The sequence below is a fragment of the Rhinoderma darwinii genome, chromosome 11 (assembly GCF_050947455.1).
Source record: "Rhinoderma darwinii isolate aRhiDar2 chromosome 11, aRhiDar2.hap1, whole genome shotgun sequence".
NCBI lineage: Eukaryota > Metazoa > Chordata > Amphibia > Anura > Rhinodermatidae > Rhinoderma > Rhinoderma darwinii.
Genome location: NC_134697.1, coordinates 90,531,818 through 90,589,767, shown reverse-complemented (window position 1 = coordinate 90,589,767; position 57,950 = coordinate 90,531,818). Strand labels below are relative to the sequence as shown.

The window sequence follows — 57,950 nt, the reverse complement described above, 5'->3', positions numbered from 1 at the left end:
AGTCCTCCATGGATTTTCCGGCTCTTCAGCAAAGTGAAGAGGAGGGTGAGGTAGGGGTCTCAGAGGGTGCTGGACCCCTTCCCCCGAGAGGTACAAAGGCCTCTGGGGCAGGGGTCAACCTGGGGCAGGGGGACGAGGATGGGAGTGTGAGTGAGGGGGGGGGAGGTCCGCCAGGAGGTAATGGACTCCACCACCTCAAAAAAACGTGTCAAGAAAGGAAGAGAGTCTGGGGGGTCCTCCTCAGACCATGACAGGGGTAGGAAGAAGAAAGCCATCTAATTTTATCATCCAGGATGGCGGTACCCATACCGTTGACGCTGGCTTCCATTAATGTCGCCAGCATTAAGTCAGATATGGCTAAATTTGCGGCCTTTGATTTTCTCAGCCGAGTTGAAGCTGACATTTTGTTTTTGCAGGAGACCAGGCTGTCACTTTTGGCAGACGTCGTAAAAGCCAGGAGGGATTGGCGACGCGGGCCCTCCTACTGGTCTCTTGCGGCCGAGCCATATAGCGGTGTGGCGGTTCTTTTCACCGCAGCGGTGAAATGCCGACGGATGATAGAATTAGAAATGGGGAGGTGCCTGATTTTAGATGTTCTCATAAAGGGACAAGAATTGTGATTAATCAACATCTATGACCCCAAACTAAGTGGGATCGAAAAAATCTCTTCATGAGGATTAAGCCTTTCCTTTTTTCTAGTCGACAGGTCATCTTTGGAGGGGATTTTAACACTGTCGTTAGACCCCGCGATAGAGGAGGTTCCATAGACAGACTGGCCCACGATAGTGTAGCCTTAAATAGTATAGCTAGCGAAGCTCGCCTGGTGGATATCCACATCAGGCATACCCCAGGTCACCCCGGGTTCACCTATCAAAGAGGAAGCTGTAGGTCTAGGATAGATAGTTTTTTTTTGAAGGAGGAAGCCATCTCTTCACCAGTGTCCGTTGTTGAGGTGGAATTCTCCGACCACTGTATGATTTTGTTTTCTCTGAACATTGCAGAATCCCTTCGGATGGGTCGAGGTATATGGAGGCTGAATTCCACTCTCCTGGAAGAAGCAGAAATAAGACCGGCCTTTGAAGATTTTCTCCAGGACCAGGTACCTTTGTTGGATCTAGGTGGCACTAAGTCTGAGTGGTGGGAGTTGATTAAATATCGGGTAGCAGGATTTTTCCGCCAGCTTTCAGGCCTCAGGTCCATGAGCAGGTACCGCCTGTATCAGGAACTGAGGAGGAAACTCGAACGTCTGGTCTCGGACGGAGGTAGTCAGGAGGAGATCTTCGGGGTGAAAGCGCTGCTCAAAAGGTGTCAGTATGATTGGCACGCATCTTTGGTTCTTGAGAGGGATTTCGGGAGGTACCGCTCGCCCGACCCCTACAGGAACTGTAAGATGTCAGTGAGTCGTAAAATAGTGACAGGACTAATAGACAGTACAGGGTCCCTGAGGAGATCCAAGTCAGGGATCCTGGAGGTCGTTAGATCCTTCTACTCTCACCTTTTGGGTAGGCAGGATCCAGACCGAGAGGAGATGTCGACTTTCCTGGCTGAAACTATCCCTGAGCCAGGAGAGGATTCCTCCCTTAATGTCTTGATAGATCCAATCAAAGAAGAGGAAGTAATGCTGGCGATTGACGGACTAGGTCTGAAAAAATCGCCAGGGCCGGGTGGCTTAACATCCGAGTTCTACAAGACCTTTAAAGGAACCCTAGTTCCTCTATTGACATCTGTATTTAATGAGTGTCTATCCTCGGGCACTCTGCCGAGGTCAATGAGGAGGTCAGCTTTGATTGTTCTATCAAAAGGTAAGGATTCGACTCGTATTGAGAATTGGCGTCCCATAGCGCTCCACAATACGGACAGAAAGGTTCTCGCAAAGGTGCTGTTTAATCAGTTGGTGAAATTTGCACCCCGGCTTCTTTCGCTGGTCCAGCATTGTTCCGTTCCAGGCCGCAGCACTTTTAGTGCTGTCCTCAGTGTCAGAGAGGCAGTGGAACGGGGAAATTCTGGCCAGTGGAAGGGGTACGTTCTGTCCTTGGACCAGGCCAAAGTGTTTGACCGAGTGAATCACAAGAATCTATGGTCGGTCCTTCTGAGGTATGGTCTGCCGGGAGGGTTTGTCAATTGGCTCCAGACCTTATACGCTGGGGCAGAGACTTTCGCACTGGTTAACGGTTGGGTTGGAACCCCCTTTGAGGTTGGGTCTGGTGTCCGCCAGGGCTGTCCTTTGAGTCCCCTGCTATATGTGTTTGCGATTGACCCTTTTTTAAGAAGGGTTGACCGTGGACCGTTGGCGGGGATCGGGGTCGGCTTGGAAGGGCCGGAAGCCACTCAGAGGGTGGTTGCATACGCGGATGACATCTCCATTTTCGTCTCCTCGCAAGGGGAGGCGGAGTGGGTGATGTCAGAAGTGGAATGTTACTCACGGGCATCTGGATTCAGGGTTAACCGTGACAAGTGCGTAAGTCTCTGGCTAGTTTTGGTCTCCTGGGCACCCTTCCAGAACCTCAGGGGTCTGCAAAGATCTTAGGAGTGGAATTTGGCCCGGGTGATTATCCCAAGAAAAACTGGGATGACAGGCTAAAGTTAGTTGCCCAGAAGGTCGGCCAATGGAAGGGTTGGTCCTTAACCCTTAGAGAAAGGGTTCACTTGGCCAAAGCTTACCTGGTGCCCATGTTGCTATACCTCGGCAGTGTGTGCATCTTGCCAGAACCTCTCTGGGCTCGGGTCTATAGCCTGTTCTTCCAACTGTTATGGGGGAACAGGCTCAACCTAATTAAGAGAGAAGTTACGCATCTACCAAGGAAACTAGGAGGGTTAGGTATGGTTAACCCAGTGGTGTTCCTAGTGAACACCTTTGTTAAGATCAATATGGCAAACCTCTGGCAAGAGAGGGCTCCTTGGTGGATTCTCTCCTACAGGGAGTGGTTTCAGCCCTTCTTCCAGGAATGGGAGAGAGGAGGCCAAGTGAAAGACCTGCGTACACCCCATGGACATCTCCCGGCTTATGCCGCCCTGGTCTTGAAGATGGTACGCCGGTGGGGTCTGGAGGTGTGGGAGATCAGGACCATGCCGAGGAAATTCCTCGACAGAAGGGTTCTGATGACCCACTTCCGGAAGCCCCTGGCTCTCAAAGACTGCCCAAGTAGTGACCTCGGGGAGGGATTAAAACTTTTAAATTCAGTGAGGATTCCCCAGAAGTTTTGGGATCTGGCTTGGCGCTGCTTCCACGGGAGACTGTACGTAAGGGGCAATTTGAAGTACAGAAACACTGACGACAGAGGATGTCCTCGGGAGGAGTGTAGCGATACACTAGAGAGTATGGAGCATTTCCTGCTTCATTGCTCCTTTAATGCAGAGGTGTACAAAAGGGTGGGTGCCTCCATCGGCTGGCTCGGCTTAGCCAACCTCTCCTAGGCCGGGTGGGCTCATGGGATGTTCGGAGACCTAGGTGGTAGGGACCGTAACACTTCTTTTTTAGTTAGCATAGTGGTTAGGTACTTTACCTGGAACGCATGGTGTTTAGTATCTACGCAGAGCAAAATCCTTCTGGTGGAAGAAGTTGTAGGGAACATCATCGGTGGCCTGGTGAAGGTAGGTTCTTTGGAGGTTGATAGACTGGGAGCATCCAAAGCCTCTCGCCTATGGAGGGGCTTTTCTTTTGGGGTGCCTTAGGGTATTGACCTTAGGGGGGGGCTCATCTGGCTCATCTGGGGGGGTCCGCCCTCGCTTAGGCACTAAAAAATTAAGCGATAGGGAAAACAATAGGGAAAGGAGGGCGAGTTTAGGGCTAGATCAAACAGAGGGTAAGAGAAGGGACAGCTTTAGGGGAAAGCGATAGGCGAAGCGATAGGGAAGGTGTCGGCGTGGGTGGATCCTATCCCTGGGGGGGTCGGGTGGGTCTCTTTCTCCTCTTTCTGGTGGTAGGCTGGGATTGTGCACCGCAGAGTTTTTTGTTTTCAGTACATAAAGGCAGAATAAAGGCTTACAGGAACCGAACTTGGTGATTTCGGGTTGTGTTTTTTTGTTGTTATGTATATGCGAGGAAGCGTGACAGGGGTTTAGATAGGTTGGGTGGGGGAATGGGGGGGTGTGGGGAGGATTATATTGTTTTCAATTTTTTTCTCCCGCTCGGGCCCGGACTATGCAGAACATGAGAGGACATGGGGCGAGGGTCTGAGTGGGAGGTCTACGGTGTGGTGGCGGAGGCCAGCATCAGGACTAAGCGGACATGAGGGGACATGAGGCGGGCTGTTGGCCTGGTGTGGTGAAGGGTTAGGTTAGTTAGAGTTAGGGTTAGTATATATATTGAGGAAAAAATAAAAAAATAAAAAAAAAGGAAAAAAAATAAATAAAAAATAAATAAATATATATATAAGTATATAGGTGGAGGTGTATATAGGTGCATATATATTCTTATGTATATGTGGGTGTAAAGATTAAAGTATGTTGTATATAAATATGGCTATGAACGTTGGGGGGTTTGACACATTCTGGCTGATTGTTTCAAATGAGTACGGAAGGGAGTGAGTGGGGGCAAATGGATACTGAGAGGTGGGGCGGGGGATACGAAAAAAGTTGAATGTGGATGAGTGTAGCTGGTTGAGGAATTGGCCAAGTCCGGGAACATGGAGGAATACAGTGATGTATTAAAAATATGTATATAATGTCTTATGTTTATGTTTGTATATGTTGTATTTTGGTTATGGTTTACATCGGCTGATGCTGTTGTTATGTTTTTTTTTACTTTTATAATAAAAGAGTTCCATACATGGATGTAATAGCAACAAGCAATGGCTTTTCACAAGCCCTCCAAAAATTGACCCTTTTTTTTTGGCAGATGCCTGCCGGGGTTCTTCCATACATGGATGTAAAAGCAACAAGCAATGGCTTTTCACAAGCCCTCCAAAAATTGACCCTTTTTATTGGCAGATGCCTGCCGGGGTTCTTCCATACATGGATGTAAAAGCAACAAGCAATGGCTTTTCACAAGCCCTCCAAAAATTGACCCTTTTTATTGGCAGATGCCTGCCGGGGTTCTTCCATACATAGATGTAAAAGCATTAAAGCAACAAGCAATGGCTTTTCACAAGCCCTCCATAAATTGACCCTTTTTTTTGGCAGATGCCTGCCGGGGTTCTTCCATACATGGATGTAAAAGCAACAAGCAATGGCTTTTCACAAGCCCTCCAAAAATTGACCCTTTTTATTGGCAGATGCCTGCCGGGGTTCTTCCATACATGGATGTAAAAGCAACAAGCAATGGCTTTTCACAAGCCCTCCAAAAATTGACCCTTTTTATTGGCAGATGCCTGCCGGGGTTCTTCCATACATGGATGTAAAAGCAACAAGCAATGGCTTTTCACAAGCCCTCCAAAAATTGACCCTTTTTATTGGCAGATGCCTGCCGGGGTTCTTCCATACATAGATGTAAAAGCATTAAAGCAACAAGCAATGGCTTTTCACAAGCCCTCCATAAATGGACCCTTTTTTTTGGCAGATGCCTGCCGGGGTTCTTCCATACATGGATGTAAAAGCAACAAGCAATGGCTTTTCACAAGCCCTCCAAAAATTGACCCTTTTTATTGGCAGATGCCTGCCGGGGTTCTTCCATACATGGATGTAAAAGCAACAAGCAATGGCTTTTCACAAGCCCTCCAAAAATTGACCCTTTTTATTGGCAGATGCCTGCCGGGGTTCTTCCATACATGGATGTAAAAGCAACAAGCAATGGCTTTTCACAAGCCCTCCAAAAATTGACCCTTTTTATTGGCAGATGCCTGCCGGGGTTCTTCCATACATAGATGTAAAAGCATTAAAGCAACAAGCAATGGCTTTTCACAAGCCCTCCATAAATTGACCCTTTTTTTTGGCAGATGCCTGCCGGGGTTCTTCCATACATGGATGTAAAAGCAACAAGCAATGGCTTTTCACAAGCCCTCCAAAAATTGACCCTTTTTATTGGCAGATGCCTGCCGGGGTTCTTCCATACATGGATGTAAAAGCAACAAGCAATGGCTTTTCACAAGCCCTCCAAAAATTGACCCTTTTTATTGGCAGATGCCTGCCGGGGTTCTTCCATACATGGATGTAAAAGCAACAAGCAATGGCTTTTCACAAGCCCTCCAAAAATTGACCCTTTTTATTGGCAGATGCCTGCCGGGGTTCTTCCATACATAGATGTAAAAGCATTAAAGCAACAAGCAATGGCTTTTCACAAGCCCTCCATAAATGGACCCTTTTTTTTGGCAGATGCCTGACGGGGTTCTTCCATACATGGATGTAAAAGCAACAAGCAATGGCTTTTCACAAGCCCTCCAAAAATTGACCCTTTTTATTGGCAGATGCCTGCCGGGGTTCTTCCATACATGGATGTAAAAGCAACAAGCAATGGCTTTTCACAAGCCCTCCAAAAATTGACCCTTTTTATTGGCAGATGCCTGCCGGGGTTCTTCCATACATGGATGTAAAAGCAACAAGCAATGGCTTTTCACAAGCCCTCCAAAAATTGACCCTTTTTATTGGCAGATGCCTGCCGGGGTTCTTCCATACATAGATGTAAAAGCATTAAAGCAACAAGCAATGGCTTTTCACAAGCCCTCCATAAATTGACCCTTTTTTTTGGCAGATGCCTGCCGGGGTTCTTCCATACATGGATGTAAAAGCAACAAGCAATGGCTTTTCACAAGCCCTCCAAAAATTGACCCTTTTTATTGGCAGATGCCTGCCGGGGTTCTTCCATACATGGATGTAAAAGCAACAAGCAATGGCTTTTCACAAGCCCTCCAAAAATTGACCCTTTTTATTGGCAGATGCCTGCCGGGGTTCTTCCATACATGGATGTAAAAGCAACAAGCAATGGCTTTTCACAAGCCCTCCAAAAATTGACCCTTTTTATTGGCAGATGCCTGCCGGGGTTCTTCCATACATAGATGTAAAAGCATTAAAGCAACAAGCAATGGCTTTTCACAAGCCCTCCATAAATTGACCCTTTTTTTTGGCAGATGCCTGCCGGGGTTCTTCCATACATGGATGTAAAAGCAACAAGCAATGGCTTTTCACAAGCCCTCCAAAAATTGACCCTTTTTATTGGCAGATGCCTGCCGGGGTTCTTCCATACATGGATGTAAAAGCAACAAGCAATGGCTTTTCACAAGCCCTCCAAAAATTGACCCTTTTTATTGGCAGATGCCTGCCGGGGTTCTTCCATACATGGATGTAAAAGCAACAAGCAATGGCTTTTCACAAGCCCTCCAAAAATGGACCCTTTTTATTGGCAAGGGTGAGTAGTAGCAGCACATTAGAAGACACTGGACGACAGTCACAGGACAAAGCCCTGTGGTGGGGCAGGCCTGCTTGTAGCAGACGGGCGGCAGTGGAGGTGTATTGGTGGTAGTAGAGGTAGCCGACACAGACAGCAAGGGTGGTAGACTGGTAGTAGCAGCAGCACCTTAAAAAAAGAGACTGGACGACAGTGGTAGTAGAGGTACTAGCCAACACAGACAGCAAGGCGGGTGGTAGACTGGTAGTAGCAGCAGCACATTAAAAAAAGAGACTGGAGAGTCACAGGACAAAGCCCTGTGGTGGGGCAGGCCTGCTTGTAGCAGACGGCACTGGGGTGGATTGGTGGTAGAAGTAGTAGCAGCACCAACAGCGGCACATTAAAAAAAGAGTGGACAGGACAGAATCCCGTAGTAGCAGGCAGCAGTAGCAGGCGGCAGTAGCAGGCGGCAGTAGCAGGCGGCAGTAGCAGGCGGTAGTAGCAGGCGGCAGTAGCAGGCGGCAGCAGCAGCAGCAATGTCAGATCTAATCAGTGGCATCAGGCACAGGGGTTTTAAAATCCTCACCGATCCACGCTTGATTCATTTTCAGAAACGTGAGATTTTCCAAGCTGTTGGCGGACAATCTTGCTCGCTTAGGGGTGACGAAGCCCCCTGCCGCGCTGAATACCCTCTCTGACGCTACACTGGAGGGTGGACAAGACAGTACACCCATGGCAAACTGGGCCAGTTCTTGCCAATGATCCAATCTGCTGACCCAGAAGTCCATGGGGTCTGGGATCAGCATTTCTGACGGAGAAAGGGCACAGTCCAGGTACGAGTGAACCTGGTTGTTTAGGTGCTGCACCTGGTGATGGTGAACATCCCTTTGGTGACTACGATGTGTGTCAGGTCGGGGTATTGGATGTAAAAATGTTGTCATCATATTTTCCAAACTGAATTGGCTGCTGCTGCTGCCGCCTATTGCAGAGGTAGCTCTGCCAGAGGCGGAGGAACGATGAGACAGTGGGGAGCGGAGAGTGGCCCCCCGGTCAGACATGCTTGCAGCAGGTGTTTGCCGTTTGAAAGCCGTGACAAGCTGGCTGCATAGCTTCTCTCGATAATAAGCCAATTTTGCCTCCCTCTCGGAAGGCGCAAAAAACTCCCCCATTCTGGCTTTATACCGAGGGTCTAAAAGTGTGGCTATCCAGTACTCATCTTTTTGCTTCATGCTAACAATACGACAGTAACGAAGCATACAGCTCGCCATCCTGGCCAGCGTTTCAGAGGGCCCGGTTGGTTCCATCTCCGCCCCATACTGCCATGGTTGTCCATCATCAAGGTCGTCGTCAGACTCGTCATCGCCACCATCACTGTCATGTTGTGCGGCTGCCTCGTCCCCTATCCCTTCCTGTGATTCCATCTCCAAATCCAGCTCCTCTTCAGGTCCTGTTTCCTCCTCCTCCTCCTCCTCCTCAACATCCATAGCCAGATGTGATCCTTCCTCCATCCTTTGCTGAATCATCGCTGTGAGCGTTTGCTCCATAATGAATATCAGCGGCATAACATCGTTCATTCCGCTAGCGTCACGGCTCACAAATCGTGTGGCCTCTTCAAAGGGCCTCAAAACGCGACATGCGTCTCTAACCAGCTGCCAGTGCCTGAGCTCGAAATTACACTGGCTCCAAACGCTGCCCGTCTGCTGCATCAGGAAATCATTCACGGCTTTCCGCTGTTCGTACAGACGGTCCAACATGTGCAGGGTGGAATTCCAGCGTGTTGGAACGTCGCAAATCAGGCTGTGTTCTGGGAGATTGTTTTGACGCTGCAAGTCCAGGAGGGCGTGCTTAAATGCATACGAACATCTAAAGCGAACGCAAACCCTCCTGGACATGGCCAGCACACCCTTCAAACCAACATATGACTTTAAGAAGCGTGTTATGACCAGATTGATCACATGTGCCATGCAAGGAGCGTGTGTCAGGTGACCTAGACGCAGTGCAGCCACAACGTTCTTCCCGTTATCAGAGACAACATTGCCCAGTGTGAGTTTCAGAGGAGACAGCCAGCGTGCGATTTCCTCCTTGATGCACAGCAGCAGCTCCTGCCCTGTGTGGCTTTTCTCGCCCAGGCTCAGCAGGTGTAAGACAGCGTTGTGGCGCTTCACCTTGCACCTATGAAAAGAGGAGGGAGGAGGAGTGGAAGCTACGCTGTGTCCTGTCGGGGACGGGAAGACCTCCATTGAGGAGGGCAAGGAGGAGGAGGAGGAGTAGGAGGAGGAGGATGGTAGGCGCCTGGTGTCCGGAGTTGAACCAGAAAGATACAAGCGTGGAGGTGGTAATGCCTGGCATTGCTGCGGTGGTGCATCGGACTGCAAAATATTGACCCAGTGGGCCGTGAAAGACATGTACTGTCCCTGCCCATAGTTGCTGCTCCACGTGTCGACGGTGGCATGTACCCTGCTGCACACGGATAATTGCAAGGACTGGCACACCTTTTCCTCCACATGCTTGTGCAAGGCAGGGACAGCTGTTTTGGAGAAGTAATGTCGGCTAGGTATTCGCCACCTAGGCTGAGCGCACGCCATCAATTTCTTGAAGCCGGCGGAGTCGACCAGGTGGTACGGCAGCGACTGCACCACCAACAACTTAGCCAGGTTTGAATTAAGCCGCACGACAAGTGGATGACTGGGTATATATTGTTGCTTATTGGACAACGATTCCGTAATAGATAACTGACGGGACGTAGGAGGAGCACTAGATGACAGTGATGATGATGACAACGACATGGTGGATAAGGCCTGGCTACTACTTAGATGACAGGAACTCGGAGCAGCAGCAGCAGCGGAAGAGGGGTCTTCATTAGATGTACATGATGATGGTGGGGCATGTCGATTGTCCCACATGGCCTTGTGATGTCGTTCCATGTGTTTACGTAGAGCGGTAGTTCCTACATTGCTGCCCTGCCCACGCCTTACTTTCTGCTTGCAGATACGGCACTGTGCCATGTTTTAGTCCTCCGGGAAGTTACAGAAAAATTTCCACACGGCAGAGTACCGTAAAGAGGTAGTACCACGTCCACCACCACCCGAGCTTGCCCCTTGTCTGGCAGGCTTTTTTCGGGAGCCTACACCAGCATCAGTGTCGCCGTCACCGGCTCCTGAGCTGACCCTACCGCTGCAACGTTTTGCAGATTGACTTCTGCCCCTACCTCGGCTTGGCTGTTTATCACGTCCGGTGCCGCCACTACTACCCTCCTCCTCTGACGCCGTCATCACCTCGTCACCTGGTTCCCACGTCCTGTCTAAAACAACATCATCATCATAGCCCTCCTCATCATCCCCGCCACTCCTGTCACTATGTTGTGAATGTGATGTGACATCATGGCGGGCTCCATGCCCCCCCCTCATTACTGCGCCTGCCACCACGGCTACCACCACCAACACCCCCACTACCGCAGCTATGCGTCTCGGACACCGTTTCCACCTCCACCACCGCCGCAATACACTCCGTTGGCTGACTCGCGGAAAACAAATCATCATCATCATCACTATGTTGTTCAGTATCTTCCTTCGCACCCGAGGAGATGTCTCTTAGGACTCTCAGGAAAGATGGCTTCCCGCTAGGAAGGGGGAGCGAAGACATAGATGATGGAATGGAAACGCTAGAAATACCTATATTACTACTGTCACCGTGCCAAGGAACTGTAGAGGATCTGGAATCCAACGAAACCTGGCTTGAAGCCAGATCGTCAGAGTCTTCCTGCTGAGATGACCGCGAGCCAGCCAACCAGTCCACAATGGCCGCATTGTCTAAAGTAACCCGCCCACCGGAGGAGATGGACAAGTCTGGCTTGCTGATACTACTACCAGCAGGCACATGGCAGCTGCTACTAGTGGACCTGGGCACATGTCTTGTGCCACAAATGCTGGTACTGGGTGTGGCACCAACAGATCCAACATTTGGACTGGAAGAGGAGATGGCATGGGTGTTTTTTCCTCTACCCCGTCCTTTCACAACCTTTTTTTTCCCAGACATTTCAGAGCCCCTTCTAAAAGCGTATTCACACACTGACACTGGCAATGAATGAGAATTTCTATCAGCCTCGCCGCAGTGCACTCAGGGAATGCTGGGCCTTGTAGTACTACTACGTCTACTACAAAGGCTGCCTGTATTGCAAGCTGGATGCAACGGGGATGAGCCCCTTATAAAAGCGTATTCACACACTGGCTGAGTAGTGAGTAGTGGATGAGTCCCTTCGATTTCTGGATTCCTGCCTTTTAGATTCCTAAAGCTTTCCCTTACTGCACAGAGATGCTATCCCTACAGCTCCTGTCTGTAAAATGGCCGCTGAGCTCCGTGCATAGACTTTTATTGCAGGCTTGAGCCCGCCCCTATGCTGCCTCCCGATTGGCTGGGAGAGCCGTTTGCAAGGCATTATGGGGTAGCCTGATGTCAGGTGATCTTGTGAAATCCTCCATTTTAGATGTAACATGTGGCAGGCGCCAAAATGTAGCCGGGTTCGGTCAAAACGGGTTCGGCCGAACCTGGTGAAGTTCGGACCGAAATCTCTAATAGGGACCGCAGACAGATTCATTATTAGTACTAGAGGTTAACAGATTTATTGCCAGCAGCCTTATTAATCCCAGCCGTCCGGCAGAATGAGATACGGGCCGAGCCGATACTTGTGTCAAAGTTGGTCCCAGTAACAGATTTATTGTTTGTTGTAAGAATCTGGTAACATTAGTAGCAGTGACAGCAGCTAAGAAAACACTGGCCCTCTCTCCAAGGATTGCGGAAAGCACGTTGCCCAGCAGCAAGCTGGACGCCGAAGAAGCAACACCGCAAGTCAGCTGTTTGATCCACTGCTCGGGCGCTTATACAGCGCTATGAGCAACTGAGCGGATATTCAGCGGTGAGTTTCTGCCACTCCTGTACGTGCAGGCATCGGCACAAACGGCGTCCGGCAGCGCCGCTACGAGGTGTATTCCTGCCGGAGGATCACTCGCCAGCAAGTATAGCACTAAGGTACTCTTTCCCTTCACATTAACATTCCCTGGTCTAAGACCCAATTCAGTCAGCTGCTTCTAGGACGCTATTAGGGGACACACTGCAGTCCACATATCCGGCTCCTCACTGGAAGACGGACGTGATACTGAAGCCCCTACCCCCGTGTATATAGAAGTAGAAGATCACTGCTCAGATTATACACGAGCGGTCACCAGCAGACATCATAGCTGATCTATAGATGATGTGGCGGCTCTGAGAAGAGCCTTTGTGTTGTGTAAGATGGAGCTGAGCAGGAGCGGAATTAACCTCCGAAGCCGTAGAGAGTGCGGCCCTGGCGTTTGAGCGCGTACACCACGTCCATAGCGGTGACGGTCTTCCTCTTAGCGTGCTCGGTGTAGGTGACGGCGTCACGGATGACGTTCTCCAGGAAAACCTTCAGGACGCCGCGAGTCTCTTCATAGATGAGACCGGAGATGCGTTTGACGCCTCCCCTGCGAGCTAGACGGCGGATTGCAGGCTTGGTGATGCCCTGGATGTTATCACGGAGCACCTTCCTGTGCCGCTTAGCACCGCCCTTTCCGAGTCCTTTTCCTCCTTTACCGCGACCAGACATCGTGTAAGCTGGAGCTAAAGAGAAATATTGTACCGAGAACCGCGGAGCGCGTCTTTATATAGACCTTGGGTGGACCAGAGAGAGAACTGTAATACATGTCACGTCCGGGGGGCGTTTCTCTCAGCTAATTTACATTACCAATCCCTCCCCCTCCCGCTGATTGGCTTAACTCAGATTTTGAATTGCAAGCTCATTTTACAATACCGGCCGCTCTTTTCCCGCTTCGTACTTTCATATTACCGGCATTATGTCCCTGTTCCTTCATATTACCGGCATTATGTCCCTGTACCTTCATATTATCGGCATTATGTCCCTGTACCTTCATATTATCGGCATTATGTCCCTGTTCCTTCATATTACCGGCATTATGTCCCTGTTCCTTCATATTACCGGCATTACATCCCTGTTCCTTCATATTACGGGCATTACGTCCCTGTTCCTTCATATTACCGGTATTATGTCCCTGTACCTTCATATTTTTGTCATTATGTCCCTGTTCCCTCATCTTACCGGCATTTTGTCCCTGTTCCCTCATCTTACCGGCATTATATCCCTGTTCCTTCATCTTACCGGCATTACGTCACTGTTCCTCCATATTACCGGAATTACGTCCCTATTCCTTCATATTACCGGCATTACGTCCCTGTTTCTTAATATTATCGGCATTACGTCCCTGTTCCTTCATATTACCGGCAGTATGTCCCTGTTCCTTCATATTACAGGCATTATGTCCCTGTTCCTTCATATTACAGGTATTATGTCCCTGTTCCTTCATATTACTGCCATTATGTCCACTGAAGGAGGGTACAGGGACATAATGCCGGTAATATGTCCCTGTTCCCTCATCTTACAGGCATTATGTCCCTGTTCCTTCATATTACCCGCTTTATGTCCCTGTTCTCTCATATTACAGACATTATGTCCTTGTTCCTTCATATTACCGCCATTACGTCCCTGCTCCTTCATATTATCGGCATTACGTCCCTGTTTCTTCATAATACCAGAATTGCGTTCCTAATCCTTCATATTACCGGAATTATGTCCCTGTTTCTTCATATTACCAGCAATATGTCCCTGTTTCTTCATATTACAGGCATTTTGTCCCTGTTCCTTCATATTACAGGCATTGTGTCCCTGTTCCCTCACCTTACCGGCATTATGTCCCAGTTCCCTCATTTAAACCGGCATTATGTCCCTGTTCCCTCATTTGAACCGGCATTATGTCTCTGTTCCTCCATATTACCGGAAATTCCGTCCTATTCCTTCATATTACAGGCATTATGTCCCTGTTCCTTCATATAACCGGCATTAAGTCCCTGTTCGCTCATCTTACCGGCATTATGCCCCTGTTCCCTCATCTTACCGCCATTATGTCCCTGTTCCCTCATCTGAACCGGCATTATGTGCCTGTTCCGTCATCTTACCGGCATTACATCCCTGTTCCTTCATATTAATTGTATTATGTCCCTGTTCCCATATCTTACTGGCATTACGTCCATGTTCCTTCATATTAATTGTATTATGTCCCTGTTCCCTCATCTTACCGGCATTACGTCACTGTTCCTCCATATTACCGGAATTACGTCCCTATTCCTTCATATTACCGGAATTACGTCCCTGTTCCTTCATATTACCTGCATTAGGTCCCTGTTTCTTAATATTATCGGCATTACGTCCCTGTTCCTTCATATTACCGGCATTATGTCCCTGTTCCTTCATATTACAGGCATTATGTCCGTGTTCCTTCATATAACCGGCATTAAGTCCCTGTTCGTTCATCTTACCGGCATTATGTCCCTGTTCACTCATCTGAACCGGCATTATGTGCCTGTTCCGTCATCTTACCGGCATTACATCCCTGTTCCTTCATATTAATTGTATTATGTCCCTGTTCGTATATCTTACTGGCATTACGTCCATGTTCCTTGATATTAATTGTATTATGTCCCTGTTCCCTCATCTTACCGCCATTGTGTCCCTGTTCCCTCATCTTACCGGCATTACGTCCCTGTTCCCTCATCTTACCGGCATTACGTCCCTGTTCATTTATCTTACCGGCATTACGTCCCTGTTCCTTCATATTAATGGCATTATGTCCCTGTTACCATATCTTACCGGCATTACGTCCATGTTCCTTCATATTTTTGGCATTATGTCCCTGTTCCCTCATCTTACCGGAATTGTGTCCCTGTTCCCTCATCTTACCGGCATTATGTCCCTGTTCCTTCATCTTATCGGCATTACGTCCCTATTCCTTCATATTACCGGCATTACGTCCCTGTTCCTTCATATTACTGCCATTACGTCCCTGTTCCTTCATATTACCGGCATTAGGTCCCTATTCCTTCATATTACCGGCATTATGTATCTGTTTTATCAGATTACCAGCATTACGTCACTGTTACTTCATATTACCGAAATTGCGTCCCTATTCCTTCATATTACCGGCATTATGTCCCTGTTCCTTACTATTACCAGCATTATGTCCCTGTTCCTTCATGTTACAGGCATTTTGTCCCTGTTCTTTCATATTACCGGCATTATGTCCCTGTTCCCTCATCTGAACCGGCATTATGTGCCTGTTCCGTCATCTTACCGGCATTACATCCCTGTTCCTTCATATTAATTGTATTATGTCCCTGTTCCCATATCTTACCAGCATTACGTCCCTGTTCCTTCATATTACCGGCATTAGGTCCCTGTTTCTTAATATTATCGGCATTACGTCCCTGTTCCTTCATATTACCGGCATTATGTCCCTGTTCCTTCATCTTACCAGCATTACGTTCCTATTCCTTCATATTACCGGAATTACGTCCCTATTCCTTCATATTACCGGCATAACGTTCCTGTTCCTTCACATTACAGGCATTATGTCCCTGTTCCTTCATATTATCGGCATTATGTCCCTGTTCCTTCATATTACTGCCATTATGTCCACTGTAGGAGGGTACAGGGACATAATGCCGGTAATATGTCCCTGTTCCCTCATATTACAGCCATTATGTCCCTGTTCCTTCATATTACAGGTATTATGTCCCTGTTCCTTCATATTACAGGCATTATGTCCCTGTCCCCTCATCTTACCGGCATTATGTCCCTGTTCCTTCATATTACCGGGATTGTACGATCTACAACCCGCCCCCGACTACATAGTATCTTATATTATATCTTCCAGTCTCACTGGATTCTTCGAATGCGTCTCAGTAAATGTTACTCTGCAGCAACTTCATGCGTTAGTGGGATGAGGTGAGTCCTAAGTATAGACAACGAACAGTGTTAGTACGAAGTAGAAATAGGTGCATTCTGTTTCCTGTCATTGTATTGCCAGCAGCGCGATTATACCAGCAGTCTGGCAAAGTGACATACAAGACAATGCAAGTCCATACTTATGTGGAACTTGGTGCTACAAATTGCTAGTTTGTTTTGAAAATCTCGTAACATTTGTAGCAATGAGAGCAGCTTGGAAAACACGGCCCCTCCAACATTGGGTTTTGCTCTTGTAAAATGCCGTATCGGCTGCATCAGTTTTGTTCTTTTTCAATCATTGAATTCGTCTCACTAAATGTTGCTCTGCAAGAAACTGCACGCGTTACTGTAATAAAGTGAGTCCTATATAGGGACAGCAGACAGATTCATTATTAGTACTAGAGGTGAACAGATTTATTGCCAGCAGCCTTATTAATCCCAGCCGTCCGGCAGAATGAGATACGAGCCGAGCCGATACTTGTGTCAAAGTTGGTCCCAGTAACAGATTTATTGTTTGTTGTAAGAATCTCGTAACATTAGTAGCAGTGACAGCAGCTAAGAAAACACTGGCCCTCTCTCCAAGGATTGCGGAAAGCACGTTGCCCAGCAGCAAGCTGGACGCCGAAGAAGCAACACCGCAAGTCAGCTGTTTGATCCACTGCTCGTGAGCTTATACAGCGCTATGAGCAACTGAGCGGATATTCAGCGGTGAGTTTCTGCCACTCCTGTACGTGCAGGCATCGGCACAAACGGCGTCCGGCAGCGCCGCTACGAGGATGTGTTTTCCTGCCGGAGGATCACTCGCCAGCAAGAATAGCACTAAGGTACTCTTTCCCTTCACATTAACATTCCCTGGTCTAAGACCCAATTCAGTCAGCTGCTTCTAGGACGCTATTAGGGGACACACTGCAGTCCACATATCCGGCTCCTCACTGGAAGCCCGACGTGATACTGAAGCCCCTACCCCCGTGTATATAGTAGAAGGTCGCTGCTCAGATTATACACGAGCGGTCACCAGCAGACATCATAGCTGATCTATAGAGGATGTGGCGGCTCTGAGAAGAGCCTTTGTGTTGTGTAAGATGGAGCAGAACAGGAGCGGAATTAACCTCCGAAGCCGTAGAGAGTGCGGCCCTGGCGTTTGAGCGCGTACACCACGTCCATAGCGGTGACGGTCTTCCTCTTAGCGTGCTCGGTGTAGGTGACGGCGTCACGGATGACGTTCTCCAGGAAAACCTTCAGGACGCCGCGAGTCTCTTCATAAATCAGACCGGAGATGCGTTTGACGCCTCCCCTGCGAGCTAGACGGCGGATGGCAGGCTTGGTGATGCCCTGGATGTTATCACGGAGCACCTTCCTGTGCCGCTTAGCACCGCCCTTTCCGAGTCCTTTTCCTCCTTTACCACGACCAGACATCCTGTCAGCTGGAGCTAAGGAGAAATATTGTACCGAGAACCGCGGGGCGCGTCTTTATATAGACCTTGGGCGGACCAGAGAGAGAACTGTTATGCATGTCACTTCCGGGGCGTTTCTTTCAGTGAATTCACATTACCAATCCCTCCCCCTCCCTTTGATTGGCTTAACTCAGATTTTGAATTTCACGTTCATTTTAAAATACCGGCCGCTCTTTTCCCGTTTATAGCGCGACTGCTGTGTAATCTCTATCTGCCCCAAATCTAAAGAGTAATGTTAAGGGAAACAAGGAACAAGCGTGACGTCTTGGATTAGTATGGCGGCTGCTCGTTATCTGCCGTCAGGTTCAGGATTTGTGTGCCCGAAGATCACCCCTCAGGCCACCAGCACGACAACGGTTTTATAAAATGAATAGGGAGGAGAGGACTCGGGCAGTGTTAATGCGTTTAGATCTCTGATTTACAAGTGACCAGGACTACACCCGATGATCATGACCTCACAGAATAAGAGTATAATTCCCCTGCGCTTGTGTTCACACCGGGCCGAGGATACCTGCTCCCCCACCCTACACGCTGAGCGTGGTTTGCCTTTACAAGGAGAAGGGAACAAGGACTCCGCACACACTGGTAAGCGATGGATCATTAGCTGCACATAACGGCGTCATTCCTCGCAGCAGCAGCGGAGGTTATTATAGGAAGAGCGATGTGCGGTCATCAGTGAGGAGTGGGGCGGGTTATCACTGCGATACAGCCGGAGAGGGAGGTGATGAATACAGCGCAGACATCCGGCATAACACGACAGGACTGCTGAAAGGGCCGGATAACGTGAGTGCTAGAGACGGGGACTGGCTATAGTGTAAATGGCGCTAACTAAGCACTGAAAGGGTTAACATGGCACCTCCACATATTAATAGCAGAGCACCGAGAAGCCAGCGGGAGAGTCGCGGTAGAATTAACGGAGGAAAAGGATTCAGCTCGTTTGAGGGAGGATTTGGTGGCTCTGAAAAGAGCCTTTGTGTCGTAGTCGGTACCGGGTTCAGACCTAAGCCCTCTCCCCACGGATCCTGCGGGCCAGTTGAATGTCTTTGGGCATGATGGTGACCCTCTTGGCGTGGATGGCGCACAGGTTGGTATCCTCAAACAGCCCGACTAGATAAGCCTCGCTGGCCTCCTGCAGAGCCATGACTGCTGAGCTCTGGAAGCGCAGATCGGTCTTGAAGTCCTGAGCGATCTCTCGCACCAGGCGCTGGAAAGGCAACTTACGGATAAGAAGCTCGGTGGACTTCTGGTAGCGGCGGATTTCACGGAGAGCGACTGTGCCCGGGCGGTAACGATGAGGCTTCTTCACTCCGCCGGTAGCGGGAGCGCTCTTCCGTGCAGCTTTAGTAGCCAGCTGCTTGCGGGGCGCTTTCCCGCCGGTGGATTTACGCGCAGTCTGCTTTGTTCTGGCCATAGCTCTACAACAACGTGCACACTTGTAGACTGATACGAGGAGAGGAAAGAGCAGAGTATTTATACACTTGAGGGTGTCCTCATTGGTCCATGAAAGGCACACCCCTACATTCTATTGGCTTCTTCATAAAAAAAATATGCGACCGACAAAGCAAATGTGATATTTGCGACCAATCACCGTTCCGAAGAGGCGGACACCGGTTTACATGATGTCCAGACCCAGCTTGTACAGCAGGGGGCGTTAATAAGATCATTTCTCCAGCTCTCTGCGAATTAGTTATCATCAGTAACAGCTCACTGTATTTCCATTCCGCAGATCACGTACACAGCGTTATATAAGAGACTACTTCCCCATCATCCGCCGCTGCAGTGGTTTTATAGATCACACAAAGGAACAATCCCCCACCCCATCCTTACACAGGACACTGCCCCGCATCCAGAGGCAGCATATAAGGGTCACCATCCACCACGTGTAATGAGGAGGAGGGGACATTGTGCTCTATTTACACCGGAGAGAGTGTAAACCATCGGCCTCCTTCACGTGGATCCTGTGCTGTAAGCTACAAGTCTATTGCTGCCCCGGTCCTTATTTCCACATTACACCTGGTGGACTGTGACCTGATAAACTCTGCCTGGATGTTACACGATAGTGACGGGACGGACACTGTGGAGGTCCGGATACAGCAGCTATGGCGTCCAGCGCAGATGACCAGAAATGACACTTGTCATAGAGTAACAGGGACATGAAGCTCCTCCGTGCACACGCGATGATGGCGCCTCCTTTATCTCAGGATCGCGCTGCTGTCTGTACCGGAGGAAACAGCGCCCAGTGATCATACAGCTCTGCCGGGGAGAAGGTGGTGGCTCTGAAAAGAGCCTTTGTGGGACAAGTAGCGGGCGGCTCTCGGTTATTTCTTCGTCACGGTCTTCCTGGACTTAGCCGCCTTCTTAGCCGGACTCTTGGCAGCTTTCTTAGCCGGACTCTTGGCAGCTTTCTTAGCCGGACTCTTGGCAGCTTTGGGCTTGGCCGCCTTCTTTGCTGGGCTCTTTGTTATTTTCTTGGGGGCAGGTTTTGGCTTCTTGGGGCTCTTCGCCGCCTTCTTTGCAGCGGCAGGCCTCTTGGCCTTTGTCAGGCTCTTGGCCGGAGTCTTCTTCGGGGATTTGGCAGCAGCCGCCGGCTTCTTCTTGGCCGCCTTGTCCTTAGTCTCCAGCTGCTTCTTGTTCAGCTTGAAGGAGCCGGAGGCGCCGCTGCCTTTCACCTGGAGCAGGGTTTCCTTGGTCACCAGTGTCTTGAGCGCCATCTTCAGGCGGCTGTTGTTCTTGTCTACATCGTATCCTCCAGCAGCCAGAGCCTTCTTCAGGGCGGCCAGAGACACCCCACTGCGCTCTTTGGAGGCGGACACGGCTTTCACGATGAGCTCGGACACGCTGGGACCGGAAGATTTCTTGGCGCCCCCTGCTGCAGGTTTTTTCGGCTGCTTCTTGGATTTGGCGGCCGGCTCGGTGGGAGGGACAGCGGCGGCTGGTGCGGTCTCTGCCATCGTATAACACGGGAATCCACTAAAACAATTATTCTGCGAGGGAAAAACACTGAGAACAGAGATGGGGGGGCGCCTCTTATATGTACAGCGGCTGCTTGGTGATTGGCTGCGATTGTCCTGAGCGTCTATTGGCTGACACTGATCACATGTCCTTCCTTTCCTCATCTGACAGGAGTGAAGCTCCGCTCTCCCCTTGTGCTTCCCTGCCCGGAATAAGAGCCCTTTACCGACTAGAAGCGGCCGGGCGAGCGGGCTCTCTACGTGACTTCCCCCTCCCTGACATTCTCCCTACTCATTTCTAGCCTTCACTGGCAGAGATGCTGGGAAGGAGCCGGGTGGAGGCCCCGGGATCTCTGCCATAGTTCTGCCGATCTGCACGTCGCTGTGATCGGACAAGATAAATGTGTTTGCGGGAGCTCGTTCCCTCTATTCCCGGCACTTGTCACTATCACAGGGTTCTTTACCACAATGTCTAACGTGCGGGAAGCTGATTGTCCGATGCGGGGGCGACCTGGAGCTGCAGAGAGCCCAGAAGGGTAACCCGGCACAGACGCGATGTGGGAGTGTCTTCCGCCTGTTTTACTAACTTGGCACAGAGGAGACACCAGAAACTGCTCCACCTGTGTTACAATAACCCAGCACAGAGGAAACACCAGAGATTGCTCTACTTATGTTACAATAAGTCGTCACAGGCAAGACAACAGCGTCTGCTCCACCTGTATTACAATTTCCCAGCACAGAAAGACACAAGTCTGCTCCTCCTTTACTAAACTAACCTGACACAGGCCAGACCCCAAAACCTGCTCCTCCAGCAGTACATTACCCGGACACAGACAGGACACTAGAGACTTCTCCACCTGTATAACTATAACCTAGCACAGAGGAGGGAACAGACACTGTGTGTTCCTCTCGTACTACATTAAGCCGGCAAAAGAGAAGACACCGTAGTATTGTCCCTGTCCCCTCATATTACGGCCATTATGTCCCCTGCAGGAGGCTACAGGGACACAATGCCGGTAATATGTCCCTGTTCCCTCATCTTCGAGGCATTATGTCCCTGTTCCTTCATATTACCGGCTTTATGTCCATGTTCCCTCATCTACCAGGCATTATGCCCCTGTTCCCTCATATTACAGGCATTACATCCCTGTTCCTTCATATTAATTGTATTATGTCCCTGTTCGTATATCTTACTGGCATTACGTCCATGTTCCTTGATATTAATTGTATTATGTCCCTGTTCCCTCATCTTACCGCCATTGTGTCCCTGTTCCCTCATCTTACCGGCATTACGTCCCTGTTCCCTCATCTTACCGGCATTACGTCCCTGTTCATTTATCTTACCGGCATTACGTCCCTGTTCCTTCATATTAATGGCATTATGTCCCTGTTACCATATCTTACCGGCATTACGTCCATGTTCCTTCATATTTTTGGCATTATGTCCCTGTTCCCTCATCTTACCGGAATTGTGTCCCTGTTCCCTCATCTTACCGGCATTATGTCCCTGTTCCTTCATCTTATCGGCATTACGTCCCTATTCCTTCATATTACCGGCATTACGTCCCTGTTCCTTCATATTACTGCCATTACGTCCCTGTTCCTTCATATTACCGGCATTAGGTCCCTATTCCTTCATATTACCGGCATTATGTATCTGTTTTATCAGATTACCAGCATTACGTCACTGTTACTTCATATTACCGAAATTGCGTCCCTATTCCTTCATATTACCGGCATTATGTCCCTGTTCCTTACTATTACCAGCATTATGTCCCTGTTCCTTCATGTTACAGGCATTTTGTCCCTGTTCTTTCATATTACCGGCATTATGTCCCTGTTCCCTCATCTGAACCGGCATTATGTGCCTGTTCCGTCATCTTACCGGCATTACATCCCTGTTCCTTCATATTAATTGTATTATGTCCCTGTTCCCATATCTTACCAGCATTACGTCCCTGTTCCTTCATATTACCGGCATTAGGTCCCTGTTTCTTAATATTATCGGCATTACGTCCCTGTTCCTTCATATTACCGGCATTATGTCCCTGTTCCTTCATCTTACCAGCATTACGTTCCTATTCCTTCATATTACCGGAATTACGTCCCTATTCCTTCATATTACCGGCATAACGTTCCTGTTCCTTCACATTACAGGCATTATGTCCCTGTTCCTTCATATTATCGGCATTATGTCCCTGTTCCTTCATATTACTGCCATTATGTCCACTGTAGGAGGGTACAGGGACATAATGCCGGTAATATGTCCCTGTTCCCTCATATTACAGCCATTATGTCCCTGTTCCTTCATATTACAGGTATTATGTCCCTGTTCCTTCATATTACAGGCATTATGTCCCTGTCCCCTCATCTTACCGGCATTATGTCCCTGTTCCTTCATATTACCGGGATTGTACGATCTACAACCCGCCCCCGACTACATAGTATCTTATATTATATCTTCCAGTCTCACTGGATTCTTCGAATGCGTCTCAGTAAATGTTACTCTGCAGCAACTTCATGCGTTAGTGGGATGAGGTGAGTCCTAAGTATAGACAACGAACAGTGTTAGTACGAAGTAGAAATAGGTGCATTCTGTTTCCTGTCATTGTATTGCCAGCAGCGCGATTATACCAGCAGTCTGGCAAAGTGACATACAAGACAATGCAAGTCCATACTTATGTGGAACTTGGTGCTACAAATTGCTAGTTTGTTTTGAAAATCTCGTAACATTTGTAGCAATGAGAGCAGCTTGGAAAACACGGCCCCTCCAACATTGGGTTTTGCTCTTGTAAAATGCCGTATCGGCTGCATCAGTTTTGTTCTTTTTCAATCATTGAATTCGTCTCACTAAATGTTGCTCTGCAAGAAACTGCACGCGTTACTGTAATAAAGTGAGTCCTATATAGGGACAGCAGACAGATTCATTATTAGTACTAGAGGTGAACAGATTTATTGCCAGCAGCCTTATTAATCCCAGCCGTCCGGCAGAATGAGATACGAGCCGAGCCGATACTTGTGTCAAAGTTGGTCCCAGTAACAGATTTATTGTTTGTTGTAAGAATCTCGTAACATTAGTAGCAGTGACAGCAGCTAAGAAAACACTGGCCCTCTCTCCAAGGATTGCGGAAAGCACGTTGCCCAGCAGCAAGCTGGACGCCGAAGAAGCAACACCGCAAGTCAGCTGTTTGATCCACTGCTCGTGAGCTTATACAGCGCTATGAGCAACTGAGCGGATATTCAGCGGTGAGTTTCTGCCACTCCTGTACGTGCAGGCATCGGCACAAACGGCGTCCGGCAGCGCCGCTACGAGGATGTGTTTTCCTGCCGGAGGATCACTCGCCAGCAAGAATAGCACTAAGGTACTCTTTCCCTTCACATTAACATTCCCTGGTCTAAGACCCAATTCAGTCAGCTGCTTCTAGGACGCTATTAGGGGACACACTGCAGTCCACATATCCGGCTCCTCACTGGAAGCCCGACGTGATACTGAAGCCCCTACCCCCGTGTATATAGTAGAAGGTCGCTGCTCAGATTATACACGAGCGGTCACCAGCAGACATCATAGCTGATCTATAGAGGATGTGGCGGCTCTGAGAAGAGCCTTTGTGTTGTGTAAGATGGAGCAGAACAGGAGCGGAATTAACCTCCGAAGCCGTAGAGAGTGCGGCCCTGGCGTTTGAGCGCGTACACCACGTCCATAGCGGTGACGGTCTTCCTCTTAGCGTGCTCGGTGTAGGTGACGGCGTCACGGATGACGTTCTCCAGGAAAACCTTCAGGACGCCGCGAGTCTCTTCATAAATCAGACCGGAGATGCGTTTGACGCCTCCCCTGCGAGCTAGACGGCGGATTGCAGGCTTGGTGATGCCCTGGATGTTATCACGGAGCACCTTCCTGTGCCGCTTAGCACCGCCCTTTCCGAGTCCTTTTCCTCCTTTACCACGACCAGACATCCTGTCAGCTGGAGCTAAGGAGAAATATTGTACCGAGAACCGCGGGGCGCGTCTTTATATAGACCTTGGGCGGACCAGAGAGAGAACTGTTATGCATGTCACTTCCGGGGCGTTTCTTTCAGTGAATTCACATTACCAATCCCTCCCCCTCCCTTTGATTGGCTTAACTCAGATTTTGAATTTCACGTTCATTTTAAAATACCGGCCGCTCTTTTCCCGTTTATAGCGCGACTGCTGTGTAATCTCTATCTGCCCCAAATCTAAAGAGTAATGTTAAGGGAAACAAGGAACAAGCGTGACGTCTTGGATTAGTATGGCGGCTGCTCGTTATCTGCCGTCAGGTTCAGGATTTGTGTGCCCGAAGATCACCCCTCAGGCCACCAGCACGACAACGGTTTTATAAAATGAATAGGGAGGAGAGGACTCGGGCAGTGTTAATGCGTTTAGATCTCTGATTTACAAGTGACCAGGACTACACCCGATGATCATGACCTCACAGAATAAGAGTATAATTCCCCTGCGCTTGTGTTCACACCGGGCCGAGGATACCTGCTCCCCCACCCTACACGCTGAGCGTGGTTTGCCTTTACAAGGAGAAGGGAACAAGGACTCCGCACACACTGGTAAGCGATGGATCATTAGCTGCACATAACGGCGTCATTCCTCGCAGCAGCAGCGGAGGTTATTATAGGAAGAGCGATGTGCGGTCATCAGTGAGGAGTGGGGCGGGTTATCACTGCGATACAGCCGGAGAGGGAGGTGATGAATACAGCGCAGACATCCGGCATAACACGACAGGACTGCTGAAAGGGCCGGATAACGTGAGTGCTAGAGACGGGGACTGGCTATAGTGTAAATGGCGCTAACTAAGCACTGAAAGGGTTAACATGGCACCTCCACATATTAATAGCAGAGCACCGAGAAGCCAGCGGGAGAGTCGCGGTAGAATTAACGGAGGAAAAGGATTCAGCTCGTTTGAGGGAGGATTTGGTGGCTCTGAAAAGAGCCTTTGTGTCGTAGTCGGTACCGGGTTCAGACCTAAGCCCTCTCCCCACGGATCCTGCGGGCCAGTTGAATGTCTTTGGGCATGATGGTGACCCTCTTGGCGTGGATGGCGCACAGGTTGGTATCCTCAAACAGCCCGACTAGATAAGCCTCGCTGGCCTCCTGCAGAGCCATGACTGCTGAGCTCTGGAAGCGCAGATCGGTCTTGAAGTCCTGAGCGATCTCTCGCACCAGGCGCTGGAAGGGCAGCTTACGAATAAGAAGCTCGGTGGACTTCTGGTAGCGGCGGATTTCACGGAGAGCGACTGTGCCCGGGCGGTAACGATGAGGCTTCTTCACTCCGCCGGTAGCGGGAGCGCTCTTCCGTGCAGCTTTAGTAGCCAGCTGCTTGCGGGGCGCTTTCCCGCCGGTGGATTTACGCGCAGTCTGCTTTGTTCTGGCCATAGCTCTACAACAACGTGCACACTTGTAGACTGATACGAGGAGAGGAAAGAGCAGAGTATTTATACACTTGAGGGTGTCCTCATTGGTCCATGAAAGGCACACCCCTACATTCTATTGGCTTCTTCATAAAAAAAATATGCGACCGACAAAGCAAATGTGATATTTGCGACCAATCACCGTTCCGAAGAGGCGGACACCGGTTTACATGATGTCCAGACCCAGCTTGTACAGCAGGGGGCGTTAATAAGATCATTTCTCCAGCTCTCTGCGAATTAGTTATCATCAGTAACAGCTCACTGTATTTCCATTCCGCAGATCACGTACACAGCGTTATATAAGAGACTACTTCCCCATCATCCGCCGCTGCAGTGGTTTTATAGATCACACAAAGGAACAATCCCCCACCCCATCCTTACACAGGACACTGCCCCGCATCCAGAGGCAGCATATAAGGGTCACCATCCACCACGTGTAATGAGGAGGAGGGGACATTGTGCTCTATTTACACCGGAGAGAGTGTAAACCATCGGCCTCCTTCACGTGGATCCTGTGCTGTAAGCTACAAGTCTATTGCTGCCCCGGTCCTTATTTCCACATTACACCTGGTGGACTGTGACCTGATAAACTCTGCCTGGATGTTACACGATAGTGACGGGACGGACACTGTGGAGGTCCGGATACAGCAGCTATGGCGTCCAGCGCAGATGACCAGAAATGACACTTGTCATAGAGTAACAGGGACATGAAGCTCCTCCGTGCACACGCGATGATGGCGCCTCCTTTATCTCAGGATCGCGCTGCTGTCTGTACCGGAGGAAACAGCGCCCAGTGATCATACAGCTCTGCCGGGGAGAAGGTGGTGGCTCTGAAAAGAGCCTTTGTGGGACAAGTAGCGGGCGGCTCTCGGTTATTTCTTCGTCACGGTCTTCCTGGACTTAGCCGCCTTCTTAGCCGGACTCTTGGCAGCTTTCTTAGCCGGACTCTTGGCAGCTTTCTTAGCCGGACTCTTGGCAGCTTTGGGCTTGGCCGCCTTCTTTGCTGGGCTCTTTGTTATTTTCTTGGGGGCAGGTTTTGGCTTCTTGGGGCTCTTCGCCGCCTTCTTTGCAGCGGCAGGCCTCTTGGCCTTTGTCAGGCTCTTGGCCGGAGTCTTCTTCGGGGATTTGGCAGCAGCCGCCGGCTTCTTCTTGGCCGCCTTGTCCTTAGTCTCCAGCTGCTTCTTGTTCAGCTTGAAGGAGCCGGAGGCGCCGCTGCCTTTCACCTGGAGCAGGGTTTCCTTGGTCACCAGTGTCTTGAGCGCCATCTTCAGGCGGCTGTTGTTCTTGTCTACATCGTATCCTCCAGCAGCCAGAGCCTTCTTCAGGGCGGCCAGAGACACCCCACTGCGCTCTTTGGAGGCGGACACGGCTTTCACGATGAGCTCGGACACGCTGGGACCGGAAGATTTCTTGGCGCCCCCTGCTGCAGGTTTTTTCGGCTGCTTCTTGGATTTGGCGGCCGGCTCGGTGGGAGGGACAGCGGCGGCTGGTGCGGTCTCTGCCATCGTATAACACGGGAATCCACTAAAACAATTATTCTGCGAGGGAAAAACACTGAGAACAGAGATGGGGGGGCGCCTCTTATATGTACAGCGGCTGCTTGGTGATTGGCTGCGATTGTCCTGAGCGTCTATTGGCTGACACTGATCACATGTCCTTCCTTTCCTCATCTGACAGGAGTGAAGCTCCGCTCTCCCCTTGTGCTTCCCTGCCCGGAATAAGAGCCCTTTACCGACTAGAAGCGGCCGGGCGAGCGGGCTCTCTACGTGACTTCCCCCTCCCTGACATTCTCCCTACTCATTTCTAGCCTTCACTGGCAGAGATGCTGGGAAGGAGCCGGGTGGAGGCCCCGGGATCTCTGCCATAGTTCTGCCGATCTGCACGTCGCTGTGATCGGACAAGATAAATGTGTTTGCGGGAGCTCGTTCCCTCTATTCCCGGCACTTGTCACTATCACAGGGTTCTTTACCACAATGTCTAACGTGCGGGAAGCTGATTGTCCGATGCGGGGGCGACCTGGAGCTGCAGAGAGCCCAGAAGGGTAACCCGGCACAGACGCGATGTGGGAGTGTCTTCCGCCTGTTTTACTAACTTGGCACAGAGGAGACACCAGAAACTGCTCCACCTGTGTTACAATAACCCAGCACAGAGGAAACACCAGAGATTGCTCTACTTATGTTACAATAAGTCGTCACAGGCAAGACAACAGCGTCTGCTCCACCTGTATTACAATTTCCCAGCACAGAAAGACACAAGTCTGCTCCTCCTTTACTAAACTAACCTGACACAGGCCAGACCCCAAAACCTGCTCCTCCAGCAGTACATTACCCGGACACAGACAGGACACTAGAGACTTCTCCACCTGTATAACTATAACCTAGCACAGAGGAGGGAACAGACACTGTGTGTTCCTCTCGTACTACATTAAGCCGGCAAAAGAGAAGACACCGTAGTATTGTCCCTGTCCCCTCATATTACGGCCATTATGTCCCCTGCAGGAGGCTACAGGGACACAATGCCGGTAATATGTCCCTGTTCCCTCATCTTCGAGGCATTATGTCCCTGTTCCTTCATATTACCGGCTTTATGTCCATGTTCCCTCATCTACCAGGCATTATGCCCCTGTTCCCTCATATTACAGGCATTACATCCCTGTTCCTTCATATTAATTGTATTATGTCCCTGTTCGTATATCTTACTGGCATTACGTCCATGTTCCTTGATATTAATTGTATTATGTCCCTGTTCCCTCATCTTACCGCCATTGTGTCCCTGTTCCCTCATCTTACCGGCATTACGTCCCTGTTCCCTCATCTTACCGGCATTACGTCCCTGTTCATTTATCTTACCGGCATTACGTCCCTGTTCCTTCATATTAATGGCATTATGTCCCTGTTACCATATCTTACCGGCATTACGTCCATGTTCCTTCATATTTTTGGCATTATGTCCCTGTTCCCTCATCTTACCGGAATTGTGTCCCTGTTCCCTCATCTTACCGGCATTATGTCCCTGTTCCTTCATCTTATCGGCATTACGTCCCTATTCCTTCATATTACCGGCATTACGTCCCTGTTCCTTCATATTACTGCCATTACGTCCCTGTTCCTTCATATTACCGGCATTAGGTCCCTATTCCTTCATATTACCGGCATTATGTATCTGTTTTATCAGATTACCAGCATTACGTCACTGTTACTTCATATTACCGAAATTGCGTCCCTATTCCTTCATATTACCGGCATTATGTCCCTGTTCCTTACTATTACCAGCATTATGTCCCTGTTCCTTCATGTTACAGGCATTTTGTCCCTGTTCTTTCATATTACCGGCATTATGTCCCTGTTCCCTCATCTGAACCGGCATTATGTGCCTGTTCCGTCATCTTACCGGCATTACATCCCTGTTCCTTCATATTAATTGTATTATGTCCCTGTTCCCATATCTTACCAGCATTACGTCCCTGTTCCTTCATATTACCGGCATTAGGTCCCTGTTTCTTAATATTATCGGCATTACGTCCCTGTTCCTTCATATTACCGGCATTATGTCCCTGTTCCTTCATCTTACCAGCATTACGTTCCTATTCCTTCATATTACCGGAATTACGTCCCTATTCCTTCATATTACCGGCATAACGTTCCTGTTCCTTCACATTACAGGCATTATGTCCCTGTTCCTTCATATTATCGGCATTATGTCCCTGTTCCTTCATATTACTGCCATTATGTCCACTGTAGGAGGGTACAGGGACATAATGCCGGTAATATGTCCCTGTTCCCTCATATTACAGCCATTATGTCCCTGTTCCTTCATATTACAGGTATTATGTCCCTGTTCCTTCATATTACAGGCATTATGTCCCTGTCCCCTCATCTTACCGGCATTATGTCCCTGTTCCTTCATATTACCGGGATTGTACGATCTACAACCCGCCCCCGACTACATAGTATCTTATATTATATCTTCCAGTCTCACTGGATTCTTCGAATGCGTCTCAGTAAATGTTACTCTGCAGCAACTTCATGCGTTAGTGGGATGAGGTGAGTCCTAAGTATAGACAACGAACAGTGTTAGTACGAAGTAGAAATAGGTGCATTCTGTTTCCTGTCATTGTATTGCCAGCAGCGCGATTATACCAGCAGTCTGGCAAAGTGACATACAAGACAATGCAAGTCCATACTTATGTGGAACTTGGTGCTACAAATTGCTAGTTTGTTTTGAAAATCTCGTAACATTTGTAGCAATGAGAGCAGCTTGGAAAACACGGCCCCTCCAACATTGGGTTTTGCTCTTGTAAAATGCCGTATCGGCTGCATCAGTTTTGTTCTTTTTCAATCATTGAATTCGTCTCACTAAATGTTGCTCTGCAAGAAACTGCACGCGTTACTGTAATAAAGTGAGTCCTATATAGGGACAGCAGACAGATTCATTATTAGTACTAGAGGTGAACAGATTTATTGCCAGCAGCCTTATTAATCCCAGCCGTCCGGCAGAATGAGATACGAGCCGAGCCGATACTTGTGTCAAAGTTGGTCCCAGTAACAGATTTATTGTTTGTTGTAAGAATCTCGTAACATTAGTAGCAGTGACAGCAGCTAAGAAAACACTGGCCCTCTCTCCAAGGATTGCGGAAAGCACGTTGCCCAGCAGCAAGCTGGACGCCGAAGAAGCAACACCGCAAGTCAGCTGTTTGATCCACTGCTCGTGAGCTTATACAGCGCTATGAGCAACTGAGCGGATATTCAGCGGTGAGTTTCTGCCACTCCTGTACGTGCAGGCATCGGCACAAACGGCGTCCGGCAGCGCCGCTACGAGGATGTGTTTTCCTGCCGGAGGATCACTCGCCAGCAAGAATAGCACTAAGGTACTCTTTCCCTTCACATTAACATTCCCTGGTCTAAGACCCAATTCAGTCAGCTGCTTCTAGGACGCTATTAGGGGACACACTGCAGTCCACATATCCGGCTCCTCACTGGAAGCCCGACGTGATACTGAAGCCCCTACCCCCGTGTATATAGTAGAAGGTCGCTGCTCAGATTATACACGAGCGGTCACCAGCAGACATCATAGCTGATCTATAGAGGATGTGGCGGCTCTGAGAAGAGCCTTTGTGTTGTGTAAGATGGAGCAGAACAGGAGCGGAATTAACCTCCGAAGCCGTAGAGAGTGCGGCCCTGGCGTTTGAGCGCGTACACCACGTCCATAGCGGTGACGGTCTTCCTCTTAGCGTGCTCGGTGTAGGTGACGGCGTCACGGATGACGTTCTCCAGGAAAACCTTCAGGACGCCGCGAGTCTCTTCATAAATCAGACCGGAGATGCGTTTGACGCCTCCCCTGCGAGCTAGACGGCGGATTGCAGGCTTGGTGATGCCCTGGATGTTATCACGGAGCACCTTCCTGTGCCGCTTAGCACCGCCCTTTCCGAGTCCTTTTCCTCCTTTACCACGACCAGACATCCTGTCAGCTGGAGCTAAGGAGAAATATTGTACCGAGAACCGCGGGGCGCGTCTTTATATAGACCTTGGGCGGACCAGAGAGAGAACTGTTATGCATGTCACTTCCGGGGCGTTTCTTTCAGTGAATTCACATTACCAATCCCTCCCCCTCCCTTTGATTGGCTTAACTCAGATTTTGAATTTCACGTTCATTTTAAAATACCGGCCGCTCTTTTCCCGTTTATAGCGCGACTGCTGTGTAATCTCTATCTGCCCCAAATCTAAAGAGTAATGTTAAGGGAAACAAGGAACAAGCGTGACGTCTTGGATTAGTATGGCGGCTGCTCGTTATCTGCCGTCAGGTTCAGGATTTGTGTGCCCGAAGATCACCCCTCAGGCCACCAGCACGACAACGGTTTTATAAAATGAATAGGGAGGAGAGGACTCGGGCAGTGTTAATGCGTTTAGATCTCTGATTTACAAGTGACCAGGACTACACCCGATGATCATGACCTCACAGAATAAGAGTATAATTCCCCTGCGCTTGTGTTCACACCGGGCCGAGGATACCTGCTCCCCCACCCTACACGCTGAGCGTGGTTTGCCTTTACAAGGAGAAGGGAACAAGGACTCCGCACACACTGGTAAGCGATGGATCATTAGCTGCACATAACGGCGTCATTCCTCGCAGCAGCAGCGGAGGTTATTATAGGAAGAGCGATGTGCGGTCATCAGTGAGGAGTGGGGCGGGTTATCACTGCGATACAGCCGGAGAGGGAGGTGATGAATACAGCGCAGACATCCGGCATAACACGACAGGACTGCTGAAAGGGCCGGATAACGTGAGTGCTAGAGACGGGGACTGGCTATAGTGTAAATGGCGCTAACTAAGCACTGAAAGGGTTAACATGGCACCTCCACATATTAATAGCAGAGCACCGAGAAGCCAGCGGGAGAGTCGCGGTAGAATTAACGGAGGAAAAGGATTCAGCTCGTTTGAGGGAGGATTTGGTGGCTCTGAAAAGAGCCTTTGTGTCGTAGTCGGTACCGGGTTCAGACCTAAGCCCTCTCCCCACGGATCCTGCGGGCCAGTTGAATGTCTTTGGGCATGATGGTGACCCTCTTGGCGTGGATGGCGCACAGGTTGGTATCCTCAAACAGCCCGACTAGATAAGCCTCGCTGGCCTCCTGCAGAGCCATGACTGCTGAGCTCTGGAAGCGCAGATCGGTCTTGAAGTCCTGAGCGATCTCTCGCACCAGGCGCTGGAAGGGCAGCTTACGAATAAGAAGCTCGGTGGACTTCTGGTAGCGGCGGATTTCACGGAGAGCGACTGTGCCCGGGCGGTAACGATGAGGCTTCTTCACTCCGCCGGTAGCGGGAGCGCTCTTCCGTGCAGCTTTAGTAGCCAGCTGCTTGCGGGGCGCTTTCCCGCCGGTGGATTTACGCGCAGTCTGCTTTGTTCTGGCCATAGCTCTACAACAACGTGCACACTTGTAGACTGATACGAGGAGAGGAAAGAGCAGAGTATTTATACACTTGAGGGTGTCCTCATTGGTCCATGAAAGGCACACCCCTACATTCTATTGGCTTCTTCATAAAAAAAATATGCGACCGACAAAGCAAATGTGATATTTGCGACCAATCACCGTTCCGAAGAGGCGGACACCGGTTTACATGATGTCCAGACCCAGCTTGTACAGCAGGGGGCGTTAATAAGATCATTTCTCCAGCTCTCTGCGAATTAGTTATCATCAGTAACAGCTCACTGTATTTCCATTCCGCAGATCACGTACACAGCGTTATATAAGAGACTACTTCCCCATCATCCGCCGCTGCAGTGGTTTTATAGATCACACAAAGGAACAATCCCCCACCCCATCCTTACACAGGACACTGCCCCGCATCCAGAGGCAGCATATAAGGGTCACCATCCACCACGTGTAATGAGGAGGAGGGGACATTGTGCTCTATTTACACCGGAGAGAGTGTAAACCATCGGCCTCCTTCACGTGGATCCTGTGCTGTAAGCTACAAGTCTATTGCTGCCCCGGTCCTTATTTCCACATTACACCTGGTGGACTGTGACCTGATAAACTCTGCCTGGATGTTACACGATAGTGACGGGACGGACACTGTGGAGGTCCGGATACAGCAGCTATGGCGTCCAGCGCAGATGACCAGAAATGACACTTGTCATAGAGTAACAGGGACATGAAGCTCCTCCGTGCACACGCGATGATGGCGCCTCCTTTATCTCAGGATCGCGCTGCTGTCTGTACCGGAGGAAACAGCGCCCAGTGATCATACAGCTCTGCCGGGGAGAAGGTGGTGGCTCTGAAAAGAGCCTTTGTGGGACAAGTAGCGGGCGGCTCTCGGTTATTTCTTCGTCACGGTCTTCCTGGACTTAGCCGCCTTCTTAGCCGGACTCTTGGCAGCTTTCTTAGCCGGACTCTTGGCAGCTTTCTTAGCCGGACTCTTGGCAGCTTTGGGCTTGGCCGCCTTCTTTGCTGGGCTCTTTGTTATTTTCTTGGGGGCAGGTTTTGGCTTCTTGGGGCTCTTCGCCGCCTTCTTTGCAGCGGCAGGCCTCTTGGCCTTTGTCAGGCTCTTGGCCGGAGTCTTCTTCGGGGATTTGGCAGCAGCCGCCGGCTTCTTCTTGGCCGCCTTGTCCTTAGTCTCCAGCTGCTTCTTGTTCAGCTTGAAGGAGCCGGAGGCGCCGCTGCCTTTCACCTGGAGCAGGGTTTCCTTGGTCACCAGTGTCTTGAGCGCCATCTTCAGGCGGCTGTTGTTCTTGTCTACATCGTATCCTCCAGCAGCCAGAGCCTTCTTCAGGGCGGCCAGAGACACCCCACTGCGCTCTTTGGAGGCGGACACGGCTTTCACGATGAGCTCGGACACGCTGGGACCGGAAGATTTCTTGGCGCCCCCTGCTGCAGGTTTTTTCGGCTGCTTCTTGGATTTGGCGGCCGGCTCGGTGGGAGGGACAGCGGCGGCTGGTGCGGTCTCTGCCATCGTATAACACGGGAATCCACTAAAACAATTATTCTGCGAGGGAAAAACACTGAGAACAGAGATGGGGGGGCGCCTCTTATATGTACAGCGGCTGCTTGGTGATTGGCTGCGATTGTCCTGAGCGTCTATTGGCTGACACTGATCACATGTCCTTCCTTTCCTCATCTGACAGGAGTGAAGCTCCGCTCTCCCCTTGTGCTTCCCTGCCCGGAATAAGAGCCCTTTACCGACTAGAAGCGGCCGGGCGAGCGGGCTCTCTACGTGACTTCCCCCTCCCTGACATTCTCCCTACTCATTTCTAGCCTTCACTGGCAGAGATGCTGGGAAGGAGCCGGGTGGAGGCCCCGGGATCTCTGCCATAGTTCTGCCGATCTGCACGTCGCTGTGATCGGACAAGATAAATGTGTTTGCGGGAGCTCGTTCCCTCTATTCCCGGCACTTGTCACTATCACAGGGTTCTTTACCACAATGTCTAACGTGCGGGAAGCTGATTGTCCGATGCGGGGGCGACCTGGAGCTGCAGAGAGCCCAGAAGGGTAACCCGGCACAGACGCGATGTGGGAGTGTCTTCCGCCTGTTTTACTAACTTGGCACAGAGGAGACACCAGAAACTGCTCCACCTGTGTTACAATAACCCAGCACAGAGGAAACACCAGAGATTGCTCTACTTATGTTACAATAAGTCGTCACAGGCAAGACAACAGCGTCTGCTCCACCTGTATTACAATTTCCCAGCACAGAAAGACACAAGTCTGCTCCTCCTTTACTAAACTAACCTGACACAGGCCAGACCCCAAAACCTGCTCCTCCAGCAGTACATTACCCGGACACAGACAGGACACTAGAGACTTCTCCACCTGTATAACTATAACCTAGCACAGAGGAGGGAACAGACACTGTGTGTTCCTCTCGTACTACATTAAGCCGGCAAAAGAGAAGACACCGTAGTATTGTCCCTGTCCCCTCATATTACGGCCATTATGTCCCCTGCAGGAGGCTACAGGGACACAATGCCGGTAATATGTCCCTGTTCCCTCATCTTCGAGGCATTATGTCCCTGTTCCTTCATATTACCGGCTTTATGTCCATGTTCCCTCATCTACCAGGCATTATGCCCCTGTTCCCTCATATTACAGGCATTATGTCCCTGTTCCTTCAAATTAAAGGCTTTATGTCCCTGTTCCTTCATATTACCGTCTTTATGTCCCTGTTCCCTCATCTACCAGGCATTATGCCCCTGTTCCCTCATATTACAGGCATTATGTCCCTGTTCCTTCATATTACAGGCATTATGTCCCTGATCCTTCATATTACAGGCTTCATGTCCCTGTTCCTTCATATTACAGGCTTTATGTCCCTGTTCCCTCATATTACAGGCATTATATCCCTGATCCTTCATATTACAGGCTTCATGTCCCTGTTCCTTCATATTACCGGCTTTATGCCCCTGTTCCCTCATATTACAGGCATTATGTCCCTGTTCCCTCATCTTACAGGCATGATGTCCCTGTTCCTTCATAATACCGGCATTATGTCCCTGTTCCTTCATAATACCGGCATTATGTCCCTGTTCACTCATAGTACCGGCATAATGTCCCTGTTCCCTCATATTACTGGCATTATGTCCCCTGTAGGAGGGTACAGGGACATAATGCCGGTAATATGTCCCTGTTTCCTCATCTTACAGGCATTATGTCCCTGTTCCTTCATATTACCAGCTTTATGTCCCTGCTTCCTCATTTTACAGACATTATGTCCCTGTTCCCTCATCTTACTGCCATTATCTCCCTGTTCCTTCTAATTACCGGCATTATTTCCCTGTTCCTTCATATTACCGGCATTATGTCCCTGTTCCTTCATATTACCGGCATTATGTCAATGTCCTCTCATATTACCGGCATAATGTCCCTGTCCCCTCATATTACTGGCATTATGTCCAGTGTAGGAGGGCACAGGGACATAATGCCGGTAATATGTCCCTGTTCCCTCATCTTCGAGCATTATGTCCCTGTTCCTTCATATTATTGGCGTTACGTCCCTGTTCCTTCATATTAGCAGCATTATATCCCTGTTCCTTCATATTACAGGCATTATGTCCCTGTTCCTTCATATTACCGGCATTACGTCCCTATTCCTTCATATTACAGGCGTTATGTCCCTTTTCCCTCATATTACAGGCATTATGCCATATGTAGGAGGGAAAATGGACATAATGCCGGTAATATGAAGGTACAGGGACAAAATGCCTGTAATATGAAGGAACAGGGACATAAAGCCGGTAATATGAAGGAACAGGTATATAATGCTGTAAGATGAGAAAACAGGGACATGTCCCTGTTCCTTCATATTACCGGCTTTAAGTCCCTGTTCCCTCATATTACCAACATTATGTCCCTGTTCCTTCATATTACAGTCATTTTGTCCCTGTTCCTTCATATTACCGGCATTATGTCATTGTTCTTTCATATTACCGGTATTATGTCCTTGTTCCTTCATATTACAGGCATTATGTCCCTGTTACTTCATCTTACCGACATTATGTCCCTGTTCCCTCATCTGAACCGAAATTATATGCCTGTTCTTTCATCTTACCGGCATTATGTCCCTGTTCCTTCATATTATCGGCATTACGTCCCTGTTACTTCGACCGGCATTACGTCCCGGTTTCTTCATATTATCGGCATTACGTCACTGTTCCCTCATCTTACCGGCATTATGTCCCTGTTCCCTCATATTACCGGCATTACGTCCCTATTCCTTCATATTACAGGCGTTATGTCCCTTTTCCCTCATATTACAGGCATTATGCCATATGTAGGAGGGAAAATGGACATAATGCCGGTAATATGAAGGTACAGGGACAAAATGCCTGTAATATGAAGGAACAGGGACATAAAGCCGGTTATATGAAGGAACAGGGATATAATGCTGTAAGATGAGAAAACAGGGACATGTCCCTGTTCCTTCATATTACCGGCTTTAAGTCCCTGTTCCCTCATATTACCAACATTATGTCCCTGTTCCTTCATATTACAGTCATTTTGTCCCTGTTCCTTCATATTACCGGCATTATGTCATTGTTCTTTCATATTACCGGTATTATGTCCTTGTTCCTTCATATTACAGGCATTATGTCCCTGTTACTTCATCTTACCGACATTATGTCCCTGTTCCCTCATCTGAACCGAAATTATATGCCTGTTCTTTCATCTTACCGGCATTATGTCCCTGTTCCTTCATATTATCGGCATTACGTCCCTGTTACTTCGACCGGCATTACGTCCCGGTTTCTTCATATTATCGGCATTACGTCACTGTTCCCTCATCTTACCGGCATTATGTCCCTGTTCCCTCATCTTACCGGCATTATGTCCCTGTTCCTTCATCTTACCGACATCATGCCGGTAATATGAAAGTACAAGGACATAATGTCCCTGTTCCCTCATCTTACCGGCATTATACCCCTGTTCCTTCATATTATCGGCATTACCTCCCTGTTCCTTCATATTAAAAGGCATTATGTCCCTGTTCCTTCATATTAAAAGGCATTATGTCCCTGTTCCTTCATATTACAGGCATTATGTCCCTGTTCCTTCATATTACAGGTATTATGTCCCTGTTCCATCATATTACCGGCATTATGTCCCTGTTCCTTCATATTACAGGCATTATCTCCCTGTTCCCTCATCTTACAGGCATGATGTCCCTGTTCCTTCATAATAACGGCATTATGTCCCTGTTCCCTCATATTACCGGCATAATGTCCCTGTTCACTCATATTCCTGGCATTATATCCCCTCTAGGAGGGTACTGGGACATAATGCCGGTAATATAATGTCTGTAATATGAGGGAACAGGGACATAAACCCGGTGATATGAAGGGACAGGGATATAATGCCTGTAAGATGAGGAAACAGGGACATGTCCCTGTTCCTTCATATTACCGGCTTTATGTCCCTGTTCCCTCATATTACAGACATTATGTCCCTGTTCCCTCATATTACCGGCATTACGTCCCTGCTCATTCATATTACCGGAATTACGTCCCTATTTCTTCAAATTACCGGCATTATGTCCTTGTTCCTTCATATTACAGGCATTATGTCCTTGTTCCTTCATATTACCGGCATTATGTCCTTGTTCCCTCATCTTAACGGCATTTTGTCCCTATTCACTCATCTTACCGGCATTATGTCCCTGTTCCTTCCTTTTACCGGCATTATGTCCCTGTTCCTACTTATTACCGGCATTATGTCCCTGTTCCCTCCTATTACCGCATTATGTCCCTATTCTATTACAGTGTGTAGAAGAAACCAGAGACTGCTCCTCCAATAACCAGGCAATTACAATAACGACTAAACACACTAGAGTTTGCGGCTACAATAACCTTGCACCAAAAAAAAGAAACAACAAAGTTTGTATTACAATAACCCGGCACAGACAAGAAGCTATAGTCTGCTCCCCCTGTAATACAATAACCCGGAACAGACTAGCAACTCTAGTCTACTTCACCTGTAATACAATATCCCGGCACAGACAAGAAGCTGTAGTCTGCTCCACCTGTAATACAATAACCCGGCACAGACAAGAAGCTATAGTCTGCTCCACCTGTATTACAATAACCCGGAACAGACTAGCAACTATAGTCTACTTCACCTGTAATACAATAACCCCGCACAGACAAGAAGCTATAGTCTGCTCCACCTGTAATACAATATCCCGGCACAGACAAGAAGCTATAGTCTGCTCCACCTGTAATACAATAACCCGGCACAGACAAGAAGCTATAGTCTGCTCCACCTGTATTACAATAACCCGGAACAGACTAGCAACTATAGTCTACTTCACCTGCAATACAATTACCCGGCACAGACAAGAAGCTATAGTCTGCTCCACCTGTATTATAATAATCCGGAAAAGACAAGCAACTATAGTTTGATTCACATGTAATACAATAAACCCGCACAGAATAGACACCAGAGTCTACTTCACCTGTATTCATAAAACCCAGCAAATACGTATTGATGTATTACAGATGGAACAGATTCTAGTGTACTGTAACAGACAAGACATTAGAGTACGCTCCACCTGTATTACAAGAAACCAAGTCCCAGCACATACAGTACAGGACAGGGACAGCCGGAATCAGAGAGACGGTCAGTAGCCAGGGACAGCCAAGTGCAGAGAGACGGTCAGGAGACAGGGACAGCCGAGTGCAGAGAGACGGTCAGTAGCCAGGGACAGCCGAGTGCAGAGAGACGGTCAGGAGACAGGGACTGCCGAGTGCAGAGAGACGGTCAGGAGCCAGGGACAGCCGAGTGCAGAGAGACGGTCAGTAGCCAAGTACAGCCAAGTGCAGAGAGACTGTCAGGAGTCAGGGACAGTCGAGTATAGAGACACGGTCAGGAGCCTGGGACAGCCAAGTGCAGAGAAACGGTCAGGAGTCCGGGACAGCCGAGTGCAGAGAGACGGTCAGGAGTCAGGGACAGCCGAGTGCAGAGAGACGGTCAGGAGCCAGGGACAGCCAAGTATAGAGAGATGGTCAGGAGTCAGGGACAGCCGAATATAGAGAGACTGTCAGGAGTCAGGGAAAGCCGAGTATAGAGAGACGATGAGGAGTCCGGGACAGCCGAGTGCAGAGAGACGGTCAGGAGTCAGGGACAGCCGAGTGCAGAGAGACGGTCAGGAGCCAGGGACAGCCAAATGCAGAGAGACGGTCAGGAGACAGGGATAGCCGACTGCAGAGAGACTGTCAGGAGTCAGGGACAGCCGAGTATAGAGAGACGGTCAGGAGCCTGGGACAGCCAAGTGCAGAGAAACGGTCAGGAGTCCGGGACAGCCGAGTATAGAGAGACGATCAGGAGTCAGGGACAGCCGAGTATAGACAGACGGTCAGGAGCCTGGGACAGCCAAGTGCAGAGAAACGGTCAGGAGTCCGGGACAGCCAAGTGCAGAGAGACGGTCAGGAGCCGGGGACAGCCAAGTATAGAGAGATGGTCAGGAGTCAGGGACAGCCGAGTATAGAGAGACTGTCAGGAGTCAGGGAAAGCCGAGTATAGAGAGACGATCAGGAGCCAGGGACAGTCGAGTGCAGAGAGACGGTCAGGAGCCAGGGACAGCCGTGTGCAGAGAGACGGTCAGCAGACAGGGACAGCTGGAAACAGAGAGACGGTCAGAAGCCAGGGACAGCCGAGTGCAGAGAGACGGTCAGGAGCCAGGGACAGCCGAGGGCAGAGAGTGGGTTAGGAGACAGGAACAGCCAAGTGGAGAGAGACGGACATGAGTCAGGGACAGCCGATTGCCAAGAGGCGGTCAGGAGACAGGGACACGGCATAATGTCCCTGTTCCCTCATATTACCGGCATAATGTCCCTGTTCCCTCATCTTACAGGCATTATGTCCCTGTTCCTTCATATTACAGGCATTATGTCCTTGTTCCTTCATATTGCAGGCATTATGTCCGTGTCCCTTCATATTACCGGCATTATGTCCCTGTTCCCTCATCTTACCGGCATTATGTCCCTGTTCCCTCATCTTACAGGCATTATAACCCTATTCCTTCATATTACCGGCATTACGTCCCTGTTCCTTCATATTATCGGCATTACGTCCCTGTTCCTTCATATTACAGGCATTATGTCCCTGTTCCCTCATCTTACAGGCATTATGTCCCTGTTCCTTCATATTACCGACATTATGTCCTTGTTCCTTCATCTTACAGGCATTATGTCCCTGTTCCTTTATATTACAGGCATTTTGTACCTGATCCTTCTTATTACAGGCATTATGTCCCTGTTCCTTCATATTACCGGCATTATGTCCCTGTTCCCTCATCTTACAGGCATTATGTCCCTGTCCCTTCATATTACCGGCATTATGTCCCTGCTCCCTCATCTTACCGGAATTACGTCCGTATTCCTTCATATTACCGGCATTATGTCCCTGTTCCTTCATCTTACAGCCATTATGACCCTGTTCCTTCATCTTACAGGCATTATGTCCCTGTTCCTTAATATTACAGGCATTTTGTACCTGTTCCTTCTTATTACAGGCAGTGATCTTCTACTTCTATATACACGGGGGTAGGGGCTTCAGTATCACGTCGGTATTCCAGTGACGAGCCGGGTATGTGGACTGCAGTGTGTCCCCTAATAGCGTCCTAGAAGCAGCTGACTGAATTGGGTCTTAGACCAGGGAATGTTAATCTGAAGGGAAAGAGGATCACTCGCCAGCAAGTATAGCAGTAAGGTACTCAGGCAGGAAAACACATCCTCGTAGCGGCGCCGTCGGACGCCGTTTGTGCCGATGCCTGCACGTACAGGAGTGGCAGAAACTCACCGCTGAATATCCGCTCAGTTGCTCATAGCGCTGTATAAGCGCCCGAGCAGTGGATCAAACAACTGACTTGCGGTGTTGCTTCTTCGGCGTCCAGCTTGCTGCTGGGCAACGTGCTTTCCGCAATCCTTGGAGAGAGGGCCAGTGTTTTCTTAGCTGCTGTCACTGCTACTAATGTTACGAGATTCTTACAACAAACAATAAATCTGTTACTGGGACCAACTTTGACACAAGTATCGGCTCGGCTCGTATCTCATTCTGCCGGACGGCTGGGATTAATAAGGCTGCTGGCAATAAATCTGTTCACCTCTAGTACTAATAATGAATCTGTCTGCTGTCCCTATATAGGACTCACTTTATTACAGTAACGCGTGCAGTTTCTTGCAGAGCAACATTTAGTGAGACGCATTCAATGAATGAAAAAGGACAAAACTGATGCAGCTGATACGGCATTTTACAAGAGCAAAACCCAATGTTGGAGGGGCCGTGTTTTCCAAGCTGCTCTCATTGCTACAAATGTTACGAGATTTTCAAAACAAACTACCAATTTGTAGCACCAAGTTCCACATAAGTATGGACTTGCATTGTCTTGTATGTCACTTTGCCAGACTGCTGGTATAATCGAGCTGCTGGCAATACAATGACAGGAAACAGAATGCACCTATTTCTACTTCGTACTAACACTGTGCGTTGTCTATACTTAGGACTGACCTCACCCCACTAACGCATGAAGTTGCTGCAGAGTAACATTTACTGAGACGCATTCAGAGAATAAAAAGGACAAATTGATGCAGCTCTATTCAGAAGTAACATCTAATATCAGAGCTCCAATAGTGCGGTACTTGAGGGAGACAAACATTACAGCCCAGTTTGTCCTCTTTATGCCCCCACTTTTGATATTTGATTTATGTACCTTTCCCTTTTATTCCCCTTCATCTACGATAAGTCACAATGCTGAATGGGATTTGTTCATTAAATGGGGTGTTCTCTACACAGGGACCGTTCACCCCTTCCCTGTTAGGTAGAATATACCTCTAAGCTCGTTGTTTTATTGATCGATATTTTTTCTTAATTCCAGAGATCCTTTGATCCGTGTGCTTCTTGCCCTTCTCTTCCCCTCCCTTTTTCATTTGTTCACATTTAGTTGGTGGTGTAGACCAGGGCAGAATTAGAAGCAATGAGTCCATGAGAGGAAGGGTTTGTTACCCGAATAGCGTCTCCTGTATATATAAAGCATTGCCGCAGACCCCTCGTAGGACTTCTCCTTTGTAGTTTAGGAACTGCTCTTATCCGTACATGACGCGGGGATGGAATCTTAGCCTAAACACCTGGGATGATGGTGGTTATACTTCAGGGGGACCGAATTGTGACAAAGCTCTTGAGACTGGAAGATAGAATTTAAGACACTATGTAGTCGGGGGCGAGTTGTAGATCGTGAACACGAATCACTGGAGTAGTTGTACTATTAATGTGTTCTGTACAGTATAGTTAGTACATCAATGAGGACAGCGCCATCATCTACCCGAGGCAGCAGTTAACTACTGCACCGCTCACCAGCTCCTGTGATCGGATAGATTTAAATCCACCAACAGAGAACAGACTCGTGGGAACCACCAATTAGCTGCACTGGGAGTGGCTTATGACGATTCCACAGGTCACATGACTTGCTCTTCCAGTAGAACAGCGGTCAGGCATCGTTGCTCATTTGCATAGCCTGTGTATAAATACAGCAGCGGTGGGAGGGTAAAGCATTCTATTATCTCAGTTGTCAGCAGATCGCAGTGTGTGATCATGCCTGAGCCCGCCAAGTCTGCCCCGGCGCCCAAGAAGGGCTCCAAGAAAGCCGTGACCAAGACACAGAAGAAGGACGGCAAGAAGCGGAGAAAGAGCAGGAAGGAGAGTTACGCCATTTACGTGTACAAGGTGCTCAAGCAGGTCCACCCTGACACCGGCATCTCGTCCAAGGCTATGGGCATCATGAACTCCTTCGTCAATGACATCTTCGAGCGCATCGCAGGGGAAGCCTCCCGCCTGGCTCACTACAACAAGCGCTCCACCATCACCTCCCGGGAGATCCAGACTGCCGTGCGCCTGCTGCTGCCTGGAGAGCTGGCCAAGCACGCCGTGTCCGAGGGCACCAAGGCCGTCACCAAGTATACCAGCGCCAAGTAATGTGCCCCGTCCCTGCAGTAAGAACACAAAGGCTCTTCTAAGAGCCACCCACCTTGTCTACAACAGAGCTGTGCCTGCTATTGTCTGGCCTCCCGCTAGTCCCTCTGTTCTATGTGCGGCCGCTCTCGTGTCGGTGCAGATGCTGCTTCATACATTATGTGGCTGCCGGACAGGGAGGGACATTGCCGCGTGTGAGGAAGCCGGGTCACGGATCCTGCGGCCAGATGACCTGTCATAATATCACACTGTCCAGAAGAAACGGAACATTGTACATTAGGAGACGGAAGGAAGCATGGGACATCTGTAAATAACAATGATGAGGGTAGTAGTCAGATTTATAACATAGATGCCAGGGAAACTGCTTGTCGATGATAGAGAACAAGCAATCACACTGGTGAGGACTGGATAAAGGGTGGCTATTGTAATACAGGCGGAGCAGACTCTGGTGTCCTCTGTGCCGGGTGTTGTAATACAAGTGGAGCAGACTCTAGCGTCTCCTCTGTGCCGGGTATTGTAATACAAGTGGAGCAGACTCTGGTGTCTCCTCTGTACCGGGTATTGTAATACAAGTGGAGCAGACTCTGGTGTATCCTCTGTGCCGGGTATTGTAATACAAGTGGAGCAGACTCTGGTGTCTCGTCTGTGCCGGGTATTGTAATACAAGTGGAACAGCCTCTATTTCTTGTCTGTGAGGGCTTCTTTTAATACAGGTGGAGCAGACTGGTGTCTATGCCCGGTTATTGGAGCAGTCTCTGGTTTCTTCTACACGTTGTAATAGAATAGGGATATAATGCGGTAATATGAAGGAAAAGGGACATAATGCCGGTAATAAGTAGGAACAGGGACGTAATGCCGGTAATAGGAAGGAACAGGGACGTAATGCCAGTAACAAGGACATAATGTCTGGAAGATAAGGTAACAGGGACATATTACCGGCATTGTGTCCCTGTACCCTCCTACAGGGGACATAATGCCACTAATATTAGGGAACAGGGACATAATGCCGGTAATTCGGGAACGATACGGATGTAATAAAGACGTGTTACATGTTTGTACGTCACCACCTTTATACTGGAGATTGGTACGTTGGAATTGTGCGTTTCACGGTATGGTTGGATGGAGAAGAATCAGCCCGTGCAGCCCGCAGATAACAAGACCCTAATGCAGCAGCAGCTCTGCGCTATCACACCCGGGAATGTCCCCCCATATCCTGCAGCATGAAGGAGCCGCTGCACGGACTGAACGACTCTTCCAGACATGGGAGACCAGCGGGAATAAGGACATGCGCACGAATAAGCACAAGATGGAGGCGTCAGCTCTGTTGTAGACCTGGTGGGGGGCTCTTAGAAGAGCCTTTGGGTCCTTCCTGCAGGGACGGGGCACATTACTTGGAGCCTAATGAGCAGAATCCGCTTCTGCTTTATTCCTGCTCCATTCGAGTTCAGGCGGGAGATGTTCCTATTGGTAGAGACAGAGGAAGGGGCGTGGTGTTATCTGCGAGTCTATAGAAATATTCTACTTCCTCATTGGCTACAGTGTCTGGCGTTGAATATCAGTTTTAGATGCGGCCAATCAGAGAAGAAGCTCTCTGCTCCATCCGGGTATAAGAAGTGACGGTCGGAGCGCAGCCGTTAGATCTGATCAGATAATAGACATGTCTGGAAGAGGAAAGCAAGGAGGCAAAGTGCGGGCTAAAGCCAAGACCCGCTCATCCCGGGCAGGACTTCAGTTCCCTGTCGGTCGTGTGCACAGACTTCTCCGCAAGGGCAACTACGCTCAGAGGGTGGGCGCCGGCGCTCCGGTCTACCTGGCCGCTGTGCTGGAATATCTGACCGCTGAGATCCTGGAACTGGCCGGAAATGCCGCCCGGGACAACAAGAAGACCCGAATCATCCCCCGTCACCTGCAGCTGGCCGTGCGCAATGACGAGGAGCTCAACAAGCTGCTGGGTGGTGTGACCATCGCTCAGGGAGGCGTCCTGCCCAACATCCAGGCTGTTCTGCTGCCCAAGAAGACCGAGAGCAGCAAAAGCGCCAAGAGCAAGTGAGCGCCGCTTATCCCACATTTAACCACAAAGGCTCTTTTAAGAGCCGCCCACGTGATCCTTAGAACAGAGCTCTCACCGCTGATCTCCGATATGTAAACGTTCTGCGCCAGATAAGTGGCTCTGCTTGTACAGAGATCTACCCATATGAATTCATATACCGCGGGGTTTCACATTGAAGAGGAAGCCGTAGGGTGGGTGGGTGTAGAATTGCGTTACTCATGACCTATACATTCACTACTGCCTCGGGTAGATGGTGGCGCTGTCCTCATTGGTGCACTAACTACTGTACAGAACACATGTTCTGTACAGTGATTCATGTTCACGATCTACAACCCGCCCCCGACTACATAACTTAAATTATATCTTCCAGTCTCACTGGATTCTTCGAATGCGTCTCAGTAAATGTTAGTGGGATGAGGGGAGTCCTAAGTATAGACAACGCACAGTGTTAGTACGAAGTAGAAATAGGTGCATTCTGTTTACTGTCATTGTATTGCCAGCAGCGCGATTATACCAGCAGTCTGGCAAAGTGACATACAAGACAATGCAAGTCGATACTTATGTGGAACTTGGTGCTACAAATTGGTAGTTTGTTTTGAAAATCTCGTAACATTTGTAGCAATGAGAGCAGCTTGGAAAACACGGCCCCTCCAACATTGGGTTTTGCTCTTGAAAAATGCCGTGTCAGCTGCATCAGTTTTGTCCTTTTTCAATCATTGAATGCGTCTCACTAAATGTTGCTCTGCAATAAACTGCACGCGTTACTGTAATAAAGTGAGTCCTATATAGGGACAGCAGACAGATTCATTATTAGTACTAGAGGTTAACAGATTTATTGCCAGCAGCCTTATTAATCCCAGCCGTCCGGCAGAATGAGATACGAGCCGAGCCGATACTTGTGTCAAAGTTGGTCCCAGTAACAGATTTATTGTTTGTTGTAAGAATCTGGTAACATTAGTAGCAGTGACAGCAGCTAAGAAAACACTGGCCCTCTCTCCAAGGATTGCGGAAAGCACGTTGCCCAGCAGCAAGCTGGACGCCGAAGAAGCAACACCGCAAGTCCGCTGTTTGAGCCACTGCTCGTGCGGATATTCAGCGCTATGAGCAACTGAGCGGATATTCAGCGGTGAGTTTCTGCCACTCCTGTACGTGCAGGCATCGGCACAAACGGCGTCCGGCAGCGCCGCTACGAGGAGGTGTTTTCCTGCCTGAGTACCTTACTGCTATACTTGCTGGCGAGTGATACTCTTTCCCTTCAGATTAACATTCCCTGGTCTAAGACGGGATTCAGTCAGCTGCTTCTAGGACGCTATTAGGGGACACACTGCAGTCCACATATCCGGCTCCTCACTGGAAGACCGACGTGATACTGAAGCCCCTACCCCCGTGTATATAAAAGTAGAAGGTCACTGCTCAGATGATACACGAGCGGTCACCAGCAGACATCATAGCTAATCTATAGAGGATGTGGCGGCTCTGAGAAGAGCCTTTGTGTTGTGTAAGATGGAGCTGAGCAGGAGCGGAATTAACCTCCGAAGCCGTAGAGTGTGCGGCCCTGGCGTTTGAGCGCGTACACCACGTCCATAGCGGTGACGGTCTTCCTCTTGGCGTGCTCGGTGTAGGTGACGGCGTCACGGATGACGTTCTCCAGGAAAACCTTCAGGACGCCGCGAGTCTCTTCATAAATCAGACCGGAGATGCGTTTGACGCCTCCCCTGCGAGCTAGACGGCGGATGGCAGGCTTGGTGATGCCCTGGATGTTATCACGGAGCACCTTCCTGTGCCGCTTAGCACCGCCCTTTCCGAGTCCTTTTCCTCCTTTACCGCGACCAGACATCCTGTAAACTGGAGCTAAAGAGAAATATTGTACCGAAACCACGGGGGCGCGTCTTTATATAGACCATGGGTGGACCAGAGAGAGAACTGTAATACATGTCACTTTCGGGGCGTTTCTCTCAGCTAATTTACATTACCAATCCCTCCCCCTCCCGTTGATTGGCTTAAATCAGATTTTGAATTGCAAGTTCATTTTACAATACCGGCCGTTCTTTTCCCGCTTCTACTTGTACTTTCATATTATGCATTATGTCCCTGTTCCCTTATCTTACCGGCATTACGTCACTGTTCCTTCATATTACCGGCATTACGTCCCTGTTCCTTCATATTACAGAAATTGCGTCCCTATTCCTTCATATTACCGGCATTATGTGCCTGTTCCCTCATCTTACCTGCATTACGTCCCTGTTCCTTCATATTACCGGCATTACGTCCCTGTTCCTTCAAATTTGTGGCATTATGTCCCTGTTCCCTCATCTTACCGGCATTTTGTCCTTGTTCCTTCATCTTACCGGAATTACGTCACTGTTCCTCCATATTACTGGAATTACGTCCCTGTGCCTTCATATTACCGGCTTTATGTCCCTGTTCTCTCATATTACAGACATTATGTCCCTGTTCCCTCATCTTACCGGAATTGTGTCCCTGTTCCCTCATCTTACCGGCATTATGTCCCTGTTCCTTCATCTTACCGGCATTACGTCCCTATTCATTCATATTACCGGCATTACGTCCCTGTTCCTTCATATTACCGGCATTAGATCCCTGTTTCTTAATATTATCGGCATTACATCCCTGTTCCTTCATATTACCGGCATTATTTTCCTCTTACTTCATATTGCTGCCATTAGGTTCCCTCATCTTTCAGACATTATGTCCCTGTTCCCTCATATTACCGGCATTACGTCCCTGCTCCTTCATATTATCGGCATTACGTCCCTGTTTCTTCATATTACCAGCATTACGTCCCAGTTCCTTCATATTACCAGAATTGCGTCCCTATTCCTTCATATTACCGGCATTAGGTCCCTGTTCCTTCATATTACCAGCATTATGTCCCTGTTCCTTCATATTACAGGCATTTTGTCCCTGTTCCTTCATATTACAGGCATTATGTCCTTGTTCCTTCATATAACCGGCATTAAGTCCCTGTTCCCTCATATTACCGGCATTATGTCCCTGTTCCCTCACCTTACCGGCATTATGTCCCTGTTCCCTCATTTGAACCGGAATTATCTGCCTGTTCCTCTATATTACCGGAATTACGTCCCTATTCCTTCATATTACCGGCATTACGTCCCTGTTCCTTCATATTACAGGCATTATGTCCCTGTTCCTTCATATTACAGGCATTATGTCCCTGTTCCTTCATATTACCGGCAATACGTCCCTGTTCCTTCATATTACAGGCATTATGTCCCTGTTCCTTCAAATTACCGGCATAATTTCCCTGTTACTTCATATAACCGGCATTATGTTCACTGTAGGAGGGTACAGGGACATAATGCCGGTAATATGTCCCTGTTCCCTCATCTTACAGGCATTACGTCGCTGCTCCTTCATATTATCGGCATTAAGTCCCTGTTTCTTCATATTACCAGCATTACGTCCCTGTTCCTTCATATTACCAGAATTGCGTCCCTATTCCTTCATATTACTGGCATTATGTCCCTGTTCCTTCATATTACAGGCATTATGTCCTTGTTCTTTCATATTACCGGCATTATGTCCCTGTTCCTTCATATAACCGGCATTAAGTCACTGTTCCCTCATCTTACCGGCATTATGTCCCTGTTCCCTCATCGTACCGGCATTATGTCCCTGTTCCTTCATCTTACAGGCATTATGTCCCCGTTCCTTTATATTACAGGCATTTTGTACCTGTTCCTTCTTATTACCGGCATTATGTCCCTGTTCCTTCATATTACCGGCATTACGTCCCTGTTCCTTTATATTACAGGCATTTTGTACCTGTTCCTTCTTATTACAGGCATTATGTCCCTGTTCCTTCATCTTACAGGCATAATGTCCCTATTCCTTCATATTACCGGCATTATGTCCCTGTTCATTCATCTTACAGCCATTATGTCCCTGTTCCTTCATATTACAGGCATTATTTCCCTGTTCCTTCATATTACCGGTATTATGTCCCTGTTCCTTCTTATTACCGGCATCATGTCCCTGTTCCTTTATATTACAGGCATTTTGTACCTGTTCCTTCTTATTACAGGCATTATGTCCCTGTTCCTTCATCTTACATGCATTATGTCCCTGTTCCTTCATCTTACAGGCATTATGTCCCTGTTCCTTCTTATTACAGGCATTATGTCCCTGTTCCTTCTTATTACAGGCATTATGTCCCTGTTCCCTCATATTACCGGCATTATGTCCCTGTTCCTTCTTATTACCGGCATTATGTCCCTATTCCTTCATATTACCGGCATTATGTCCCTGTTCATTCATCTTACAGACATTATGTCCCTGTTCCTTCATATTACAGGCATTATTTCCCTGTTCCTTCATATTACCGGCATTATGTCCCTGTTCCTTCTTATTACAGGCATTATGTCCCTATTCCTTCATATTACAGGCATTATGTCCCTGTTCCTTCTTATTACAGGCATTATGTCCCTGTTCCTTCTTATTACAGGCATTATGTCCCTATTCCTTCATATTACAGGCATTATGTCCCTGTTCCTTCATATTACAGGAATTTTGTCCCTGTTCGTTCATATTACCGGCATTATGTCCCTGTTCCCTCATCTTACAGGCATTTTGTACCTGTTCCTTCTTATTACCAGCATTATGTCACTGTTCATTCATCTTACATGCATTATGTCCCTGTTCCTTCATCTTACAGGCATTATGTCCCTGTTCCTTCTTATTACAGGCATTATGTCCCTGTTCCTTCTTATTACAGGCATTATGTCCCTGTTCCCTCATATTACCGGCATTATGTCCCTGTTCCTTCTTATTACCGGCATTATGTCCCTATTCCTTCATATTACCGGCATTATGTCCCTGTTCATTCATCTTACAGACATTATGTCCCTGTTCCTTCATATTACAGGCATTATTTCCCTGTTCCTTCATATTACCGGCATTATGTCCCTGTTCCTTCTTATTACAGGCATTATGTCCCTGTTCCTTCATATTACCGGCATTATGTCCCTGTTCCTTCATATTACCGGCATTATGTCCCTATTCCTTCATCTTACAGGCATTATGTCCCTGTTCCTTCATCTTACAGGCATTATGTCCCTGTTCCTTCATCTTACAGGCATTATGTCCCTGTTCCTTCATCTTACAGCCACTATGTCCCTGTTCCTTCTTATTACCGGCATTATGTCCCTGTTCCTTCATATTACCGGCATTATGTCCCTGTTCCCTCATCTTACAGGCATTTTGTACCTGTTCCTTCTTATTACCGGCATTATGTCCCTGTTCCTTCATCTTACAGGCATTATGTCCCTGTTCCTTCATCTTACAGGCATTATGTCCCTGTTCCTTCATCTTACAGGCATTATGTCCCTATTCCTTCATATTACCAGCATTATGTCCCTGTTCATTCATCTTACAGCCATTATGTCCCTGTTCCTTCATATTACAGGCATTATTTCCCTGTTCCTTCATATTACCGGCATTATGTCCCTGTTCCTTCTTATTACAGGCATTATGTCCCTGTTGCTTCATATTACCGGCATTATGTACCTATTCCTTCATATTATCGGCATTATGTCCCTGTTCCTTCATCTTACAGGCATTATGTCCCTGTTCCTTCTTATTACAGGCATTATGTACCTGTTCCTTCTTATTACCGGCATTATGTCCCTGTTCCTTCATATTACCAGCATTATGTCCCTGTTCATTCATCTTACATGCATTATGTCCCTGTTCCTTCATATTACCGGCATTATGTCCCTGTTCCTTCATATTACCGGCATTATGTCCCTATTCCTTCATCTTACAGGCATTATGTCCCTGTTCCTTCATCTTACAGGCATTATGTCCCTGTTCCTTCATCTTACAGGCATTATGTCCCTGTTCCTTCATCTTACAGCCACTATGTCCCTGTTCCTTCATATTACCGGCATTATGTCCCTGTTCCTTCATATTACCGGCATCATGTCCCTGTTCCTTCATCTTACAGGAATTTTGTCCCTGTTCGTTCATATTACCGGCATTATGTCCCTGTTCCTTCATCTTACAGGCATTATGTCACTGTTCCTTCATCTTACAGGCATTATGTCCCTGTTCCTTCATCTTACAGGCATTATGTCCCTATTCCTTCATATTACCAGCATTATGTCCCTGTTCATTCATCTTACAGCCATTATGTCCCTGTTCCTTCATATTACAGGCATTATTTCCCTGTTCCTTCATATTACCGGCATTATGTCCCTGTTCCTTCTTATTACAGGCATTATGTCCCTGTTCCTTCATATTACCGGTATTATGTCCCTGTTCCTTCATATTACCGGCATTATGTCCCTATTCCTTCATCTTACAGGCATTATGTCCCTGTTCCTTCTTATTACAGGCATTATGTCCCTGTTCATTCATCTTACAGCCATTATGTCCCTGTTCCTTCATATTACAGGCATTATTTCCCTGTTCCTTCATATTACCGGCATTATGTCCCTGTTCCTTCTTATTACAGGCATTATGTCCCTGTTCCTTCATATTACCGGCATTATGTCCCTGTTCCTTCATATTACCGGCATCATGTCCCTGTTCCTTCATCTTACAGGAATTTTGTCCCTGTTCGTTCATATTACCGGCATTATGTCCTTGTAACTGGGATTATGTCCCTGTTCCTTCATCTTGCAGGCATTATGTCCCTGTTCCTTTATATTACAGGCATTTTGTACCTGTTCCTTCTTATTACAGGCATTATGTCCCTGTTCCTTCATATTACCGGCATTATGTCCCTGTTCCCTCATCTTACAGGCATTATGTCCCTGTTCCTTCATATTACCGGCATTATGTCCCTGTTCCTTCATCTTACAGGCATTATGTCCCTGTTCCTTCATCTTACAGGAATTTTGTCCCTGTTCGTTCATATTACCGGCATTATGTCCCTGTTCCCTCATCTTACAGGCATTTTGTACCTGTTCCTTCTTATTACCGGCATTATGTCCCTGTTCCTTCATCTTACAGGCATTATGTCCCTGTTCCTTCATCTTACAGGCATTATGTCCCTGTTCCTTCATCTTACAGGCATTATGTCCCTATTCCTTCATATTACCAGCATTATGTCCCTGTTCATTCATCTTACAGCCATTATGTCCCTGTTCCTTCATATTACAGGCATTATTTCCCTGTTCCTTCATATTACCGGCATTATGTCCCTGTTCCTTCTTATTACAGGCATTATGTCCCTGTTGCTTCATATTACCGGCATTATGTACCTGTTCCTTCATATTACCGGCATTATGTCCCTGTTCCTTCATCTTACAGGCATTATGTCCCTGTTCCTTCTTATTACAGGCATTATGTACCTGTTCCTTCTTATTACCGGCATTATGTCCCTGTTCCTTCATATTACCGGCATTACGTCCCTGTTCCTTTATATTACAGGCATTTTGTACCTGTTCCTTCTTATTACAGGCATTATGTCCCTGTTCCTTCATCTTACATGCATTATGTCCCTGTTCCTTCATCTTACAGGCATTATGTCCCTGTTCCTTCTTATTACAGGCATTATGTCCCTGTTCCTTCATATTACCGGCATTATGTCCCTGTTCCCTCATCTTACAGGCATTATGTCCCTGTTCCTTCATATTACCGGCATTATGTCCCTGTTCCTTCATCTTACAGGCATTATGTCCCTGTTCCTTCATCTTACAGGAATTTTGTCCTTGTTCGTTCATATTACCGGCATTATGTCCCTGTTCCCTCATCTTACAGGCATTTTGTACCTGTTCCTTCTTATTACCGGCATTATGTCCCTGTTCCTTCATCTTACAGGCATTATGTCCCTGTTCCTTCATCTTACAGGCATTATGTCCCTGTTCCTTCATCTTACAGGCATTATGTCCCTATTCCTTCATATTACCAGCATTATGTCCCTGTTCATTCATCTTACAGCCATTATGTCCCTGTTCCTTCATATTACAGGCATTATTTCCCTGTTCCTTCATATTACCGGCATTATGTCCCTGTTCCTTCTTATTACAGGCATTATGTCCCTGTTGCTTCATATTACCGGCATTATGTACCTGTTCCTTCATATTACCGGCATTATGTCCCTGTTCCTTCATCTTACAGGCATTATGTCCCTGTTCCTTCTTATTACAGGCATTATGTACCTGTTCCTTCTTATTACCGGCATTATGTCCCTGTTCCTTCATATTACCGGCATTACGTCCCTGTTCCTTTATATTACAGGCATTTTGTACCTGTTCCTTCTTATTACAGGCATTATGTCCCTGTTCCTTCATCTTACATGCATTATGTCCCTGTTCCTTCATCTTACAGGCATTATGTCCCTGTTCCTTCTTATTACAGGCATTATGTCCCTGTTCCTTCTTATTACAGGCATTATGTCCCTGTTCCCTCATATTACCGGCATTATGTCCCTGTTCCTTCTTATTACCGGCATTATGTCCCTATTCCTTCATATTACCGGCATTATGTCCCTGTTCATTCATCTTACAGACATTATGTCCCTGTTCCTTCATATTACAGGCATTATTTCCCTGTTCCTTCATATTACCGGCATTATGTCCCTGTTCCTTCTTATTACAGGCATTATGTCCCTGTTCCTTCATATTACCGGCATTATGTCCCTGTTCCTTCATATTACCGGCATTATGTCCCTGTTCCTTCATATTACCGGCATTATGTCCCTATTCCTTCATCTTACAGGCATTATGTCCCTGTTCCTTCATCCTACAGGCATTATGTCCCTATTCCTTCATATTACAGGCATTATGTCCCTGTTCCTTCTTATTACAGGCATTATGTCCCTGTTCCTTCTTATTACAGGCATTATGTCCCTATTCCTTCATATTACAGGCATTATGTCCCTGTTCCTTCATATTACAGGAATTTTGTCCCTGTTCGTTCATATTACCGGCATTATGTCCCTGTTCCCTCATCTTACAGGCATTTTGTACCTGTTCCTTCTTATTACCAGCATTATGTCACTGTTCATTCATCTTACATGCATTATGTCCCTGTTCCTTCATCTTACAGGCATTATGTCCCTGTTCCTTCTTATTACAGGCATTATGTCCCTGTTCCTTCTTATTACAGGCATTATGTCCCTGTTCCCTCATATTACCGGCATTATGTCCCTGTTCCTTCTTATTACCGGCATTATGTCCCTATTCCTTCATATTACCGGCATTATGTCCCTGTTCATTCATCTTACAGACATTATGTCCCTGTTCCTTCATATTACAGGCATTATTTCCCTGTTCCTTCATATTACCGGCATTATGTCCCTGTTCCTTCTTATTACAGGCATTATGTCCCTGTTCCTTCATATTACCGGCATTATGTCCCTGTTCCTTCATATTACCGGCATTATGTCCCTATTCCTTCATCTTACAGGCATTATGTCCCTGTTCCTTCATCTTACAGGCATTATGTCCCTGTTCCTTCATCTTACAGGCATTATGTCCCTGTTCCTTCATCTTACAGCCACTATGTCCCTGTTCCTTCTTATTACCGGCATTATGTCCCTGTTCCTTCATATTACCGGCATTATGTCCCTGTTCCCTCATCTTACAGGCATTTTGTACCTGTTCCTTCTTATTACCGGCATTATGTCCCTGTTCCTTCATCTTACAGGCATTATGTCCCTGTTCCTTCATCTTACAGGCATTATGTCCCTGTTCCTTCATCTTACAGGCATTATGTCCCTATTCCTTCATATTACCAGCATTATGTCCCTGTTCATTCATCTTACAGCCATTATGTCCCTGTTCCTTCATATTACAGGCATTATTTCCCTGTTCCTTCATATTACCGGCATTATGTCCCTGTTCCTTCTTATTACAGGCATTATGTCCCTGTTGCTTCATATTACCGGCATTATGTACCTATTCCTTCATATTATCGGCATTATGTCCCTGTTCCTTCATCTTACAGGCATTATGTCCCTGTTCCTTCTTATTACAGGCATTATGTACCTGTTCCTTCTTATTACCGGCATTATGTCCCTGTTCCTTCATATTACCGGCATTACGTCCCTGTTCCTTTATATTACAGGCATTTTGTACCTGTTCCTTCTTATTACAGGCATTATGTCCCTGTTCCTTCATCTTACATGCATTATGTCCCTGTTCCTTCATCTTACAGGCATTATGTCCCTGTTCCTTCTTATTACAGGCATTATGTCCCTGTTCCTTCTTATTACAGGCATTATGTCCCTGTTCCTTCTTATTACAGGCATTATGTCCCTATTCCTTCATATTACAGGCATTATGTCCCTGTTCCTTCATATTACAGGAATTTTGTCCCTGTTCGTTCATATTACCGGCATTATGTCCCTGTTCCCTCATCTTACAGGCATTTTGTACCTGTTCCTTCTTATTACCGGCATTATGTCCCTGTTCCTTCATCTTACAGGCATTATGTCCCTGTTCCTTCATCTTACAGCCATTATGTCCCTATTCCTTCATATTACCAGCATTATGTCCCTGTTCATTCATCTTACATGCATTATGTCCCTGTTCCTTCATCTTACAGGCATTATGTCCCTGTTCTTTCATCTTACAGGCATTATGTCCCTATTCCTTCATATTACCAGCATTATGTCCCTGTTCATTCATCTTACATGCATTATGTCCCTGTTCCTTCATATTACCGGCATTATGTCCCTGTTCCTTCATATTACCGGCATTATGTCCCTATTCCTTCATCTTACAGGCATTATGTCCCTGTTCCTTCATCTTACAGGCATTATGTCCCTGTTCCTTCATCTTACAGGCATTATGTCCCTGTTCCTTCATCTTACAGCCACTATGTCCCTGTTCCTTCATATTACCGGCATTATGTCCCTGTTCCTTCATATTACCGGCATCATGTCCCTGTTCCTTCATCTTACAGGAATTTTGTCCCTGTTCGTTCATATTACCGGCATTATGTCCCTGTTCCCTCATCTTACAGGCATTTTGTACCTGTTCCTTCTTATTACCGGCATTATGTCCCTGTTCCTTCATCTTACAGGCATTATGTCACTGTTCCTTCATCTTACAGGCATTATGTCCCTGTTCCTTCATCTTACAGGCATTATGTCCCTATTCCTTCATATTACCAGCATTATGTCCCTGTTCATTCATCTTACAGCCATTATGTCCCTGTTCCTTCATATTACAGGCATTATTTCCCTGTTCCTTCATATTACCGGCATTATGTCCCTGTTCCTTCTTATTACAGGCATTATGTCCCTGTTCCGTCATATTACCGGTATTATGTCCCTGTTCCTTCATATTACCGGCATTATGTCCCTATTCCTTCATCTTACAGGCATTATGTCCCTGTTCCTTCTTATTACAGGCATTATGTCCCTGTTCATTCATCTTACAGCCATTATGTCCCTGTTCCTTCATATTACAGGCATTATTTCCCTGTTCCTTCATATTACCGGCATTATGTCCCTGTTCCTTCTTATTACAGGCATTATGTCCCTGTTCCTTCATATTACCGGCATTATGTCCCTGTTCCTTCATATTACCGGCATCATGTCCCTGTTCCTTCATCTTACAGGAATTTTGTCCCTGTTCGTTCATATTACCGGCATTATGTCCTTGTAACTGGGATTATGTCCCTGTTCCTTCATCTTGCAGGCATTATGTCCCTGTTCCTTTATATTACAGGCATTTTGTACCTGTTCCTTCTTATTACAGGCATTATGTCCCTGTTCCTTCATATTACCGGCATTATGTCCCTGTTCCCTCATCTTACAGGCATTATGTCCCTGTTCCTTCATATTACCGGCATTATGTCCCTGTTCCTTCATCTTACAGGCATTATGTCCCTGTTCCTTCATCTTACAGGAATTTTGTCCCTGTTCGTTCATATTACCGGCATTATGTCCCTGTTCCCTCATCTTACAGGCATTTTGTACCTGTTCCTTCTTATTACCGGCATTATGTCCCTGTTCCTTCATCTTACAGGCATTATGTCCCT

The 57,950-nt window shown here is 48.0% G+C and overlaps 8 protein-coding genes across 8 annotated transcripts; 2 read left to right on the top strand and 6 right to left on the bottom strand.

Moving 5' to 3' along the window:
* Positions 1-18,581: 18,581 nt before the first annotated feature.
* Positions 18,582-18,992, bottom strand: LOC142663020 (histone H3). Its single transcript, XM_075841314.1, has one exon. It carries the CDS (start codon positions 18,990-18,992, stop codon positions 18,582-18,584), a length of 411 nt encoding a protein of 136 aa, XP_075697429.1.
* An 888-nt stretch (positions 18,993-19,880) lies between these two features.
* On the bottom strand, positions 19,881-20,532 carry LOC142663325 (histone H1A-like). The gene has a single exon (XM_075841934.1). The coding sequence runs from the start codon at positions 20,530-20,532 to the stop codon at positions 19,900-19,902; it is 633 nt and encodes a 210-aa protein (XP_075698049.1). The 3' UTR covers positions 19,881-19,899.
* A 4,992-nt stretch (positions 20,533-25,524) lies between these two features.
* LOC142663019 (histone H3-like) lies at positions 25,525-26,427 on the bottom strand. Its single transcript, XM_075841313.1, has 2 exons — positions 26,352-26,427; positions 25,525-25,964 (listed from the first exon to the last, which is right to left on the bottom strand). The coding sequence occupies exons 1-2, from the start codon at positions 26,425-26,427 to the stop codon at positions 25,525-25,527; spliced, it is 516 nt and encodes a 171-aa protein (XP_075697428.1).
* A 396-nt stretch (positions 26,428-26,823) lies between these two features.
* Positions 26,824-27,475, bottom strand: LOC142663324 (histone H1A-like). Its single transcript, XM_075841933.1, has one exon. The coding sequence runs from the start codon at positions 27,473-27,475 to the stop codon at positions 26,843-26,845; it is 633 nt and encodes a 210-aa protein (XP_075698048.1). The 3' UTR covers positions 26,824-26,842.
* A 4,992-nt stretch (positions 27,476-32,467) lies between these two features.
* LOC142663017 (histone H3-like) lies at positions 32,468-33,370 on the bottom strand. Its single transcript, XM_075841312.1, has 2 exons — positions 33,295-33,370; positions 32,468-32,907 (listed from the first exon to the last, which is right to left on the bottom strand). Exons 1-2 carry the CDS (start codon positions 33,368-33,370, stop codon positions 32,468-32,470), a joined length of 516 nt encoding a protein of 171 aa, XP_075697427.1.
* A 396-nt stretch (positions 33,371-33,766) lies between these two features.
* LOC142663323 (histone H1A-like) lies at positions 33,767-34,418 on the bottom strand. The gene has a single exon (XM_075841932.1). It carries the CDS (start codon positions 34,416-34,418, stop codon positions 33,786-33,788), a length of 633 nt encoding a protein of 210 aa, XP_075698047.1. The 3' UTR covers positions 33,767-33,785.
* A 9,125-nt stretch (positions 34,419-43,543) lies between these two features.
* LOC142663334 (histone H2B 1.1) lies at positions 43,544-43,924 on the top strand. Its single transcript, XM_075841943.1, has one exon. It carries the CDS (start codon positions 43,544-43,546, stop codon positions 43,922-43,924), a length of 381 nt encoding a protein of 126 aa, XP_075698058.1.
* Positions 43,925-45,578: 1,654 nt separating this feature from the next.
* LOC142663329 (histone H2A type 1-like) lies at positions 45,579-45,971 on the top strand. Its single transcript, XM_075841939.1, has one exon. The coding sequence runs from the start codon at positions 45,579-45,581 to the stop codon at positions 45,969-45,971; it is 393 nt and encodes a 130-aa protein (XP_075698054.1).
* The last annotated feature ends 11,979 nt before the right edge of the window (positions 45,972-57,950 follow it).

Bases quoted from the DNA above. Each gene is read 5' to 3' on its own strand.
- LOC142663020 (XM_075841314.1), bottom strand. From the start codon at position 18,992: ATGGCCAGAACAAAGCAGACTGCGCGTAAATCCACCGGCGGGAAAGCG.
- LOC142663325 (XM_075841934.1), bottom strand. From the start codon at position 20,532: ATGGCAGAGACCGCACCAGCCGCCGCTGTCCCTCCCACCGAGCCGGCC.
- LOC142663329 (XM_075841939.1), top strand. From the start codon at position 45,579: ATGTCTGGAAGAGGAAAGCAAGGAGGCAAAGTGCGGGCTAAAGCCAAG.
- LOC142663019 (XM_075841313.1), bottom strand. From the start codon at position 26,427: ATGTCCCCTCCTCCTCATTACACGTGGTGGATGGTGACCCTTATATGC. The intron at 25,965-26,351 runs GTAAGGATGGGG...TCCTCGTATCAG, and splicing joins GATGCGGGGCAGTGTCCTGT to TCTACAAGTGTGCACGTTGT.
- LOC142663017 (XM_075841312.1), bottom strand. From the start codon at position 33,370: ATGTCCCCTCCTCCTCATTACACGTGGTGGATGGTGACCCTTATATGC. The intron at 32,908-33,294 runs GTAAGGATGGGG...TCCTCGTATCAG, and splicing joins GATGCGGGGCAGTGTCCTGT to TCTACAAGTGTGCACGTTGT.
- LOC142663323 (XM_075841932.1), bottom strand. From the start codon at position 34,418: ATGGCAGAGACCGCACCAGCCGCCGCTGTCCCTCCCACCGAGCCGGCC.
- LOC142663324 (XM_075841933.1), bottom strand. From the start codon at position 27,475: ATGGCAGAGACCGCACCAGCCGCCGCTGTCCCTCCCACCGAGCCGGCC.
- LOC142663334 (XM_075841943.1), top strand. From the start codon at position 43,544: ATGCCTGAGCCCGCCAAGTCTGCCCCGGCGCCCAAGAAGGGCTCCAAG.